Below are 72,089 nucleotides of genomic sequence, written 5' to 3' on the forward strand. Positions count from 1 at the left end.
AAACAAATGTAAAACAGAAAGCAGCTCACATTATTTTACCGAGCTCGATAGCTGCAGTCGCTTAAGTGCGGCCAGTATCCAGTAATCGGGAGATAGTGGGTTCGAGCCCCACTGTCGGCAGCCCTGAAGATGGTTTTCCGTGGTTTCCCATTTTCACACCAGGCAAATGCCGGGGCTATACCTTAATTAAGGCCACGGCCGCTTCCTTCCACTTCCTAGCCCTTTCCTATCCCATCGTCGCCAAAAGACCTATCTGTGTCGGTGCGACGTAAACCAAATAGAAAAAAAACACATTATTTTAGTGCATAAAACAGAGTCGTAAATGTAAGAAAAGTGTTCTTATAAATTTTGTACAATTGAAAAAAAGGTATTACTGTACAACTTATGTTAATATATTATATAACGTGTACTGTATTGGTCTTTTGTTTTTCCGGATTATCCGAACTTTCGATCAACCGGATCAGTTCCGGTCCCACTTAAACCGGATTTTTTTTTTTTTTTTTTGCTATTTTTGCTTTACGTCGCAGTGACACAGATAGGTCTTATGGCGACGATGGGAGAGGAAAGGCCTAGGAAGTGGAAGGAAGCGACCGTGGCCTTCATTAAGGTACAGCCCCGGCATTTGCCTGGTATGAAAATGGGAAACCACGGAATAAACCGGATAAACGAGGTTCTTGTGTACTGTTGAAAATAATGCATTCAGTATAAGCCCGTGTGTATATATATATATGATTCAATATATAATATAATTTCGTGTGGCTATTTCTAGCCGAGTGCAGCCCTTGTAAGCCCTTGTAAGGCAGACCCTCCGATGAGGGTGGGCGGCATCTGCCATTTGTAGGTAACTGCGAGTTATTGTGGTGGAGGATAGTGTTATGTGTGGTGTGTGAGTTGCAGGGATGTTGGGGACAGCACGAACACCCAGCCCCCGGGCCATTGGAATTAACCAATTAAGGTTAAAATCCCCGACCCGGCCGGGAATCGAACCCGGGACCCTCTAAACCGAAGGCCAGTACGCTGACCATTCAGCCAACGAGTCGGACTATGATTCAATTATGTGCTATACATGTTCAAAAATGGTGTTCTCTACATATCGAAATGCCGATAACTCGAAATAAAATTTAGCTCCCGAGGTGATCTGAGATATTGACGTTCCACTGTAATAATAGCAAAAATGTCGGGCTGAGTGGCTCAGACGGTTGAGACGCTGGTCTTCTGACTCCAAATTGGCAGGTTCGATTTTGGCTCCATCCGGTGGTATTTGAAGGTGCTCAATTACGTCAGCCTCGTGTCAGTACATTAACTGGCACGTAAAAGAACTCCTGCGGGACTACATTCCGGCATCTCGGCGTCTCTCACAACCATAAAAGTAGTTAGTGGAACGTAAAGCCAATAACATTACTATTATTATTATTATTATTATTATTATTATTATTATTATTATTATTATTAGTATCATCGTCATCATCATCTGTTTACCCTCCAGGTTCGGTTTTTCCCTCGGACTTAGCGAGGGATCCCACCTCTACAGCTTCAAGGGCAGTGTCCTGGAGCTTCAGACTAGTGGTCGGGGGATACAACTGGGGAGTATGACCAGTACCTCGCCCAGGCGGCCTCACCTGCTATGCTGAACAGGGGCCTTGTGGAGGGATGGGAAGATTGGAAGGGATAGGCAAGGAAGAGGGAAGGAAGCGGCCGTGGCCTTAAGTTAGGTACCATCCCGGCATTCGCCTGGAGCAGAAGTGGAAAACCACGGAAAACCACTTCCAGGATGGCTGAGGTGGGAATCGAACCCACCCCTACTCAGTTGACCTCCCGAGGCTGAGTGGACCCCGTTCCAGCCCTCGTACCACTTTTCAAATTTCGTGGCAGAGCCGGGAATCGAACCCGGGCCTCCGGGGGTGGCAGCTAATCACGCTAACCACTACACCACAGAGGCGGACATTATTATTATTATTATTATTATTATTATTATTATTATTATTAATCCTAAAATATGCATTGAATATGTTTTGTCACAGTGCGATAAGAATAGATTGTGGGTAAAATTAATAGACTGAGTCGTTTTAGAAAAAGCTTCAGTTGCGCAACCTCCGTGTTTAACCCCTGCGATGGAGAAGCGAGACTCGAACCCACACAGCAATCATCGAACATGCGTACAGCCCACTTGGGATTGCTACTTGACACTTTTAATTATCGCTGGTGCCAAAGCCACAGGCTCACCCAACAGCCAATAAAATGTAGAACTGTATCGAAAAACTCTTAAACAAAAAAAGGCCCTCGTGTTAAACCATGCAATTGGAAAGTTCAACAAGCAATTGACAGGAAATTAAGCTGCTACTGTATCCAACATTGAAACTTTACAACAGTCAACGTGCCACGCTCACACATAACGAGGGATTAAACATATGTGTTAAAACAGTCACCAGAACACAATCACGTGCAGAAAGAATGTTTGATGAGCTGCAGTGAGGTGTAGTTATGATGATTGACATGTTGATAGCAAGATAGAAACCCCATGGCGCAACAGCCCGAAGGGCCATGGCCTTCCAAGCGACCGCTGCTCAGCCAAAGGCCTGCAGATTACGAGGTGTCGTGTGGTCAGCACGACGGATCCTCTCGGCCGTTTTTCTTGGCTTTCTAGACCGGAGCCGCCATCTCACCGTCAGATAGCTCCTCAGTTGTAGGCTGAGTGGACCTCGAACCAGCCCTCAGATGTAGGTAAAAATCCTTGCCCTGGCCGGGAATGGAACCCTGGACCTCCGGGTAAGAGGCAGGCACGCTACCCATACACCGCGGGGATAGCAAGATAGAAACAAAGAGTTATTTGACTACGTTGCACGGGTCGTATAACTATAAGCTTGGATTCGGAGTATGGTGGTTTCAAAACCCACCGCTGGCAGCCTTGAATAAGGCTCTCCTTGGTTTCCTATCTTTACATCACGAAAATACCCGGGATGGACGAACGTTGCTCTGCATCTTCAGAAGAAAATATCGACTGTGCGCGAGGAAGTTCTCCCGAAACGTAAAGAATTTCACCTTATTTTCTTGACATGGCATAAGCCCAAAAGCATGTCTGTAAGTACGGGCCGTGAAAGCATCAATGGTAATGTTGTGGAGCATTTTTCCTATTTTGTGTTTTCCCATATCAGAGTAACCATATTCTGGATGTCGAACCACTGTCGGAGGTTCCGTGGCCAGAATAATCTACTCCTCCCACTTGCTCATTTCCCTTCCATCTTTCCTGTTATGATTGGTTGTATTAGACTGCAATTGTTATTTTGGAAGATTCTCCTGCGTTTCGCGAAGGATAAACCTTCACATGGTTTCCCGGCTCGATGGAGTACCTCCTCGTTCGTGACATGACCCATGGGATCTTGAACATTCCACGGTACATCTCCAATTCAAAAGCCTGTATTCGGTTTGTTGACGAAGCTTTTAGTGTCCATACGTCGGCTCCCTAAAGAAACACTGGTAATACAAAACACTTCACGACACGTCAAAGAGTTTCACGGTTGCGCACAAGATATTTTTAATTTCAGGAACACACTTCTTGCAATACCGACTCTGATTCTAATTTCTATAACTTACCATTTTTGTATCAACAAGCATCCTAGGTACTTGAAACGTGGACCTCGTTCAATGTTCATTCCACCTACGGTGTTAACAGCGTTGGAGATGCGTTAGTGTGACGTAAAAGGGCTAAGTGAAGCAGAGTTACACATGGCATAGATAATTGGAGAGTGATCACCTGGAGTTCGAAATATCGAGGATCAAGGTAAAAGATCTGCTTGGACGACACAGGAGAAACTACTGCAGAACAATTGCAAGAACTTTTGGAGGTCTTTCCTTGTCATATTAACTAATCGTGGTACCTATAAAGTTGTCGTTAAATTAGTACCGAGTAATCGAGCTGAATGACGTAACTGATTAACAGCTGGACTTTAAGTGCCCACGAATATACGCGTAGGTTTATTAAGCGACACATAAACTAATATTTACGATACAATACGATACGCACTCATCATCAATACTTCGTTTCCACCTGCCTCTGTCCCAAACCATACGCTGTGTGAACAGCTTCTCGCTCAGATCTTCACAGACGCAGATCACCTTTTTCCTCCTCATCCTCTCTCTCTCTCTCTCTCTACTACCTTCTATCTACATCAGGGCCTCTCAACCACCCAAAACCTCACGTGTGCAAATCGAGGCGCAAGAGCTCCGTGCACTGTGCATCGGTGCCGCTCGGCTTGGTTCGGACCAACGCTTCGTCTCTGGGCTACTCGGCTCAGCTCGGCTCAGCTCGGCTCTGCTCGGCGCAACTGAGCTCGGATTTGGAGCGCTACGAAGCAAGTGTGGAAGAGGGAGACAGGGGGAGCGAGCGAGACAGGCGTGAAGAAAGAAAGAGTAAGCGCTATTGCTCCAAATAGAGGAGTGGGGGGTCTGCACTCTGGTCAACCAAGCGAAGTCGTCTTTTGCACCGTGCACAGTGCATGCACCAAGCGCATGCACCCTGAGAGGCCCTGATCTACATACACAGTAGGTTTCTTTCCACACACAGTAAGTTTCATTCCTGCTCACATTGCGATCATACTAAAGCAGACATATCTCTTGCACATTTAAAAAAATTATTTCCATCACTTAAATCTACTCCTTATACAATAGTTCTTGATGTAGCCCATCCTCAACATCCCAATATAGCATTTTCATTTTAGCTGCGTCCAGTCTCTGGCAATGTCTTTCCTCCGTGTAACATCGCAGGTCTCAACGAACTCACACATGCCTTTTCCTTTACTGTTACATTAGTAGTCTGACATATACTCGTAGAATAGGCCCTGCCAGAGAACCTTTCCCAGTATGACCAGTCATCCTGAACTTCGCTGATTATTTCTAAGTATAAACTGTCATCATACATACAGTTGATCCTAGGTACTTCAAACTATTCACAGTTTTATCGGTTTATGAACATATACGTGAACTATCATTTGTGCCCGTTCTTTACGGGAATTTGCAATGCATTACATGTTTCCTTCATGAATGTCTGCGAAGTAACATGGCTCTATTCACACGTTCAATATGACATGTTCGAAGTAGGAACGTGTGTGAGTGTACGCAAGGCCAAGGAGAGATTCTGTTTAAACATTTTATCTGCCGAGATACTTATTGTTTCTGGAACCACATTTTCATATTCTTAACATTATAATTATTGTGAATAGCACCAAAGTGTTGCTTTTGCTGTCTACAAGGCCGAGATATAGAAGGAATTCGTTATACATATTAATATATTAATAGGAGTTTTATTCTGTGTTGTCGAAGATCATTACCTCAGTCTGCTTTGATTTTCTTCTCCCTATTGCATCATTCCTACTTTGATAATTTCAATACGACTTTGTGACATATTATTTTGAAGTCTATACAATATAATTTGAAAAGGTATGTGCTATGTTATAAAGTGAGGTTCTTCAGAAATTTTGGAGCCTTTTTAATCGTTAGACCGAGCGAAGCCGTGCTAGCTATTTCATACTATTTCATATTTATGTCATACTTTCTTCCATTCTCATTTATATGCGGCCCTCATATTTTCTTTTTTCTTCTTCACTGTCGCAATCGTTGCCTCACCTTGTATGACTTCGAATTTCTCCGATAGGATCTCAAGAGCCTGATTTCTGACATGCTTGTTGCTATACTGCTTACTCGACGTATCCCACAAAAAGTGAATTCTTTATACAGCTCCAAAATCTCCGCAATGACTTCCTGCTCAGTAGTCACGGCTGTCAGAGACCTGCTCGCCTGTAAGGTTGCTGCCCAAGTGGTGAGACTTTTTTTTTTTTTTTTTTTTTTGTTACGGGGGGCTCCCGTAGCCCGCTCCCCCCCGTGACCATCGACTCAATCTACATGGCCTCCGACATGCTATTAATTTCTAAGTAGAAAAGAGATAGCTGGGTAGAGTGGGAAGTGATACAAGGAGTATCTGCCTGTTTCCATGTCAGACACGTTACCAGGCGAGATTGTGTTAGGTATATGGTATTGGTATATGGTATTGAAGGGTCAGGGAAAAACCACATAGGCAGAAAGAAGAAAGAGCCTACATGTAAAACCTGACATCTTTTGATAGCACATGCAAGGATGTGGGCTGGATAAAGACCAGAGGTTGTGTTAGTTAGGAATATGTGTCATGCAATCATAACCATTTACCTAGCTTTTGTCAATTATTATGGGGGATCAGTCCTGCTTGTCACTGCCTGGTGCGGCTCGGGTCCGCTGGCGTCTGGGCTTTGGGCCATAGGTTAGTCCCTTGGTCCAGCAGCCAGCAGTCCCTGGTGCCAAGTCTCCTTTTAAGGAGAAGGGGAGTAGTGCCAAGCCTTACTTGTTGTAAGGGGCATCTTCTTTCCCGCCTGATGACGTCCCTTCTTTGCGGTGTTGGTGTCACACACTTGTCTCTGTAAATATATACACATATATACACACATCCTTTCTTCTGTAGAGTGCGGGCCGCTTTTCCGCTCTCGTGTCCTGTAGAACAAGTACAATTACAATTAATAGATTAATAGTTCTGACAACGCTCCAGAAGATCTGATGTGGTAAGGTAGTCAGGCGGTCAGATGCCGCGGTCACCTGAGACCTGACTTCACCCGACAAGAGTTTCGTCGGACGACATAACTACACTCAATCTGATTTAGTGCCTCTTCTTACCAAATGCAGCCGACTTCCTTACCAAATCAGGCCGTTTGTTGGGCCTTTAAAACAATAATCACCAGTATCGTCACCTCGTATTACACAGAAGAACATTTGCTTCATTTGAAATTTTCTTTCAAATATGAATCTGCTCATCATGTGCATAGGTTGGTCATTACACATGTTTGTAACTCTGTATCATGTTCAAGGAAGCCCATGCAGGCGCGTATGATTAATGATGACAATGAAATATGATGTTCATTTGCCAATTCCTTAATTACGATAACTAACGTGTCAGATGATGGAGTTTTACTGTATGTACTATACGCGAACCTTTTCTTGAGCCCAATTTTTACGGGGTGAGGAGAAGGAGGGAGCGCTGCCGGTTCCGGTTATACTGCCAACTGAATGGAAATGAAATCTGAATTGAATCGATAATATGATCGATCGATATGAAGTTTCTAAACACTTATCATCTTACGTTAACAACTGTGTCACGCATACATTATTTAACATTATATAACATCTCTCGATGCGAATCGTGTTACTAGCATGAATTATATAGTTTGGCTTTGCTGTGTAAACAACAACAGTACTAGTTCGTAAAGTGTACGCCAGATGTCGCACAGCGATGAATAAGCGATTCATAGTTTGTGTTTCAAAGGTTGCCAATATGGATGTCGAAGATAACCGAGGTCTATCGATTCAGCACTAGGGAGCTCAGGGTACAAGAAAAGGTTCGCGTTTTGCGACCATCTCACTCTTTCGAACTAACGTCTGGTTATTATTAAATGTGATTGTTTGAAAGATCTGTCTAACACTCTCTTACTGCAGAAACTTGTAGAACATTTCGAAAATACCTTAATTAATACTGTCAAATGAAGATGTTTAAGCAGAAACATGTTCTTGATATGTCAAAGTTAATGAAAAGAAGGATGACTTTTTCATCTTCCGCTTTAGGACACTAATTTTAATTTGATCGTATAATTTGATACTTGATATCTGTTTTTGTGTGCTAGTCTGCAAGTCAACGTCGTTTTCTATATCAGGACATGCATGTAAATGATGGTGAGTATATCAGGGTAGAGAGGTATATCCTGAAACCAGTTGACACCCCAAGGAATTTGGAAAGTTTTGCCTCCTACGATATAGCTTGAAAAATATTGATTCAGTATATAAATAATTAGTTGCACTTTTGTTAGTTCGCAAATGAACCACACAGTGAGTGCCAATAACATATTATAACTACATCTGAATATTGGAAAGCTCTTTAGGAGTGGTGTTTAAATATTTGTTCGGTTGAATATATCCAAAACATTGTCTCTAACAGAATGTGATTTGTATTACCTATAAAACAATATGCAATTATCGTTAAATGTTCATCTTGGATTATTCAATAGCGAGAAACTGTTCATTGTCTGCTTGTTCAGTTATCGAGAACTCACAAATCTAGAGTCATAGCCCTTTTCCGAACTCCCACTGTAGCAGCATCCTCAATTATGTGCTCTATCGCTCATTTTGAAGGATTCTCAGTATCAAAATAAGATTTGTGAATTTTAACATGCTTCTGATTTTAAACGTTATTTAAGAAATACCGGGTGAGTCAGCCGCGCTTGACGTTTCTGCTTTTAGGCATCCTAACGAACGTCAATGGGGTGATGGTCAATTTTTCTTTGCCGTATACCAAGCTACAGTCGCCTTTAAAGCACTTACTGCGTCCTCACTGACGACTTTTGCAGAAACATGTATGCGACAGGTACTTACACAGTACATTAAACTGTCATACCGTTATGTAAAATGGACGTGCTAGCAGACACCCAGGAACAAACATCAACATCCTAGACTCCTATTGGATCACGGTTATCAGTTTATGTTACAATTATACATCACGACTAAATCTCACATTCGCCATTTACATACAGGAATCTATATTTCTTAATGCTATCCATATCATAGCAACATGTATTAACATTTGAATATTCACACATGGCCGCCTCTGTGGTGTAGTGGTTAGCGTTATTAGCTGCAACCCCCGGAGGTCCGGGTTCGATTCCCGGCTCTGCCACGAAATTTGAAAAGTGGTACGAGGGCTGGAACGGGGTCCACTCAGCCTCGGGAGGTCAACTGAGTAGAGGTGGGTTCGATTCCCACCTCAGCCATCCTCGAAGTGGTTTTCCGTGGTTTCCCACTTCACCTCCAGGCGAATACCGGGATGGTACCTAACTTAAGGCCACGGCCGCTTCCTTCCCTCATCCTTGCCAATCCCTTCCAATCTTCCCATCCCCCTACAAGGCCCCTGTTCACCATAGCAGGTGAGGCCGCCTGGGCGAGGTACTGGTCATACTCCCCAGTTGTAGCCCCCGACCGAGAGTCTGAAGCTCCAGGACACTGCCCTTGAGGCGGTAGAGGTGGGATCCCTCGCTGAGTCCGAGGGAAAAACCGAACCTGGAGGGTAAACAGATGATGATGATGATGATGATGATGATGATATTCACACATGCATTGGTCAAAAACTGAACTTCTGCAATCTGTGTGAATAACGCCAGCAAGCCTTGATTATCCGGAGGATTTATTTCAATGACACAACAAAATAGATTTTTACCTGGTGCGTGTATCTGATAGTTTTGTAAAGTGATTCAACTCGGAGCAAAATTCAAGGTTAATAGATTAGCACCAAGTAGATCGTGATATATGACAATTGACCTCTGCCACCGATATCTGACGTCACCTTTCACACAGCAGTGTCACAGAGCCCATGTTCGCTAGTCCATCCGTTTGATGAAGTTTTTCATTTTACCGACGTATCCTGTATAAAGAACGACGGTGAAGCAGACGGGGCCATTAGACTTTAAGATGAGGTGAACTCTCGCTCGCTCGCAATATGGGGACTTATTGCGGACACGCTCAAGGGGAACACTTGTTACGAGAATTATAAATTATGGAAATACAAAGGTACTGTTGAAAATATCAACAATTAAACGATTATTTGTTGTAATATATCTCTGGCGGTTTTCAGCCATTAAAAGGCAAAGTTTACAAATATTATGAAATTTGAATATTCAGGTTCATTACAAATTATAAAGTCATTCAAGCACATTAAGTACAAGGAATATCAAACCTAGCACAGTAAAATTATGCCGCGGCCCCAGTTATATCTTCTTTAGCGTCGGGCTGAGTAGCTCAGACGGTAGAGTGCTGGCTATCTGACCCCAACTTGGCCGGTTCGATCCTGGCTCAGTCCTGTGGTATTTGAAGTTGCTCAAATATGTCAGCCTCGTGTTGGTAGAATTACTGGCACGTAAAAGAACTCCTGCAGATCAAAATTTCGGCACTTCGGTGTCCTCTAAAACCATACGAATATGGGACGTAAAATAAATAACATTAATTTCTTCTTGAGCAATATGCAACACTTGCTACCATGAACTCTTTAAGGGTTCATTATGATTCTGAATTTATTATTAGTATTATTATTATTTCGTGCGGATATTACCGGATTGGTGCAGTTCTTGTAAGGCAGATCTCCCGACTAGGGTACGTAGCATCTGTCCCGTAAAATGTGGTGTATGAATATCAGGAATGCTGGGGATATCGTTAACACCCAGTCCCCGAGCCAAGAAGATTAACCGTTTAACCGACCAAGTGGCTGCGTGGTTTGGATTCGAACCTCACTATCGGCAGCCCTGAATATGGTTTTCCGTGGTTTCTCATTTTCACACCAGGCAAATGCTGGGGCTGTACTTTCATTAAGGACACGGTCGCTTCCTTCCCACTCGTAGCCCTGTTCTATCCTATCCTCGCCATAAGACCTATCTGCTTCGGAGCGACCTAAAGCAAGTCGTAAAGACAAAAAAGCTGTTTACGATTAAAATCCTTAAGATTGACCGGAAATCAAATTTGAAGCCCTGGGAACCAAAGGCCAAAATGCTGACCTCTTAGCCGTGGAGCAGTACGATAATAATAATAATAATAATAATAATAATAATAATAATAATAATAATAATAATAATAATAACTGTATGAGAGGACTGAAAGGATTACCATTACAATGGAAAATAAGACAGTGCCCTTTTATGAACATCTGAAGAGAAAAGAACCGCAAGGGCTAGTGCGTAGAATACCCATCTTCACGAGAAATGAAAAACGCATCCCCACTGGCTGAAAGGGGTGCAGAAAAATCTGAAGGAAGTACAAAACTAGATGAAATTTAAAAGAGAATTTCTGAATTAATAATAATAATAATAATAATAATAATAATAATAATAATAATAATAATAATAATAATAATAATAATAATAATAATAATAATAATACCGAGTGAGTTGGTCTTGCGGTTAGGGTCGCATAGCTGTGAACTTGAATTCTGGAGATGGTAGATCGAATCCCACCTTCGGAAGTCCTGAAAATGATTGTCTTTTTCGCCTTATTTTCACATCAGGGAAATGCTGAGGTTGTTGACCTACCTTAATTAAAGGCCACAGCCACTACCTTCCCAATCTTAGCCCATTCCCTTCTTTACGTTGCCGAAAACCTTCGATGTGTTAGTGTGACGTTAAGCCACAAGCAATAATAATAATAATAATAATAATAATAATAATAATAATAATAATAATAATAATAATGTGCGTTGGGTATTCAACCCGAAGGTTGGTTTGATCCTCCACAGCTATGCCAACAGATATCATAGATGGCCTAGGCATCACTGAAGAGGCGTACTAGGGAAATGAGGAGTGAGGTAGTTTCCCGTTGCTTTCCTCACCAAGCCAGAAGTTGCTCACATATCAGTCCGCCAAGTCCACTGAAATGCATGCACCAACTGACCCTATGAGTGATATATTATGCAAATACAGTTAATTCTCATAATTAAACTTATCAAGCCAAATATAGGTAACAGGCAAATAAGACTCGGGCTGTTTTTATTTTAAAAAGCCGTTGGTTCAGTTTGATAGTTTGTATGTAGGTAAATAATTTTAGAAATAAGTCACATTTTCTTCATAAAATTTAAATATATAGATTAAATTCAGGTTTTAAAGTTAGAATAGTTTAAAGTGTTTGATATAGTGTAATAAAATATTTGGAATAATTTGTGGAATGTAAAATTAATTTAAGACGTAATTACGCAGGCCATAATTACTCGATCCGCCGGCCGCCGCCCCTCAAAAACTGGCGCCCTGGGCAAATGCCCAGTCCGCCCATTTGTAAATCGGGGCCTGCGTATGAACAAGAACATAGCGTCCTAACACTATAAAGAGAGTGGTAACGAACAGTACAAGTAAGAAAGTTGCGAGAGATATTAAGGGATCTACCTTTCAGTCGTTGTATCAATTGCCTTATGAAGGGAGGGGGATAACTTTGTATGCAATTTGTCTACAAGCTAACGCCTAGATGTGTCGCAAGTCACCGTTATCTTATTCTGAATATATAAACGCAGTGCACTTGATCGCAATAAGATCGATTCCTAATAAGTCTTTGCCGCTACGAGAATGAAACTCTTGGACATGTATTGAGGAGCACCGAACAAGTGCGTAAATATCATCCTCATCGAGGAAGAACATCAGTCGCTAAGTTTATGATGCAGCGTAAATGAGATGTGCACGAGGAGATCCATTGCGACTCTGTTCGGAGAGCAGACGTCATAGCTATCCATGGAAGCGATCATAAGGCTATGGTTTTAGATCCTATCATTCGTTTTGAAAGGAATTCGAATCAGATCGAAGAAGTTAAAATCGTGAGAATAAAGCAATTTACGAACTATGCCTGCCACACCCATCTAAAACTTACGAAATTCCTCTTGATCAGTGGGTCGTTAGAGGCCCTCCGTTTGTAGCCAAGGGCTTATTACCAAAATACAAAAGGGCTCCTCTGAAAAGTTTAAAACTTTCATTCCATGAAATTGAATTTTTTTTATAGAGATCCTTAGGGATTCACTACAAATTCCATATTTGAATTAGTACCTTAAACATTGACGGATTCTTACTATATTCCTATTGTATATTTAAATTCGAACTGTTTCTATTGATCTATGTGGTCGCCCTCACTCGAAAACGAACGAGTTATTTATTTAGGAATTTTAATAGTGAAAGTAACATTGTTATTATAAACGTTCAATTTGTTTCTCAGCATATCATATTAGGATAATTTCGTGTTTCAATGAAGTGTAGTGTATGACAAGTGTCACCTAAGATTTCGGTGGTGGGAATAGTAACGACTGGTTAGATTCACGACCATGAAAGTATGACGAGAAGCGATTATCATGTAGTGCGCGGAGTACCCGTCTGTATTTCGTTATGTGTTATAATCTCAACAACACACTATGTTAAATATCGCCCTTTTCGTGTCTTATTACGAAATGACAGTGCCAAAGCTTGACTGTGCCATGATTCAAGTTGGCTAGTACATTCCGAGGCTGAGGCAGAGTGTATTGTTGACATTAGAACACACAACGAAATACCCCAGGATCTCTGCACGCTGCATTACAGTCGCTTCACGTCATAGTTCTAAGGTCGTGAATCCAGCCTGGTCATCCTTGGTTCAGAACGACTGCTGATGCGTCGATTGGAACTTTTCACGAAAATTCGCACGAATGATCATAGCTGTATATGGTGTTGGTAGGGCAATAACAGTCAAACATTAAATTGCAAGTAGCAGTAACATCGGGTACAAAGGACACAGTTTCATTACGACCAACATGATGTGTCCCATCGGAAACACAGATTACAGTGAAGTAAGGGGGGAAAAAAATGAACGTGTCTTTGGGATAACTGCAGTACTTATTACGATGGTATATTTAGACTCAATAGCTGGTACGTGTTTTAGGGCGCGTCTCTGCTTGGAAAGTGTTCCACGTTACGTCTAGGATAGGATTCTTTTGCATAGTTCAACGAAGTCTACCAAAACATGTATTTTTCAACCTAGAAAACGACTGCCATGAATTATCGTGGAGGTGGAGTTTTCTATAACTTCTTTGTTGGCAGTGGATGTGAATGACGTCACTGCATTTACAGTTGTTTGGACTCGACTTACTGTATGTTGAAATCATTGCGCTAGGTACAGCGATCGTTGGTAGGTTCGATCCCGGCTCAAACAGCTAGTATTTGAAGGTGCTCAAATACATCATCCTCGTGTCAGTAGATTTACTGGCACGTAAAAGAACTTCTTCAGGACAAAATTCCGGTATCTTTGCGTCACCGTAAAATTACAGGGTCCGCACGAAGTTCGTATACCCCATGTTAAACTAAACTCCAACTGACATGATATAAAAGTACACTTAAAAAAAACCAAACCCCATGGCACTACAGCCCTTGAAGGACCTTGGCCTACCAAGCGACCGCTGCTCAGCCCGAAGGCCTGCAGATTACGAGGTGTCGTGTGGTCAGCACTCCGAATCCTCTCGGCCGTTATTCTTGGCTTTCTAGACCGGGGCCGCTATCTCACCGTCAGATAGCTCCTCAATTCTAATCACGTAGGCTGAGTGGACCTCGAACCAACCCTCAGGTCCTGGTAAAAATCCCTGACCTGGCCGGGAATCGAACCCGGGGCCTCCGGGTAAGAGGCAGGCATGCTACCCCTACACCACGGGGCCGGCAAAAGTACACTTACTCATTAATTTATTTCTACTTACATCTTACTTCTTTTTTTTTTTTTTTGCTAGGGGCTTTACGTCGCACCGACACAGATAGGTCTTATGGCGACGATGGGATAAGAAAGGCCTAGGAGTTGGAAGGAAGCGGCCGTGGCCTTAATTAAGGTACAGGCCCAGCATTTGCCTGGTGTGAAAATGGGAAACCACGGAAAACCATTTTCAGGACTGCCGATAGTGGGATTCGAACCTACTATCTCCCGGATGCAAGCTCACAGCCGCGCGCCTCTACGCGCACGGCCAACTCGCCCGGTACATCTTACTTCTTAGGAATCTAAAACATCCATATGTGTATGGAGGAACAAAGCTGCACAGGTGAATACGCCGTCATATTAAACAGCATTCTTGGGGTCAGTATCTGGAATTCTTCGCGTACCGCATTTTTCACATCATCAATTCCAACATACCGCTGCTTCTTCAAATGTTTCTTGTTGTAACCCCAGAGTGCGTTATCGGGTGTTGTTAGATCAGGGCTCCTTGGTGGACATGGAAGAGAGCTGGATCATCGTCCGATCCTCTACCGATTCAGCGATTCCCAAAGCCTGTGTTCACACGTTGTCGAATAGCCACTGCGAAATGAGCCGGCACCCCATCGTGTTGAAACCAAACAACGTCTAAGGTTCCCGCACTTTGCAGTTGCGGGATGAGCCAATCATTAATCATCTGGAGGTAACTGTTCTGATTAACAGAACGATCCAAAAAAATGTATGGGCCAAACAGATGCGTTTGTGTCATTCCGGACCAGATCATAATGTGAGGGGAGTTTCGCTCGATTTCTTGAAAAAATGGATTTTATTTCCCCCAAACGTAAGCATTGTGACTACGGGAGCTGCGATGAATCGCACATTAGTCAGTGAACAGGAGAGCCTTTAAACATGTTGATACAATTCTGAAATCTTCTTCTTCTTCTTCTTCTTTTTCTTCTTCTTAATCTGTTTAACTTCCAGGGTTGTTTTTTTCTCTCGGACTGAGCGAGGGATCCCACCTCTACCGCCTCAAAGGCAGTGTCCTGGAGCGTGAGACATTGGGTCCGTGGATACAACAGGGGAGAATGACCAGTACCTCGCTCCGGCGGCCTCACCTGCCATGCTGAACAGGGGTCTTGTGGGGGGATGGGGAAGACTGGAAGGGACAGACAAGGAAGAGGGAAGGAAGCGGCCGTGGGCTTAAGTTAGGTACCATGCCGTCATTTGCCCGGAGGAGACGTAGGAAACCACGGAAAACCACTTCCAGGATGGCTGAGGCGAGAATCGAATACACCTCTACTCAGTTGACCTCCCGAGCCTGAGTGGACCCCGTTCCAGCCCTCGTACCACTTTAAAAATTTCGTGGAAGAGCCGGGAATCGAACCCGGGCCTTCGGGGGTGGCAGCTAATCACACTAACCACTACACCACAGAGGCGGACACAATCCTGAAATCATGAAATGCTTTACCTTTCGGTGTATGAATTTAAACAGTAAGAATTATTATGCAGATATTTTAATGTATATACAGTGTGCTTCAGCAGCCCCTTCCTATATCGTTTCCTCTAACCCAACTAACGTGCTATTCCCCTGCTGGCGTACTGAATGGCACTAATGTTCAGTGAGCACATTTTGAACACAGTTCTGAACCCTAGCAAAATGGCGCCTTGAAATCATGTAGCAACGTCTTTTACCATATAACTATGTCAATGTGTCGTGAATCGTGATAGGGTGTAACGAAGAATGGAATCAATGCATTAAACTATGTAACAGTGCAGTAATTAATGTCTTAAGCACCGAACTGGATGGCGATGTACTCTCCTCTATTCGTACTACCAGCATGTTTCCAACAGTGTAGGGTAGCGGGTGTCGTTAGGCGTTCACCTAGCAATCGACGGAATGTGCCAGCGACGATTCAAAACCTGCATCGTTCAAAGATTTTTGCATCAGTATGATGTTTGAATACATAAACACAGACCCACGTTTGCCACATTCAAACAGTAGAATGACACTGTGCCCTGCGCATACCCCACTGGTTAGGACCTGAATGTACTAATCTCTGCTGTCATTCGGCATGTTTTCCTTATTTATGGGGAAGCACGACAAAACGCGTGCGAGACACTACATCTGTACCAGGAACGGTATCCTGGCAGGCGACACCCGGCTGCTACGACATTCGCCGTGTTGAAAGACGCCTAAGGACAACAGGTGTGATTTCCAACCAGTCTCCAGTCCGCGATAGGGCCGTTACATCGGGTGAGACAGACCCGAACTAGACCAAGAGCTCCATGGGCGAGATTTCGAAACTCGTATGGAGTTCTGTCGGTGGCTATTAGGCAGGCTGTACAATGATGCAGCATTCGTATCGCATATCTTGTTCTCGGACGAATCACACTTCCACAATAATGGGAACGTCAATCGCCACAACACGCACTATTATGGTCCGGACAATTCTCACTGGGTGTTTGGTGTGGAATCTTGGATAATCGTCTGGCTGAACCTTATTTCTTTGAGGGTCATTGGACGGGGCCAAGCTACCGGCACTTTCTGCGTCAGGAACTCCCATTGCTGCTGGAGGATGTGCCCTTGCACGATCGTTTGACGATGTGGTTGCAACAGGATGGAACTCCACTACATTCGACTTTGCCGTTTGTAACCATCTGAACAAGGAACTACCAGGGAAATTAATAGGATGAGGAGACCCTGTTTCTTGGCCCGCCAGATCACCGGATTTAACGCCGTTAGACTTCTTCTTGTGGGGACATTTGAAGAAAATTGTTTACACTCAAGCGCCGGAAGACCCCGACCAGCTCCGGCAACTCAGCACGGACTCCTGCCGAGCAATTACACATGGAATGCTTAAAGCGCGCAGGTCGATCTATTGGACACCAGACCCGAATGTGCATAAACCAAAACGGTCATCACAACGAGCATTTTCTGCGACAAAACATTGTCAGTGCAGTTGTGTTCCTATTATTTCTGGTCTGTATGTGTCCGGCCTGCTAACTAATCGGCCCTTCTTAGGGCCACAAACACATTAATTCACACACAATTTGCATGAAAGCGGACATTGAACTTACAATGCATGCAGTGCGTATTAAACAAATATTTTAGAAATGTGTAATCTTCGCCCTGGACTCGAAACTCCCACGTGACACGCAAGTCTGCTCCGCCACCCCTTTAGCAACTAGACTACGGTTACGTACGGCACACGGTGCAGCTTATAGCAAGTATTAACGTTTACAGCGCTGGCGAGTCACGTTCATATTATCTAGAAGGCACACGCATGTCTTCCGGTGTTTAATACGAGCATAACATTACGGCGTCCTATCATGGTAAGGCAGTGAATACCAAGATATCCGGTTGTGTTGTCTGACCATACCGGTAGGGCAGATGATTTCAGGACGGAAAGAATATTGTGGGTTGCATAAAACTAAATTGGAAGGGGCGGCTGAATCACGCTGTATAATAAATAATTTAATGTGGTTATTTCTTGCCTGGTACATCCCTTGTAAGGTAGACCCTCCAACGAGAGTGGGTGTCATCTGCCGTGTATAGGATGCTACGTGTTATTTTAGAGGAAGATAGTGTTGAGTATGGTGTGTGAGGTGCAGAGATGTTGGGGACAACCTAAGGAATTAACCATTTAAGGTTAAAATCTCCGACCCGGTCAGGAATCGAACTTGGGGTCCTCTAAATCGAAGATCACTACAACGAGCCGGACGAGTAAACCCATGTCCTCGTCCTGAGGTGGTGTAGCTGTTTTCAGGCACACCCCCAATGGAGGTGAGCTGCATGTACCATTTTAACTACTCCCTGCTGCCATTCTTATATTTCTGGCAGTACCGGGATTCAAACCCGGGCCACCGAGGATGGCAGCTAATAGTGCTAACCGTTAAGCTACGGTGGCGGACAAAATGATATTTGTCATATCTATATGATTTAACTTACAGCACTGTGCATGATCGTGTGATTTATGATTATATTCGATGGGCTTGGCCCCATTTATTTTCTTCCGTAGCCTACATAAATCCATATTTATTAAGATGTAATTATTTCTTACAATTTGTATTTCAAAATTATATTTTATACCACACTTTGATATTTATATTAGGGGACGATAAACTAGATGTTAGGCCCGTTTAAACAATAAGCATCATCATTATATCTATACTCTTTTTCCTAGTTCTTAGTTTGCTTAGAAGGAATTATTTCATTTTCTCTTGTTTTTGGAGTAACCTGTCGACAATCAAATTTCACAGATATACACTGACTGACAGAGCAAATGCAACACCAAGAAGGAGTGGTTCGAAAGGGATGAAAGTTGGGGAAAAAACAGAGACGGCACGGACGAATAATTGATGTTTATTTCAATCCGATATGCAGGTTACACAATGCGCACGGCATCGACTCAGTAGGATGTAGGACCACCGCGAGCGGCGATGCACGCAGAAACACGTCGAGGTACAGAGTCAATAAGAGTGCGGATGGTGTCCTGAGGGATGGTTCTCCATTCTCTGTCAACCATTTGCCACAGTTGGTCGTCCGTAAGAGGCTGGGACAGAGTTTGCAAACGGCGTCCAATGAGATCCCACACGTGTTCGATTGGCGAGAGATCTGGAGAGTACGCTGGCCACGGAAGCATCTGTACACCTCGTAGAGCCTGTTGGGAGATGCGAGCAGTGTGTGGGCGGGCATTATCCTGCTGAAACAGAGCATTGGGCAGCCCCTGAAGGTACGGGAGTGCCACCGGCCGCAGCACATGCTGCACGTAGCGGTGGGCATTTAACGTGCCTTGAATACGCACTAGAGGTGACGTGGAATCATACGCAATAGCGCCCCAAACCATGATGCCGCGTTGTCTAGCGGTAGGGCGCTTCACAGTTACTGCCGGATTTGACCTTTCTGCACGCCGACGCCACACTCGTCTGCGGTGACTATCACTGACAGAACAGAAGCGTGACTCATCGGAGAACACGACGTTCCGCCATTCCCTCATCCAAGTCGCTCTAGCCCGGCACCATGCCAGGCGTGCACGTCTATGCTGTGGAGTCAATGGTAGTTTTCAGAGCGGACGCCGGGAGTGCAGGCCTCCTTCAACCAATCGACGGGAAATTGTTCTGGTCGATATTGGAACAGCCAGGGTGTCTTGCACATGCTGAAGAATGGCGGTTGACGTGGCGTGCGGGGCTGCTACCGCTTGGCGGCGGATGCGCCGATCCTCGCGTGCTGACGTCACTCGGGCTGCGCCTGGACCTCTCGCACGTGCCACATGTCCCTGCGCCAACCATCTTCGCCACAGGCGCTGCACCGTGGACACATCCCTATGGGTATCGGCTGCGATTTGACGAAGCGACCAACCTGCCCTTCTCAGCCCGATCACCATACCCCTCGTAAAGTCGTCTGTCTGCTGGAAATGCCTCCGTTGACGACGGCCTGGCATTCTTAGCTATACACGTGTCCTGTGGCACACGACAACACGTTCTACAATGACTGTCGGCTGAGAAATCACGGTACGAAGCCCAGAAAATATTTATACGACTGACGCGGAATTGGTCCTTGTTAATGAACAGGAGAACTGGTCATCACAGGAAATGCTGGAAACCGTGATTTCGATGCACCAATCGGTTATAGTCACATGTCTGCGAATTAACACCAGAAAACATTGTTCGAGTGAAGGAAAGCCTGGAACGAAGTCCGACGAAGTCTCAACGCCGTTTATCTGTGTGAATGGGAATTAAGCGATAATCGTGTCGAAACATTATCGAAAAGGGCCTGCATTTGTATCCTTACAAATGTACCGTTATTCATGCGTTAAAGCGTGGAAACGAACCTTCGCGTGTTGAGTTCTGCCGGTGGTTTGTGAGTAAAGTGGAGTAAGGACTTTTGGATCCTCAGTTTTTCATTTCTTCAGATGAGGCCTGATGCAGCCTGTCAGGGTATGTGAGCTCGCAGAACATGCACCATTGTGCATGAGAAAATTCCCACCAGTATGTCGAAAAGTCGTTGCATAATCTCAAGATTGGTGTGTGGTGCGCAATGTCTGGTGTCCGCATCGTAACACCAAACTGTTAATGCTAACCGGTATGTCCAGATACTGTTTAATCCATAACTCACAGATGATGGATATTTTCAGCAAGACGGAGCAAGAGCGCACACCGCTTTGGCAACCTTGTCACAGTGCATGAGGTGTCCGGTAAGAAGAGGACAATCAGCAGAGGCAATGCAATGAACTGGCCTCCTCGATCGCCTGATCTCTCTCCCTGTAAATTGTACCTGTGGGGCAAACTGAAAGGTCACGTGTACTCCAATAATCGTCACAAACTGGAAGACCTACAGCAGGAAATTGAAAACGCTATTGCTGCTATCCTTCAGACACACCTGCTACGCGTGCCTCAAAGTTTGATAAACCGAGCACAGCAACGCATCGACGTCAACGGTGACCTTTTACAGCATCTTCTGTGATGCTCATTAACAGGGGTCAATCCCCTGTCAGTCCTATTATAAATATTAGCCGAGTCAGTTTTATTTTATCCATCGTGTATTTCTCATATCGTCTTATGCGACACTTGAACAACAATGAATTTCTATCTGAAATACTTTTAATATACCTTAAGCAGAAGGTAAGTCAATAATTATATTCATAATTGTTATTTAAATCACCTAATCGAAGCTAAGCTATATTTCCCGAGACATAGTTATGAGCCACTTGATGTTGGGTTAAACAAAATAAATCCAGAATTACTCTCCAATTTCAGCACGAACAGTTTCTTCTAAAGCTTAAACATAATATAAATCTACGTTTTCTTGAAAATGAAACTCCCACCATTTTTTCGGTAGCTTGTGATTGTATTTCCAGAAGATCTGTGAGACAAGCAGAATAATAGATAAAAACACTGGCTTATAATATCTTAACTTACCACCAGATGTCACCCAATGATAAGTATATGGGAACGTCAGTTGAAAAGCAATGTAGCCATTAATAAAACTATAAATCGCTCAGTTTTATTGCTTGTGACAATTTCTGACGGAAACCTTCACTTGTTTTTGGTTGCACTAACACAGACATGACTTATGGCGACGATGGATGAGTAAATGGCTAGGACTAGAAAGGAAGTGACCACAACCTTAGCCCCAGAAAAAAGCACATGCTAGATTAATATTGAGAGTTTTCAGATGGCCGTGGGAAATGCCTTTTTTTTTTTTTTTTTTTTTTTTTTTTTTTTTTTTTTTTTTTTTTTGCAGGTACCATATAAGTTATTGACTTAAGTGTTTCTGCTTAGGGTGCTGTGGGATATTTTGAAGATAAACGAAATGTATAGGCCTATTATATTTATTACGGCCTACTTAAAATAAAATCGAATTAATTACTCTCATGCAGGACCATATGGCGACACTCATCTATTCAGTTGTGAGGATGAATTCATTAGTTTTGCATTCGACAGACTGCATTTCAGCCAATCCCTTTTGGACCGATGACTTACCTGTTAGGCTCCTTTAAAACAACAAACATCATCATCACCATCAGCAGCCAATCCTTCACAAACATTCTCGAGGCTTCGACTAAATATAAAAGAAAACGAGGCGTTATTTCCGTAGCGTCGATTCGCTGTGTTTGCTATGGATAAGTTCGTTCATAAACGTTGACTCTAGGACAGTGAAATTTGAACAGTGGGCCCTAATACTTGCTTCAAGATGAACGTCGCTGTTTCTCCCACTACTTCAAAAGAGAGCATGGGGATGCAGAGAAGGCTTCAGCCTACAAGTGGCCATGGCTGGACCGTGGCCCGACAGCTCTGCACTCCGACCGACCCGAGCAGAGAACCAGTAGCCACTGCTCATCACCTCTGCATTCGGGAGACGAAAAGGGGCTGTCCCCAACGTCCTGAGATTGGTTTTCCGTGGTTTTCCATTCTCATGTACTAAGGCGAATGGAGGGACCGTTCCTACTAGAGGCCATGCCCGCCAACCCTTTCACCACCATTTCAAATCTCCTTAGCCTAAGAGAAGGAATCACCTCCTAAGAGGCCCGCCGTACGCCTTCAGGGTACGGAATGAAAACATTTTTGTAGCGTGTTTGTTTGTTTGTTTGTTTGTCAAACCCTTGTCCCGTTTCTCTACGGGGTAGGGTATGAGGTGAGATGCGTCGTGGCGGGTCTTTTATGAACGGATGCCCTTCCTGACGTCAACCTCATCAGAGGAATTAATGAGATGAAATGAATGACGTGATAAATGATAGTAGGAAGGGAGAGGGTGAAACCCGGTGCCGGCACATAACCTTCTCCTGTAGAGTAACACCAAGAGATCTGCTCAAGGCTTAACGTCCCCATCCGACGGACGAATCACTATCAACAGCGTCATATCCCCTCACTCCATATGAGCACTGCGGAGAGGTTTGGAATTTAATCCAGGCTTTTGGCACACAATCTACTGATTGGAAATTGTATACCACCACCTCCTCTACCGTGCCGGCCAACATTCTGACGGTGAAAATTTTTTCGACCAACGGGACTCGAACCGGCTAACCTCGGTGTCGGACCGTTTAGACTTCAACGCCTTAACGATCATGGCCACCAAAACAGTCTTCGCAGTAGTAGTTGTAAGGATAGCAATGGAAACGAAGAAAAGTTAAAAAAATAACATATTTGGAAAGTTACTCAGCGTATGGATTTTTGTTGAAATATGAACGAGGAAAACTTTCTCCCGTCCGCCTGTGTGGTGTAGTGGTTAGTGTGATTAGCTGCCACCCCCGGAGGCCCGGGTTCGATTCCCGGCTCTGCCACGAAATTTGAAAAGTGGTATGAGGGTTGGAACGGGGTCCACTCAGCCTCGGGAGGTCGGAGTAGAGGTGGATTCGATTCTCACCTCAGCCACCCTGGAAGTGGTTTTCCGTGTTTTCCCACTTCTCCTCCAGGCAAATGCCGGAGTGGTGCCTAACTTAAGGCCACGGCCGCTTCCTTCCCTCCTCCTTGTCTATTCCGTCCAATTTTCCCATCCCCCCCGCAAGGCCCCTGTTCAGCATAGCAGGTGAGGCCGCCTAGGCGAGGCACTGGTCATCCTCCCCAGTTGTATCCCCCGACCCAGAGTCTGAAGCTCCAGGACACTGCCCTTGAGGCGGTAGAGGTGGGATCCCTTGCAGAGTCCGAGCGAAATACCGACCCTGGAGGGTAAACAGCTTACGATACGATACGACGAAAACTCTCTCCCTGTGTGTATAGTTTGTGGGGTTGCACTTCGCAACCAGGCCATGGGCACCTAGCAACCTGAAGCGCCATCTAACAACAAAGCATCCTAGTGACTCATAGAAACGTTTGTCAAACTCTTCACGTCTAGTAGAAGAAAATATCTCTGAGATTGGTTAAGAGAGTCACCAACATGGCGTAGCCAACGGAGGGGGGTGGGGTTACTGGGGGTTAGAACCCCCTCCCACGGAACTTAAATAAAATAAACAGTAACTGGCAATAAACAAGTAACTAAATAAACATTCACAGACACATAACTGTAAAATCAACAGATCTCTTGAATCTATTTTCTAAGAAGCCTCGAAAGTTAGAGTTTAGATTGTAAACTCAACATACCATTCGCTTTAAAATTGTTGGCCTTGAGCGTATTGTTCTTGTTCTGTATTTTAATGTAAGATTTTGTCCTGTACTGGAATCTGAATATCAACATCATTCACTTGTATCAGTGTCCTTATGAACGCACCACACACGCACAAGCACCTTCATTATGTTCTATCATAATTTTGTAACTAGCCCCCCCCCCCCCCCTACCCGCATTGGCCGAACCTGGCTACGCTACTGGTCACCAAAGCTGACACTGCTCTTGAAGGATTGTTTAAAGTAACAGAACAGATGGCCAAAGAAAAGAAAAAACTGGTAGTCGAAGTGAAACCTCACAGTCTTGGAGAGGAAATAATTGGCCCTGCATGCAAATTCATGAAATAATATTTGATGAAGAAGTTAAAAATCAAGTTTCGAATGTTCCTCTCTCCAACAGTACAACCAGCCGCTGGATATCTATAATACCACCTAATATAAAAGAACAAGTCGTGGAAAAAGTAAATTATCGTAGGAAAAAAGAGTTTTTGCAAGTGGTTGAGAGTATTTCTTCTTCTTCTTCTTCTTCTTCTTTTTCTACTTTATCTGTTTACCTTCCAGGGTCGGTTTTACCCTCGGACTCAGCGAGGGATCCCACCTATACCGCCTCAAGGGCAGTGTCCTGGAGCTTCAGACTCTTGGTCGGGGATACAACTGGGGAGAACGACCAGTACCTCGCCCAGGCGGCCTCACCTGCTATGCTGAACAGGGGCCTTGTGGAGGGATGGGAAGATTGGAAGGGATAGGCAAGGAAGAGGGAAGGAAGCGGCCGTGGCCTTATGTTAGGTACCATCCCGGCATTCGCCTGGAGGAGAAGTGGGAAACCACGGAAAACCACTTCCAGGATGGCTGAGGTGGGAATCGAACCCACCTCTACTCAGTTGACCTCCCGAGGCTGAGTGGACCCCGTTCCAGCCCTCATACCACTTTTCAAATTTCGTGGCAGAGCCGAGAATCGAACCCGGGCCTCCGGGGGTGGCAGCTAAACACGCTAACCACTACACCACAGAGGCGGCCGTATGAGTTGGTGCGACATTAAAATCATAGCAAAACAATATACTTTAGTTCCACATAAGATACCAATTTGTTCCATCCAGCAAGTTTACAGGTGTGAGTATGGTAAGTCCTTCCATCAGAATTGGATTCTTGGATAACAGTTACACTTCAAGGTATAAATGGGAATGTTCGGATCTGTGGAGGATCAAACCAGCCTTCGGGCTGAATACCCAACATGCATACACGACAGCAAAGAGGTTCTATTTGCTTCTGAATTACTTTGCCCTATTAAATTAGCAGATAAAACTGTGTTTTAAATCTTATCTCTCTTATTACTTTACTTCTTGATGCTCAAAATATACTGTTTACTTCAAATCTTGAACGATCCTAGTGCAGAACTGCTTTCCAAGGTAGCAGTACCTACAACAACAGGACGAAGATATCGCCATGAAGTAGTGACCATTTCCCTGTGTTCGATACGTCCATTCTGATGGGGAAAGAACTTTCTAAAAATATGAAATGTAGGATTGTTGGTGAGGGGTAAGTTTTCCAGATGACGGCGAACCAGATATTGCGCGCCATGTCATAGTATGCTCCAGCCCAGCTGTCGCCCCCCCCCCCCCCCCCCGCGCCGTGTCAACACCACCGCACAGCACCCACTCTACAATATGTGCGACTGCGGTTAGCGTTGCGGAAGGGTCTTCTGGTATGACTGCTCCTGTCATTCGCGTTATAAATTATATAAAATTCTCGACTAACTTCAGCACGTGGGACACCAACAATTGCATCCGAAATTACTAATATTTGAAAATTACTCACCCTTTCCCAAGCACTACCAGCTACTGATTTCAAGGGGACGACTGTTGGATGCTGAGTCGCATGAAGTATCATTTCAATTAGCTATAAGGCAAGTTTCTACCCCTTATACTTCTGGTATCTTAATAAATTCGTGATGTGCGTTGACTTCTAGCATATTAACATTTTTACGAACTTGCCTCTCAAACACCTACTCTAGGTTGGGTAAGAGTGGGATTTTAACCCAATTATTTACTCTGTTGTGCTACCGAAGACTGTGAGCAGCCCATTCCAGCCCCTGAAAACCAGTCGTAAATTCGTGCCAGAGTTGGAATTCAATAATACTTCTTCGTCTCAAGTCACCGCTCATCTCTGACCAGAGAGAGGGCCACCCCTCTGGAGTAGGGAATGAAAACTCTTAACAGTTAATAATTGCAATTCGAACTCTGGCCATTTGGGCGGGATACTAGACAACGGGCTATTTAGATGTGTATTACTGACTGTCATTATAATTATTGAAGCTGAACATTGAAGAAAGGTATTGCGTCCATCACATTCCTGGTATGAAATTGTAAAATATCTTAACAACAAATTACTCCCAGAATAGTAGTCTTAAGTCAATGCAGATCGAGTTCGAACCACTCATAGACTGCGTCTAAAGCTGTCACGTTAAGAGAATAGGTGATGTAGAACTGAGTTCTTTATAGAGAAAGAAACCCATAAATTGGCTTGCACATGATCGAAATGACCCAATAATAATAATAATAATAATAATAATAATAATAATAATAATAATAATAATTGTTATTTGTTATTTGTTACTCTTCACTCCAGTTTGGTTGCAGTAGGTTGTCATCGCTATAGACTTACGCAGAGCCTATCAATATAATTACTCGTTTTTCTATCGAGATCCTATTCTTATATCGTGAGAATATTCAGAAGACATAATACACTAGATTGATTTGTGACTTTGCTACAGACTTGCGGGCCCCTGGCAAACGTTTAAGGTGGCCCCTTTTAATTTCTCCAATTGACATATTTACTTTAAAACATTTACCCAGCATATTCAAAATATACAACTCGAATTACAAGTTATATACAAATTATTTGGAATTTATTTGCATCCTAATTTTTTTAAATTGTGTAAATTAAAAGTATGGAAAAAGTTACATTCTCCTGAGAGAAATATGTATTTGTGTAAATAAGTACATTTGCACCCATGTTTTTACTAAGCAATACCACACGTCGATGATGATAATAATAATAATAATAATAATAATAATAATAATAATAATAATAATAATAATAATAATAATAATAATAATAATACTCAGAGCATTTTCAAATATAAATGATGTAAAAATAAGTCATAGTATCATTACTTCGCACTGAAAATTATTCTTGTAGTTGCCAGTAGGCCTAAACGATCTTTAATCGCCGACTGACTGCACTAAGAATCGATCCCACAGCCTTGGTCACAGGAAGCGAGTATCAAGCCACCTACATCACACCGAAGATCTATTTTATCAATTAAGGACAAATGCTCATCCCCCATAAATAAACTTTATAAATAGAGTATATTGTCAAGAATGGTTTATCCATTAACTGGAAAATGGACTCCCAGTATTACAGTGCTATTATTACCTAGGCGGCAATATTAGAGCAAGCAGATTTTTTATCATACTTTACCGCAGACGCGTACTCTTTGTACTTAAGTTGAAATGCCCACCTGAATGACAAAAGCATCATTTCAAAATCTCATACAAAAGCTATAATATTTACCACAACCTAGTATTGACGCTTGTAATATTGGACTATACTCGAAAATTCCATCATACTAAAATTCCTCTTGGTTTAGGGAACAGCTTGCCCTAGCGCGCCCGGTGATTGCGCACAAATAAAAACGACAGCAATCGATATAATGCTGTAAGAAATGGACACTAAAACATGACCACAAATCGAACCTGCAAACATTGCTGCAATATCTGTTTTTCACGTGGGCTGCACAATTATCTGTAAAACGTTTGTACCACACGGAGTTTTCAATGCATGTTCACAGCGAGTAGGCCTCGATGAAATCCTGAGCCGTAAATGTGTTTCGAGTTTATTTTCTGGTAAATATGTTCGCCTGTTTTCTGATTAGAGAGAGAAAGAGAAGGAATACGTAATACATCACACAGACTGAGCAGTAATTAAAATAGATTTGGCAATGTTATTTAAATGACACTCTTTGAGTACACAGCACACATCGTTTTCTGTACTTAAAAACGTCTTTTTACAGACGTTTGCTGAAGTACAGCTATAATGGAATCTGAGCCTAGAGACAAACGACCTTGAAATATTTTTTTCTAGCACACTCCATTTCCTGTGAATGCTTAATTTTTAAATACCATCATATTTGTTTGTAAATATCATTGTTTATTGGATTTTGTACTTTCGGCTTTATTACATTGACAAATTCGAAGTATGAACATTCTTATCGAAGCACAGTTTTATCGACTACGAGACTGGATTTTCTATCTATGTAAATAAAGTTGTAGAAGGTACGCTATCTGTAATTTCCCTTATTTTAACAATTTTTCGGATATTTGTCCGTTTCAGGTCAACCCAAGACCGTATCAGTGGTTCTTAGCTTTCGTGTCTGTCTATTTGCCCGGTTGTTTCACCATCACGGTGAAACGGCTGGATAGATTTCGATCAGACTTCATACTTAGAGTATACTCATCCAGGGGCAGGTTTAGATATGAATATGATTTAAAAATCACTGCACAGACTGCGGATTTATAGGAAGACCGCAAGGATTTTTTTTTTCAATTTTCTCTCATAATATTTATTTTCTGTAAAATCCGTAGTCTGTATGCGAAACGTCCCTTCATTTTAAATAACTTTTGTAATTACATAATTTCGCTCACTCTTCAAATGACGGAGAAAATTACTATAATCTGCAGGTTCCATGCTCTGCATTGAGTGACGGACACCCGCGCAGATCGACGACGAACCTACCGGTTACTATGGTAACGTCTCTGGCTGCTTACCAGCAGGGAAATAACGTAATATCATTTTCGTCATTATTCCTATTAACTTGTGGTTGTTGTTGGGTAGAAGGAGAGAGAGAAGTCACGCTGCCATTCTGTGAGATATTTGCGGAATACCGTTGGAGGTTACAATCGTCTTCGAATAGTACTGAAGGATGGCTGTCAAAATTTTAACAGTGCCACGGAATGTAGCCCATTATTTCACACCGTAAGCTGTTTTCTAACATTTGCTACAATTTTTACTGTATTTCTCTTCTACTTCCTTTTACTGCTTGTCTCTATCTTGCTTCTTTAGGCTTAAGTAATAACACTATACGTCATCTTCTTATATGATTACAAGAAAATCTACACCTAAATTTCTCCTCTGTTACCAATTTTTTAAGTCTGTAACTCATATCATCACTATTCAGTGAGGAACATTTCATTTTGCAACACATCCACTTGGTATTTACATGTCCTATCCGGCTGTCCTCAGTTATCCTATCTTTAATTAATGTCAACTTTCTTCCCTAATTTTCCCGTATGTGTACGGGTGCTAATCCCGAAACCTGGACACTCTTTTCTTTGAGGAAAATTTCCAACTTGTTCAAATGTGTAACTTTTTGGCCCCCCAAAATATCGAAATATGGAGGCAATTTTAATGACTGTCCAGACCTTCATTTCAGATAATTGGTGGCTAAACGGTAATTCGTATCAAAAAACAGATAGCACAATCGCCACTCAATTTGTTGAGGTGTACAACTTTGTTCCAATGACTTTTCTGTCATGTCTCGATCCCTCATACGTTAGACAGAGCTGTATTTCTCGATTATAATCGAAGCTCCCCAACTCGATTGTGACTGGCATTAGGTAAGGGGGCCTGTCATTATAATGAAAACTCCCCAACTCGATTGTAAATGGCAGTAGCAAGTGAGCCTGCCGTTATAGTAGAAACTCCAAAACTCGATTGAGAATGGCAGTAGCAAACGTGACCTGCCATTCTCCTCAAAACTCCCCTACGTGCACCTTACATCGGAAACAACGTATGGGGACCTTTCCGTGGTGTTTCTCGGATAACGGTAAGGGACATTCAATTTAATATAATCTTACTCACTGTGCGTACCGTAATCTACGTATAAATCCGTATACAATCTAGAAAACCGTGGAGAAGGACGGGTACATTTGCTAGTACATAAATCCAGTACATTTTATTAAATGTGATTTATCCGTTTAAAAGGCTAATACTATTTATCCGCGAACCTATTAGTGTCACTTTGTTTTACGGGGTTCAGGGGCAAGGTGGGAACTCAACTCTTCCAGTAGAAATGCCAACTGAATGGAAATGGAATCTGAATAGAATCGATAGTGAGATCGATATGAGTTTTCCAAACCTTTATTACCTAAAGCCCATAATTGCGTCTCTCTCTCTCTCTCTCTCTCTCTCTCTCTCTCACACACACACACACACACACACACATAAGGACTTGTATATATCATGTCTCGTCGTGACATTCTTCATTATCCATAATAATATCAACTATAATGAAATAGAGTGTCTTGGTCTGTTTACTAGGGATGCGAGGAGAGGCAGGAAATGTTTTAATTCTCTTAATTGAGGAAACAGATTTTCCCGTATTGCGTTTAGTCGACTTACTGAGGGGGAATAGCAACAGTTTATTTTATGTTTTTTCTTATCACTGCAGTCTTCTACGCCTGCTATTATTTTTCTTCCCTCACTGTGTATAGAGTTCTAAGGTATTCATGTGATGTGTTTGCTTTATTGAAAAAATAACAATAGCATTCGAAGTTTGCGATTACACCGCCAGATGTCTTACGGCGATGCATAATCGATTCACTTTTGGTATCATTATTGCCAATCCGTATCTCGAAGATAACCGAGGTGTACCGGCTCAGACTAGGGAACCGAAGTGAAGACATGTAAAAAATATTAAGAAAACAAAAGCTAACAAAATAATATATAAATACAAACAGCTTCATCTTCACACTAATTCATGGAACTTCATATTATCTGCCATGTGATTTTAAACTAAAGTAGAATTGGTGATAAATAAGTAGGATAATATTGGTTTTACAAAGATCAATGTCCTTCAGTTCTGCAGCTGAGGTTTTGATAGTTATCTAACCGGATCCCGTGAGATCTCCGAAGTTAAGCAACATTGGGCGTGGTCAAAATTTGGATGGGTTGCCACGCGCTGTTGGTGGGGAATAAGGGAATGGAGGAACGGAAAGGAACTGGCCATCCTGCCGTATGTAAACTCCGGCTCAGGCACACCTCTGCGGAGGTTCGGACCTGCCTTCGGGCAGAATACGCCCTTGCCTCACCTGACGGTTATTTACGTTGTTTGTATATCATCATCATCATCATCATCTGTTTACCCTCCAGGTTCGGTTTTTCCCTCGGACTCAGCGAGGGATCCCACCTCTACCGCCTCAAGGGCAGTGTCCTGGAGCTTCAGACTCTTGGTCGTGGGATACAACTGGGGAGAATGACCAGTACCTCGCCCAGGCGGCCTCACCTGCTATGCTGAACAGGGGCCTTGTGGAGGGATGGGAAGATTGGATGGGATAGGCAAGGAAGAGGGTAGGAAGCGGCCGTGGCCTTAAGTTAGGTACCATCCCGGCATTCGCCTGGAGGAGAAGTGGGAAACCACGGAAAACCACTTCGAGGATGGCTGAGGTGGGAATCGAACCCACCTCTACTCAGTTGACCTCCCGAGGCTGAGTGGACCCCGTTCCAGCCCTCGTACCACTTTTCAAATTTCGTGGCAGAGCCGGGAATCGAACCCGGACCTCCAGGGGTGGCAGCTAATCACGCTAACCACTACACCACAGAGGCGGTGTTTGTATATATGTCTCCTTAAATTTCAGTTCACTGTGGTAAGTCTTGCCGGCCCCGTGGTGTAGGGGTAGCGTGCCTGCCTCTTACCCGGAGGCCCCGGGTTCGATTCCCGGCCACGACAGGGATTTTTACCTGGACCTGAGGGCTGGTTCGAGGTCCACTCAGCCTACGTGATTAGAATTGAAGAGCTATCTGACGGTGAGATAGCGGCCCCGGTCTAGACAGCCAAGAATAACGGCCGAGAGGATTAGTCGTGCTGACCACACGACACCTCGTAATCTGCAGGCCTTCGCGCTGAGCAGCGGTCGCTTGGTAGGCCAAGGCCCTTCAAGGGCTGTAGTGCCATGGGGTTTGGCTTGGTTTGGTGGTAAGTCTTAAAAAATAGTGTGTGGAGACAGTGTTAGTCTCTCAACAAGTAACATTCATTTTATAATTTTGCTTTACATCACACCGACACATATGACGACGATGGGATAGGAAAGGGTCATGAGTGGGAAGGAAGGGATCCTGGCCTTAATTAAGATACAGCCGCAGAATTTGCTTGGTGTAAAAGTGGGAAACTACGGAAAAACATCTTCATGACTGCCGACAGTGGGACTCGAACCCGCTATCTCCCGAATGCAAGGTGATAGCTACGAGACCCAATGCGCACAGGCACTTCCTCGCTAACAAGCAATATGTTTTATATCACTCCATGCTACTGTTGCACTGTTTGAGTCAACAACGTAGCCGATTCTTGTGTGTTTTTATAGGAATTGCATTTCTATAATGTTGTATATGGTGATTTATTTAATATTATAAGACTTACCTTTCTTACCGTTCTTATAACTGTAAATCACTGTGTTGGTGTGTATATTGCTACAGCTGTAATCGTATTCATTTGCATCTTGATGTCTATTTTTTTTTTTTTTTTTTTTTGCTAGTTTACGTCGTACCGACACAGATAGGTCTTATGGCGACGATGGGACAGGAAAGGGCTAGGAGTGGGAAGGAAGCGGCCATGGCCTTAATTAAGGTCAGCCCCAGCATTTGCCTGGTGTGAAAATGGGAAACACGGAAAACCATTTTCAGGGCTGCCGACAGTGGGGTTCGAACCTACTATCTCCCGAATACTGGATACTGGCCGCACTTAAGCGACTGCAGCTATCGAGCTCGGTGTCTATATTTTTGGCATGACCAATATTATAAGGATTTGTTTAGTCATACCAAGAAATAAGAATACCTCTATGACAAAGTTAATAAAACAATGCGAATTTGAACTAGTGTTTAGTTGAGGTTGTCTAATGGCAAATAATACATAGTAAACAAATTATAAGAGATTTAGACTGAACCCAGAAATGGCAAACTTAGTTTCAAGCATAATACTAGGCCTATAGGTGGTATTTGGTATTAAAATACCACTGTAAAACGGGAATTGAATCGTGTTATGAAATAGAAACACTTACTGGCAATACTGATATTAATTTACCTGATATGAAATAAAACAAGCCATTCGAGTCACTTTAAAAATGCAAGAATTTCAGCGGGACGAAGTTTCAACGCCCCATTGTTTCTTAAGGTCTGAACCAATTAACCAATAATCAAATAAATAAAATCATAATCTCTTCTCTTCTCTGATCCAACACAACCTCCGTCATTCGTCTGTAACACCATATTTCAAAAGATTATTTTTCCTTATGAACTATTTATTGCTCACATTTTAATACCACATTATGCTCCAGGCAAATAATTTAAGAAAGAATATTCTAAAATATAAGTCTGTCTTTGATGTGGCCAAACATCTGTTTTATATATAAGCATTCTTGGGCGAGTTTCCATGTTTTTACATCCTTACCTCTACTATGATATCTTTAGATTTTTACTCTCTGATCTGATACTAATCTCTCTTACCTGATTAATATCGACTACAGTACACTGCACTTTCACATTTTCATAGTGTACTCTGTCTTTTAGACGGTTTTTACACCATTTATGCCATGCTGGGGAAGTTAAAGTGATGATATCATTGGCAGATCTATATTTTGAAACGAAACTCCTTTTATATGAACTTACATTTTAACATTCCTTACCCTCCACCCCACATGCACACGAGAAACCTACCTGACTCCTCATGATAGCCGCTTTCGTCTTGTACTGCTCCGTGTAAAGCCTGCTTTAAATACACCAAGAACAGGGAATTGAGGGAACAAGGGTAATAACAGAAGAAAGGAATAATGATATGAAGCTTTTGATCAGAGGGAGGAAATGCATTGTTAATATCTTAACTCGCTAGGTAATATTTATTTATTTATTTATTTATTTTATTTATTTATTTATTTATCTAAATACATTTGCAAATGTGTAGTAGGTTATTATACATTATCTTTGCAATTCTTTACACGTGCAAAGCATTTAATGTCCTTATCTGCCGGTGAAATTGTTTCATATTTTTATACATTGTTGCAATCCTTACCGTTTACAACATTAATAGGGTTTATACTTTTACACTGGCATAATTGGCATGGTCATTTTGTCCTGTGGTGTGAGTTTTTCTCAATCTCTGAAAGTGTCATTCAAAATATAGTAGATAAGTCTGTGGTACATTTTTCATACATGAGCAAATATTTAAACTGTAATTTTATTTTCTATGATCCATAGTTTCACATGTTTTTTAATTCATATTTTGTTTTCAAGTGTGTCAATTCTGAGGGCAATTGTTAAAAAATTTAGGAACTACAACTTGTAATGTTTTGAATCCATATTTGTTGCAGTACCTGATGATCTGAAAATAACTTCTATAACTCGATCTTGTTCCATGTGTATGTTCATTTACAATTCTATATTGTGGCTTCCAGTAATTTTCTTTAATTACGTTGTACATATAAAGCTGTTTAACTCTCAAGAGCCTTTCCTTTCGGTATATCCCTGTTAATATATCCTCACTTAAGCTAAGTATTCCTCTGTTTTCGTACCAGAAGAATGCCGTGACAATACGATTTTGTAACATTTGTACAGAAGCCGACACCATATGATATAAGTGATTCAACAAGTGAATGATAAACCATTTTTAAGCTATCATAAGGTATTATATACTTAACCATTGCATTTTGAACTAGCTTAGCCTCAGTCTTTCACACAACTTACTAATATGTTGTTTCCATGAAAAATGTCTATCTGTTATTATACCTAGATATTTCATGTTATGAACTTCCTCTATCACATAGTTGCAGTTGCATGGATTTTGTTCACCATCGTGAATACACTAAAGTGAATGGCCTGTTATTCTCATATTCTCTCTCTGCATTTTTGGGGTAGTAAAGAACAAGAATTTTGTTTTTGAAGTGTTAATTATAAGCCCCTTATCATGGCACCATTCTTGAAAATAGTGGTACTCCACTTGTAAATGCTTCTCTGCCAGTTTATCTTCTGCATACATGAAATATTTACAGTTTTTAAAACATGAACTTGTATCTTTGACAAAATTAATATACAAAATGGGTCCTAGGATACTTCCGTGTGGAACACTTCATTTAATAGATGTTATTTCTCAATATATATTATCAAGTTAACCCCTATACTTTCGGTCATTCAAATAACTTTCAAAAACATTTATCGGTGTTCCTCTTACCCCAATTTTGCTTAAGGATGCTATTATTTTATCATGGGAAATTGAATCAAATGCCTTTGAGAAATCAATAGACATAGCTAAAACGTGCATACCTTGACTTAGCTTCCCATTGATCAGATTTGAGAATTCCTGGAGAAGATTACTTGTACTCTTGTGTTTTTGATAAGCAAATTGCTGTTCATCAATAATTTGAAATTTTTCTAGGTACGAGATTAGATGATGAGCAATATATCTTTCAATTACTTTTCCTATAGTTTGAAGAATAGATACCTGTCTATAGTTTCCATACTGTACATGTGAACCCTGCTTGTAAATAGGTCTACTGTGGCAGTTTTCATATCCTTTGGGAAAATACCTGTCTATATTATTTTACTGAGTAAATTCTGTATTGTTTATGTTATTGTATCTGTACTATCCTGACATCCGTATAGAGGTAGCGACAAAACGAGAGATGTACAAGGTGCAAACTTCTCAAGCACATCCTTTACACGGATATCAGCCAGAACCCCCATGACTAAAATCAAGGAACAGCTTCCTCAGAATAACAGAGGCTCTTGTCGGGACACCACAGCATTCCCAAACTGATCTCTGGCGTGCAAGGTTTAACAGCTCGGAGGGATGACTCACCCTGTGAAAACCTTCCCGCTGGATACGCAGAGAAATGGATCACATGGAGATCGCTCAATAGATTACGGTCAGATGTTACTAAATGGAAAAAAAAAAACTTAATGAAATGGGGTTTACGTACGGAGTCGCCACTATGTGAATGTGGCGAAGTGCAGACGTCCTCCCACCTGCTCCAATGTAGTCAGTGTCCTTTATCATGTACTCTGGAAGTCCTGGTTTGTGCTACACCAAATACCATCAATGTTGCTAACTTTTGGGCGGCAATAATGTAAACGAACTGTCAATTCAGTGTTATATTGTTCATGAATCTTGTACATATTATGCATTAACTTCAAACATTGTAAGTGCTTCTGACACGAATAAATAAATAAATAAATAAATAAATAAATAAATAAATAAATAAATAAATAAATAAATAAATAAATAAATAAATAAATCTTTCAGATGCTTAACTGTTAATTTATCCATGCCTGGTGATTTATTTTTTCCATTATTTCAATTAAGTTTGCTATATCTGTTCTACTTGCTAGTGGTAGGTAAAATGATTAAAGTCTCTCTGTATTAGGTAATGATCTTCGTTGTGTCCTAAATTCATGTGCTACCTTTTCTAGCTGTTCTGAAAGTGTTTTAGAAAAGTTATCAACTATATTATCTAGTCTTGCCTTCTTAAATAATTTCTTACCGTTTCTTCTATTGTCAATTTCTTTTTAGTCTTTAGCACATCATTTAATACTTCCCAAGTTTTCTTCATGTCCCCTCTAAAACTTTCAAACTGCAATCTGTAATACTTTTTTGATTAATATCAACTATTATAACATTTTTCGTTCTTTTATATAAACTTTTTAAATTATCCTTCTTTTTTTTAATTTGATGCATTTTTCCATCTTTTGAAAAGTCTGTTCCTTTCTTTGATTTTTTCTGTCATAGCACCCGTCAGCCATGGTTGAGTGTCTTCCCTTTGCTTCTAGATTTTTGTATCCTGCGTCTTGTTAGTTGCCTCGTTAACTGCATTGCAAATCTTCATGTATATATAATCGGAACTCATATTTTCATTTATTTCTTTTCCTATAATTTCTATTTCCTTTCTTAACATGGATTTACTCACCCTTTCCTGTATGTTGTCTATAACTTCTACCTGTTGCCATTTCTTGATGGATGCAGTATTTTTGTATCAGTCTCTTGACACAGGCCAGAGCAAAGTGTAGCTTCCACCAAAGTCCCAGTCTCATCCATGGCTGTGACAATATGGAAGCTGCTGGAGGTATGGGTGGTGCTGAGTAATGACATTTGGAGCACAACTAGTGTTGAATATTATGAAAGGTGTTGCTCATAGGATCAATCGTGCTGCAGTAGCACCTTCTGGCCCAGTGAGGAAAGCAATGGCAAACTACCTCACTCCTCATCTTGCCTAGTACGCCTCATTTGGGCTCTGCCATTGGTTTTTGCGGTTTCCCTATAATTGCATAGCCATTGGTGGTGCTATTTGAGGATCCAACCAGCCTCTGAGCTTATGACCTAACAGACAGACAGACAGACTATAACTTTTCCACTTGAAGCATCTTTATTACACTTATTATCATGTGATATCTGTACAGTTATTATATAATGATCAGAAACTTTTGTCTGAATTACAGCAGATTCTCTTAAATTTTCCTCATTCCTAATCAATGCATGGTCGATACAGGATTGTGTTAGTTTTCCGTTTACACACTCTTCCCTTGTTAGTGCAATGAACTAACTAATGGATGATCCGCTACCACAGTATTTTAAAAGGATGTGACTCTACTGTTTTCAGAATATCTATGTTCATGTCCCCAATAATTATGAAGTTTCAGGCTTTCATACTTTTTAAATGAATATCTAACTCCTCAACAAAATTGTTTTCATTATAGTCAGATGGTCTGTAAACTGCCACAATGATCCCTTATAGAGTTCCATTAATCCAAGCTTCCCATGATAAATTTTCAAACTGCAAATTTTCAAATTTTCAAATTTCTTTTCTTTGAATGGGAACCTTTTCTTCCCCTAGAAATATTTCTTATTGGATAATGCATACCCTCTAACTCATATTTATCAATTTTCATTTCATTATTTGCATTCACTTCACTGAATATCAGTACATCTACCAGTGGCCAGCTCTGTCTTAATATCATATCCATCTGATCCCAGTAATTTCTAATTGATCTTATATTCATATTAAGTACACACATTTCACTTTCCTGTTTCTTTGTCATCTATAGCCTTTCATCGCAATTATTGTAGACCTTTGAGTCTAGTAATAAACTACAACTATCAATGTAACTAACATCCATAAACTAAATTTAAAATACTCTAGAGTAAGATTAAATGTTGAAACTTTTAGACAGTTACTGGATATTTTCAATATATTTTTGAAAGAATTCTTACCAGAGTTGTTTTTCTCTTCCTTTCTTGCAAACAGTTTTCCCTCTTTCATCCACACCGTGCATCTTTTGATGTCCGCCTGTCTCCATGCCTCCCAGCGAAGATTAGCCATCTGAGGGGACAGTTGCTCCATTACAAGTATATTCCCTCCTTCACTTGGTCCAGTAACTTTGGAGATGAGGATGGTCTTGCTTTTCCTTCTTGTGAGCATCAACTCTCTTCTTCCTTGGTAGCTGAATTACGATGTGTTTGGGTACACCTTCTTTCCTGGTTGGAACTCTTTGTGTTGCATCTATTTCAGTTTTACACAAAGGAATTCTGCATCCAATTTTTTCAACATCTAATAATAACTGAATTTTTCTGTTCAAAACTAGACATATTCTCAATACAAAACACGGACAAATCAAGAGTCCCTCACTTCAAGTACCTGGGCGAAATCCTCGAACCGACCAGACAAGAAAAAACAGCCCAAAACAACCGTGCCCCAAAACTCGGAAGAGCATATAGGAGAATAAGATAAATCTACAACAAAAAATGTATGTCTCTCCACGTTAAGATTAAACAATACAATACTGTAATCAAACCTGAGGCTTTATATGCAGGGGAAACTCTAACGCTTCATAGAAAGGGCGAGCTGGAAAATATCCTAAAAGAAGAGCGAAAAATCAACAGGAAAATTTTAGGACCAAGACACACGAAAGAAGGGTACCGCCTCCAAACCCGGAAATCCACAGAAAAATGATCTAATATTGCGGCAGACCTCAGGAAAAGAAGGCTAAAATGTTATGGACATGTTAAGAGGCTTCCAGAAATCAGACTAACCTACCAAGTTCTTGAAAGAGTTGATAAACTGAAGAATCTCCCTTGCATACAACAAACAAAAGCGGACATGAAGAACGCACAAATTCTCAGTGAAGACATTTTGAATCGAAATATATATAGAAAGGCAATTGACAAGTGGGAAGTTACTCCAGAGAATGAAGTACCAAAAAGAGCAGGTACCAAGTGAACGTAAGAAAGAAAGAGGATCTTTAGTCAACACATGAAAGCATCCTGGATCCTCCGCAAACGAAATCATAAATAAAGCTTCGTGTGTTCCGAAAGGGACCATTCACGCACAACAACAACAACAATAATAATAATAATAATAATAATAATAATAATAATAATAATAATAATAATAATAATAATACCATATATGTATTTTATTTTTTCATAGTCCTCCACCTTCATATTTTTGTCACCATTTATACCCTCAAGAAATTCCCAAGCTTTAAAGAATGATCCTATTGTTAATAAGACAATTCTTATTGTAATAATTATTAAAATAAAGGTAATAAAACATACTTTTCTACTAAATAAGTAACTGGCACTTCTACACGCGTCATTTATGTGGCGGTCAATCCATATACTAATAGAATTTGAAAAACATCGACATAGAATTTTGAAGATACAGATTCATCTCAGATATTTTCATTCACACGGTGTTGTGATAATTCTGTCACCAGAGTTGAGGTGAAAGTGTTCCATAAATCTCGACAGCGTGTCAGGGAGTGCGATGCTGTTTGTTCGCGCGACTGATGATTAATTGAGGCGAATATCGAGGAAGCAGTGTGTACATCAGTAAATTCATTCTCCAATAATGGAAATGCAGAAAATTGTGCATGTCAGGTCGATGGAATATCTCTGGAGAAGATTAGGTAGAAATAGAGACCCTAAAGTAGCTACGAAAAGAATTACCTATGTCAGGTACAGGGTCAGTGGAAGTCTGGATCCCTGACTGAATGATCAACATCGTGTTTATTTTGTTTTGTGTTCGTTTGGTTTTTTTCTTTTTTTTCTTTTTTGGTTCAGAGAGCCGTAGATTCGATTTTCAGCCAGGTCGCGAAATTAAGCCACATCTGGTTTATTCTTCTGTCTCAGGGTCTGGTTGTTTGTGTCCTTAATACACACATCTTCATCTGTACATAACACATCACACTATCAACCACACTGAGCGAGTTGGCCGTGCGGTTAGGGGCGCGCAGCTCTTAGCTTGCATTCAGGGAATAGTGGGTTCGAACCTCACTTCCGGCAGCCCGAAGATGGTTTTCCTTGGTTTCCTATTTTCACACCAGGCTGTAACTTAATTAAAGCCACAGGGCTTCTTTACCACTCCTAGCCCTTCCCTATCTCATTGTCACGAAAGGACCTATCTGTGTCGGTGCGACGTAGAGCTAATTGTCAACAAAACTACCAACCGCCACAGAAACTCGAAATAGTGAGTACACCCCTCCACATAGGAAAGGCACTCGGCTGCACATCATCCACATGATTATCTGACCCCAAATAATTAGGAAAAGGCCAGGAAGAAGAAGATACAGAGTCAATGGAATGTATTCAAATGATTTCTGTTCCTTTTCAATGGTGTGCGATAGTCAGTAATTGCCACTTTACCATACTGTAATTACTTTCCATACTGTTTCTCTGATTGGTTGAACTCCGCTTCAGAGTAACCTAAACACGGATAATCAGAGAGATTATGAATCAGAGAGCACCTAACTTAAACTTGTTGAATTGTCTTTCCACCTGATTGCAGCACCGTGGTTCCACATCCATCTACACAAAAAATGGCGTCTCTGCATTCCCAGCTCACGTAACCTGCCGCCATCACAATACTGAACAATGTATAGGTTAATCCATGTCCGACAGATAAATGTTGCATATATCACAGTATAGCTTAAAGTTCGTATTACCTTCATTAATCCAGAGCCATGGGCCACGACTCTGTAGCTCAGTGGACTATTGACTCTGTAAAGCATGAAAGAACTCCCTCTCCCAAGGCGATGGTCATCAGCACACGACTCAATTGATAGACAAATCTTATTTAGTGCCTTTAGAGGAGTTTAGAATTGACAATGGAACGAAAGAGATCGTAAAACTGACACTGACGGACACATCTCGAAAGTAAAGTTCTTAGGAGAAATCTCCGCTCCGTTTGAAATAACGACAGGGTTGTGACCTCCTCAATACCGTAGAAAAAAAACGAAAGCCTGGTAAGAAGCTGTGAAATTTGAACTCGGAAAGAAAGGGCGGACTCGAGAAATCAATTGTCTAGCTTTCCCCCATGACCTCGCCATCTTAACAAAAAACTGAGAATACGCTCAAAAGATGCTGGAACGACTGCATGACATCACCGAACAAGCGGGTCTTAAAGTCTCTTATGAAAAGACGGAATATATGGAGTACAAGCACCAAAGTAAGAGATATACGGATGTAAAACATGGAAAGATTAAAAGGACAGATAAGTTAAAATACCTGGATGATTGGATCAACGTAACGGAGTGGACAAAGAGGCAAACAAGGCAAGAAGCAGAAAATTAGATCTGGCCTTCAAGCTAACCCAGAACAGGTATAACAAACGGGACACGTCCTACAAGGCCAAAATTCGACATAACTCAGTAATAAAACCCAAAGGATTGTACGCTTCAGAGTGTATTATTTTAAATAAATAAAAGAGCTGCTGCAAGAATTCGAGAGGAAGGAAAGTAAAATACTGAGCAAAATGCCGAGACCTCTGAAGACTACTGAAGGGACTTGTAAGAAATGAGGAGCTTTACAAGTACACTGAAAAGAACATGGACACAACGCTTAAACGAAGGCTTAAATTTTACGGTAAACTAGTAAGAATGGCTGACGAGCGACTGGCCAAAATATTCTTCAGGTGAATCATTGGATTACAAGCCACCTTCAAGTAGATATAAGTGGTCAAGCGGGATGCGGAAGGAATTGGAATTGCACTAGAGATGATCCACAATAGAAGAGAGTTCAGAAAAAGAGTTGACAGTCTAAAATCATTTGCAGAGAAACCACTAAAAAGAGACCCGAACAGATCATTTCCGAAGAGGAGAGAAAGATGAGAAGTGAATGAAGAGGTTCTTGGAGGAGAAGAGAAGAAAGGCTCAGAAGCCTTAAGTTTTATGTGGTCCATGTATGTATATTTAGTCCTCAGCCCGAAGGCTGGTTGGTTCCTCAACAGCTCCGCCATCAGCTGTCATAGATCGCCTAGGAATCACTGAAGAGGCGTACTAGGGAAATGAGGAGTGAGGCAGTTTCCCGTTGCTTTCCTCACCGAGCCAGAAGTTGCTATTACATATCAGTCTCCCAACTCACTGAAATGCATGCACCAACCGACCCTATGAGCAACGTTTTCACACCATTCATAGCAGGGACTGGCTGCATAAGGAATGGCATTACTGGCATCGCTCATACCTCAGTCGCTTTCATACTCTCAAAGCCAAGGATAAGACAGAGACAGATCAATGAAAGTAGCAAAATTGCTCCAGCCCATACCAGAAGACATAGTAAACAATAGGTCCTGCCAGCAAAGGACAATGTGGTCCATAGTTGGCCAAATTCGGAAAAGAAAAGAAAACATGAATTCATATTACGATAGGTACTACATATATGAATTTTCTAAAGCGACGTTATCTAAAGGCTCAAGTGTTTGTTTCGCCGTTTCCTTCATCCTGCCTGCAGGAAAACCAGTAACAGTAGCTAGCATGGTTCTGAGTCCATATTTTGCCATACGAACATCAAATAAGACTTTGTTTTCTATATGGGAGTTACATGTACGTTATGGACAACGGATAATTTCTGCCCCCACCACACCACCTTAAACTATATCCTCTGTAGAAAACAATTTCTTTAGAATGACTACCTCTGAGGCTGGAAGAACTATCTGGACAGATACAGTTATTTATTTAAATTTAAACTATGAACGAATATGAATAAAATTTGTTATTGATCTTCACTATAATGAGAAACTATAATGGGAAACGACATGGAAAGGAACGTGATTGTAGCGGGAGATCTGAATTTACCATATGTCAATTGGGAAGGAAATGCGAACGACAGGAAGCATGCCCAACAAATGGCAAATAAGCTAATATGGGAAGGACAACTGATTCAGAAAGCGATGGAACTAACTAGAGGAAAAATATCCTGGATGTGGTGCTGGTAAAACCAGATGAGCTCTATACAGAAACCGAAGTAATAGATGGCATTAGTGATCATGAATCTTATTATAATAGAGAAATAAAGAGACTAAGAAGGAGGTGCAGATTGGAAAGAAATATAGTTAGAAATGGCTGTGGAAGTAAGCAGAAATTGAAGGAACTTACAAGGAAACTGAATCTAGCAAAGAAGGCAGCTAAGGATAACATGATAGCAAGCATAATTGGCAGTCATACAGATATTAGTGAAAGATGGAAGGGTATGTATAGGTATTTTAAGGCAGAAACAGGTTCCAAGAAAGACATTCCAGGAATAATTAATGAACAACGGGAGTGTGTATGTGAGGATCTTCAAAAGGCAGAAGTATTCAGTCAGCAGTATGTAAAGATTGTTGGTTACAAGGATAATGTCCAGATAGAGGAGGAGACTAATGCTAAATAAGTATTAAAATTTACATATGATAACAATGACATTTACAATAAGATACAAAAGTTGAAAACTAGAAAAGCGGCTGAAATCGATAAGATATCTGGGGATATACTTAAGACAATGGTTTGAAGTATATATTTGATTATTATTTGAAGGACCTATATCAAATGAATAGAGAGTTGCTATAGTAGCCTCTGTGTATAAAGGAAAGGGTGATAAACATAAACCTGAAAATTACAGGTAAGTTTGACATGCGTTGCATGTAAGCTTTGGGAAGGCATTCTTTCTGATTATATTAGACATTTTTGCGAAATTAATAACTGGTTCGATAGAAGGCAGTTCGGAATTTAGGAAAGGTTATTCCACCGAAGCTCAACTTTTAGGATTCCAGCAAGATATAGCAGATATCTTGGATTCAGGAAGTCAAATGGACTGTATCGCGATTGACCTGTCTAAAGCATTTGATTTAATGTTGATAAACGGGGTTAAAAGTCAGGTTGTGAGTTTCACAAATAGGAAAGGTCCTCTCAGTTTTAATTACTGCGTTGATGGGGTGAAAGTTCCTTTTGGGGATCATTGTAAGTATCTAGGTGTTGATATAAGGAAATATCTTCATTGAGGTATTCACATAAATGGGATTGTAAATAAAGGGTACAGATCTCTGCACATGGTTATGAGGGTGTTTAGGGGTTGTAGTAAGGATGTAAAAGAGAGGGCATATAATTCTCTGGTAAGACCCCAACTAGAGTATAGTTCCAGTGTATGGGACCCTCACCAGGATTACCTGATTGAAGAACTGGAAAAAATCCAAAGAAAAGCAGCTCGATTTGTTCTGGGTGATTTCCGACAAAAGAGTAGCGTTACAAAATGTTGCAAAGTTTGGGCTGGGAAGATTGGGAGAAAGAAGACGAGCTGCTCGACTAAGTGGTATGTTTCGAGCTGTCAGTGGAGAGATGGCGTAGAATGACATTAGTAGACGAATAAGTTTGAGTGGCGTTTATAAAAGTAGGAAAGATCACAATATGAAGATAAAGTTCGAATTCAAGAGGACAAAATTGAGGCAAATATTCATTTATATGAAGGGGAGTTAGGGATTGGAATAACTTACCAAGGGAGATGTTCAATAAATTTCCAATTTCTTTGAAATCATTTAAGAAAAGGCTAGAAAAACAACAGACAGGGAATCTGCCACCTGGGCGACTGCCCTAAATGCAGATCAGTACTGATTGATGGAGATAATGGACGTCAAATAAGATGTCACGTTACCTTTTTATGGCTACATGTACGCCACGAACAATGACGACTTCTCTGCCTCATCGATTTAAATGACATTCCCTCTAATTCAGCACAGATTCTTGATTAATGCGCATAACTACCTCTGAGACAAGAAGAGCTATCTGGACAGAGTAAAGTTATGCAATTATTTTAGATTTAAAATGCTAACAAATATATTCAAAATACGTTCTTCATTTTAATTATAATAAGACAGTACATCGGATTACAAAGCAGTGGTAAACGAAACAGTAAATGCAGGACTGAAAATTCATGACGGACTTGATACAATTAGTGAATCATCTTGACAGTTTAAAAACGGTTTGATAATTCTGCCGTCAGAGGCTAGCTGGTTAATACACGATACCGGCCATATAAAAGCTTGACCATAAATCGCGAGGCTGCTGGCATAGCCAGGCGAAGCGCAGCGGACGGCTTTTAATCAGTTTATATGCTCTGCCTGTGATTAATTGAGGCAGCTATCGAGGAAATAGTACGTTAGCGAAGCATGGATGATCAAAATTGCAACGAGCCCATCCCAACCCATCCCACTCATATATCATTACATCCCCGTCCCCTGCTCTCTGATACTACTGTATAACCAATTTCAATTAACACAATGTCACAGCTCGACCACTCAAACACAAGGAGTTAAACAGAATGCCAATGCAAAGAAGATCGGAAGAACGCACAGATCCTCTAATCTGGTGGGCAAGGCAGGTCTCCTCCCTCTATAATCGTTGTTCTGCTTCAACGGGCACACAGTAACTCCCTCTGTAACAAAGTGGTCAAATGAGATAATAGAAGATCTGTGTAAAGATGCACTCTGTGTGTACATTATTGTTTTACACAACAAGTGAGAATCGTCTTACAGGCAACTAGGCATAAAATGTTTACAATTCCCAGTTTGGTCTTTCACTTCTTTGAATAGAGCAGCCTTTCCTGAAGCCAAAAAGAATATAATATGTCTATGTTCCAGCAAAGAAGTTGTATTTTAATAGCTATTTAAATTCGTAGCTCCACTGTTTCTCTCCCTGAGCTGTCAGCTAATTTTTTTCCGTAGGTGATTGTTTAAATCTTTATGTACAGTTTTCTCGGGAACCATAAAAGCTAGAGCAATAAAACTTAGTACGCTTTTTCAGTTTCTAAAAGCTACAATACCGAGCTCGATAGCTGCAGTCGCTTAAGTGCGGCCAGTATCCAGTAATCGGGAGATAGTGGGTTCAAACCCCACTGTCGGCAACCCTGAAGATGGTTTTCCGTGGTTTCCCATTTTCACACCAGGTAAATGATGGGGTTGTACTTTAATAAAGGCAACGGCCGCTTCCTTCCCATTCCTAGACCTTTCCTATCCCATCGTCGCCGAAAGACCCATTTGTGTCGGTGCGACGTAAATCAAATAGCAAAAAAAAAAAAAAAAAAAAGCTACAATGTCAGTAGTTTGGGTCTAACGACCTCCAAGAGGGTAAAAGTATTTTCTTTTTGAGAGGCCATTTCAGTAGGATAAAATACTTTTTAGTTGCATATGCAAGTCTTTATTGTAGGTACTACTATTATTAACTTGGACAAAAATATTATGACATACAGTAATATCTTAGGAAAAATGTACCTGTTGTGATAGAAATTTGAATTATTAAACGTGATTTGCTGCTATTTGCATCCCTGTTGATAGAGAGCTCATCGCACGAACATGCTAAATCTGAATGAACTTCAGATAATAGTTCATCTGTCGTGCAAGGTCTCTGAGTGATTCATACGCCAATTTGGTCATATAATGCGCCGAGAAGGTAGTCTTCAAAAGTTTACTGTTAAGGGTGGTGGTGGTGGTGGTGGTAGTGGTAGTGATTATTGTTTTAAGAGGAAGTACAACTAGGCAACCATCCTCTATATAACACTAATCAGAGGGAAAAAAGGAAGGGATCCGACAATTCGAAAAATGCATGGTGTGAAAATGAGAAACCACGGAAAACCACATTCAGGGCTGCCGACAGTGAGGTTCGAACCCACAATCTCCCGGATGGAAGCTCATAGCTGCGCTCCCCTAAGCTCACGGCCAACTCACCCGGTTTAAATTACTTATCAGCAACTTCATTCAAACTTAGTAACTTTCTTATCTCCCGGCGGTGTGTCCAGTGCAACTGTGGAGTTTACATTTCATGTCATAGTTTCTGACCATATAACCAATGAACCATCTACGACTGAAATATTGCTTTGTAAAACAGGCTCTCATTGAACGACTTAAAAATAGAAGATGAAGAAATCGCAATGAATTATAACTAAGTGATTAATCAGTGGGCCTGCGTAGATCTGAAAATTTCCTAAACTTTCATGACAAGTAAATATATCTATGAAACAATATAACCTTGAATTCGTTGACAACCGAAATAATAAATTCATTCGCCAGTACTGGCTAGTTTTAATTTTTAGCGGAAAAGCAGCTTCGACCACTTCCTTTCCCCTGCCTCTTTCCCTCAACTCGCCTTTAGCCTGTGTTCAGACAGGAGTCACAACCCACCGAAGAAACGAGTAGGCCCGCAATTCGCGGTTTTAGTCCTAAATATTTAAAGGTATTGTCCATCCTTCACTGTGGGTGGCTACGTAGATTCAAAATAAGTGATAAAACATGCTGCAAATTTGTTATTATCAATGTAAATTAAACCATAATACTTCGGAAACAAAATTTAAAGTACAATTATTACATTTACGCTTCTGTATGACGTGTATATACAGATTACCTAACGTATTCAGGATGTTGTTTTTCTCAGTAACTGGTTGCTTGTTAAATTTGAAATTACACTTCACCTTGTGCAATTGAAGTCACTGAATCAACGTTTAAACTATTCCTCTCATTAGTTCCGCTTTAATGAAAGATAAAACCACTTCAACAGCAAAGAGAACCTGCCATCTTCACTAATTATGAATACCATTCCTCACTTCTACAGTAGTCAATATAGTCCAACAACTTTTTTGTGACGGCGCTTGGTTTTTGCAGGTGACTGCTAATTTCTCTAACCCAATCAACAAATAGAATTTTGCGAATTTTAAACACTGTTTGCGAATTGTAATTTTTCTGTTCAAAATTAGGGCATATCCACAAAAATGAGGACGTATGACAAACCTAGGCCTGATGTTATCGTGCAGTAATAAGATATTTGTTTCCAACAACTCATGTCGTCTGATGCTAATGCGCCCTGCTCACCCAGAAATCTAATCACACTACGCACCTCAAAGTCTGACCATCTTTTTCCACCCAGCCCGTCAACTTACACCCGATTATGGTACGTCTAACGCCTGTGAGCGGGAAGGGGTGCTGCACTTGCTTTAGTCGGGTGAGGAAGTAGGATGAAATAAGGAAAATACAAATGTGAGGGGTCTTTTCACACTTACTGATCCACCTAGGAATTTATTTATTTATTTATTTATTTATTTATTTATTTATTTATTTATTTATTTACCTATATGCGCATCACTTTTCATCCCTCTCTTGGCACAGGCCAGAGTAAAGTGTAGCTTCCACTGAAGTCCTAGTCAACATCCATGGCTGTGACAATATGGAAGCTGCTGGGGTATGGGTAGTGCTGAGTAATGACATCCAGAGCGCAACTAGTGCATCTGAGTGTTATGAAAGGTGCTGCTCATAGGGTCAGTCGTGCTGCAATAGTACTTTCTGACCCAGTGAGGAAAGCAATGGCAAACTACCTCACTCCTCATCTTGCCTAGTACGCCTCATTTTGGTGCTGCCATTGGGTTTTGGGGTTTCCTTATAACTGCATAACCTTTGGTGGTGCTATTTGAGGATCCAACCAGCCTCTGGGCTGTTGACCTGACAGACATGCGCATACATAACGTAATTTAATTGAATATAGGCTACATTAAATATGTCACAATGCAAATAATGGAAATCACACCAAAGAAGAACCTCACGGGTTGAGATCGGTTCGATCCACACTGTCATTATCAGTCTTGGCCTCAAATAACATCTCATATTTATAGGTAACAGTATTACCTTTAAAATCATGCAATCTTCGCTGATTTCTGCTTGTTCAGGCAGGAATGAGGCGCGACCGTACATGAAACAAGCTGACGGTTTCTCTTTCAGATCGAAATACGTCAGTTGCGTTGGTCAGGAAGGACATGAAAAAGCGACAGTCAACCCCAGTCCGGGGAAATCGGAAGTAATTAACAATAATTAGTGAGGCCATTATAAATGCGGGCATGCTCCGGACTTTCCCGACCACAAGTATCAATTATTTATATAGAATCGTAGCGTATGCAAATTTGGCATCAAACCTTGATGATTTGTTTGCTCAGCGCTATGAATTATAACTGCTACTATTTATGAAGCGCTCTAGTGAGAAGGCAACGAGATTTATGTGTGTGGAATGGCTGATAAACTGTTATGAGAGCGTTTGTCCTATAGAAGACCAGAGATACTGATGAGACGTCTCCTCAATTAGAGACAATACTGCACGTCAATTACCTCCTGCTCCGTATGTTCTTTGTCCTCGTTTCATAAATGAAAATAACATTTTCCTGATTATGAATTTTGTAAACGCTTCCACTAGAATGCTGAGAGATATTGCAACAATGAGTTGGAACAAAAAAGGTAAGCTTCCAGTGAGTGGTGATGGTGAAAATTATTGTTTTAAGAGGAAGTACAACTGGGAGACCATCCACTGTTAATACTAGCCAAAGAGGAGAAAGGAATGGGTCCAAACCTTCCAAACATTTATCAGCAAAAGGAAGGGAGGGACCTCCACCACCACTACCACCACCACCCTCAGATGCCGCTGCCAATTCGGGATTTGAGCAGTACAATATCGGTGACGAGACACTTCACTAGGATGTTCTTGGAGGACGATTTATATTACGCCGACGTTTCCACGCGTAAGCACTTCCTCTCCCTGAGGTCGAAGAATGTATCAAAAGAGTTTTAATACACACATTATTCAGAGATTAAAACAATACCTCAGATCGAGTCCGGTTTTAGAAGCTTGAGGATCGAAACAGGTGATCTACGGGGAAGGGTGACAGCCATAGAATTCAGAACGAGGCCTGCCAGCGGCGACAGCGGTACCAGCATCGCGAAAAAGAAATCGCCGCGCTTCGACGGAATCATATCATGGATGACGTTCCCAACCCAGTTCAAGATCGTAGCCAAAAATATTAGGTGGACACCGGAGGACAGAGCCCTACAACTCAACGCCGAGCTACATGGACGAGCACCGGGCGAGTTGGCCGTGCGCGTAGAGGCGCGTGGCTGTGAGCTTGCATCCGGGAGATAGTAGGTTCGAATCCCACTATCGGCAGCCCTGAAGATGGTTTTCCGTGGTTTCCCATTTTCACACCAGGCAAATGCTGGGGCTGTACCTTAATTAAGGCCACGGCCGCTTCCTTCCAACTCCTAGGCCTTCCCTATCCCATCGTCGCCATAAGACCTATCTGTGTCGGTGCGACGTAAAGCCCATAGCAAAAAAAAAGTACATGGACGAGCGGCGGAGGTGCTACAAAGCTTTCGGTCGGGTTCATGAAGAGATCTGAGGGCGCTCAAGGGAAGTCATTGTACCACCATTTGGCAGCTGCCTACCGATTCTACAGTAACTGAAAAAGAGGACACAGTGAGTGGCCGATTCACTGCAGAAATTCGTCACGCAGGTAGCACATCTGGCCCACAATGCGTTACGTGGCATACCACCGGAGTATATACAGTGAAAGGCTACATATACAGGGCGCCAGGAAATGTTCGCAGCGCCTACGCGCTACTGTGCGAGGCTGCATCAGCAGTTAAGTTGGCAGCACGGCTGCTGCCGCTTGTATCAAAACAAACAAACAAACAAACAAACAAACAAACAACAAACAGTAAACTTTGTACTCACCACAGCAATTCATAACAGATGCTGGAAGTGTTGTCCTTGTGTTCGAGGACAGACTTCAACACGTCTACACATATTGTCGAAGACTTTCACTATAAAGTTTCTTGCGTAATGGACTGATTTACTTGGACTTCGCAGCATTATATCGGAAATTTCATCAAGTTTTCCGTCTGTTAAAAGCCTAGGCCTGCCTCTTCCCGGTACATCGCGGACTGAACATGTCACACGAAATGTACTTATCAAATCCCCAACGGTATCCCGGTTTGGACACCTTGAATTAGGAAACCGTGCCTGAAATTTTAGTTTAACATTTTCTGTAAACCGATCGCCTTCGCGAAAAACGTATTTCACAAAAAAATCTCTCTCTTCAGTAGTAAACATTACCGCCTGCATTCTGGGTTTTTTTTTTTTTTGCTAGTTGCTTTACGTCGCACCGACACAGATAGGTCTTATGGCGACGATGGGACAGGGAAGGGCTGGGTGTGGGAAGGAAGCGGCCGTGGCCTTAATTAAGGTACAGCCCCAGCATTTGCCTGGTGTGAAAATGGGAAACCAAGGAAAACCATCTTCAGGGCTGCCGATAGTGGGATCTGCATTCTGTTGAACTATTTCAATAATCTATCTAAACGTTCGCTCACTGCAATACACACTGACGATTTCGATAGCCCACAGCTAACACGTGTGGCTTTTCCTGTACTGCTATCCTGTTGACCTTGGACTGACGGCAACCGAGCGAGCGAGTGTGACAGATGTGACACCGTGCTGCCAACTAAACTGCTCATGCTACCTTATCCAGCAGCACGCAGGCACTGCGGAGAACGTTTCCTGGCGCCCGTTACCTTCGTTGATGGGCTTCGCGACGTTAAAATCCACCAACAGCTGATGCTCGGTGAGGGGAACTGCCTTAAGGATGTCCCTCACAATCACCTTGAAAATGGAAGCGGTGAAGATGATAGCAACTTCGACGCCATCGACACGGGACGCTAAGGCTGCAAATGGGGGTGTGCGCAGCCATCTGAGAATTGACTGCCGGCAGCGGATACGAGCCATCAAGGGAAACAGAACCCGGAGGTCTACTCATAACCACAGAAGCGACGTTCGCCGCCGTCGGGACGCCGAGGCTCCAGGGGAATCATCTGTCGGAAATGCGATGAGCGTTACCATCTGACTAAGGCCTGTCGAAGTGAGGTAGCGTCTTGATCCAAGAGAATGAGTGGTATAACATGGACTGACAGCTATCGTACGTGAGCTTTACCCAGCCAGGACGCTAGTTCCAGTACGAAACTGCGTGCTAGTACGAATTCTTAGTGCGAGTTTGTGGGCCCAACGGGAATTCAGCAACACAGATGCCCTGTCCGGTAGACCGTGTTCTGACTGAGAACTGCATCCATTGCCAAAAGTTTCAAAAAAAAAACAATCGATTTGACTGTGCGGTTAGGGTCACGTAGCTGTGACCTTGCATTCGGGAGATGGAGGGTTCGAATCCCACCGTCATCAGCCTTTAATATCGTTTTCCGTGGTTTCCCACTTACACACCAGACAAATGCTGGGGACGTACCTTAATTTATTAAGGCCACGCTGCTACCTTCTCAATTCTAGCCCTTTCCCTTCCTCGTGTGACCGAAAAACGTCGATATGTTAGTGGGACGTTAAATTACTAACAAAAAAGTGTTTCAAAGGCCCGGTACAGTAGATGCCCGAGTTTGAGAGCTGTGACAACGAAGTCTGGTATTGCTACCCTCTGAGGAGGGAGCAGCTTGTGGACGACGACGTTGGACAGATCGTGTGAGAAGTCGAGTCGGGACAGCGACCAGCATGGAAGGACATCTCTGAGCGTAGCCTAACGTACAAGTATCCCCTGTTTATTGTAAGAGGCAACTGAAAGGAGGACTTCAAGTCTCTCATGTTGAGAGCTTGAGTTGACGACCGCAGGGTGCCATAACTGAGTCTGGCATTGTTCAACTTCCTTGCGCTAAGCTCCTCACTATCAGATTTCCTATCCGGCCTCCCTTGGTCAACTATTGTTCTCTTCCGACTCCAACAGTATCAGGTTTGAGAGCTTTAGTGCCCTCTCATTTCTTTTTTCCGATAACTTCGTTCTTCGAAGGGTTAGACCTGTTCCATGTTTTCCTCTGATTATTAGTGTTAGAGAGGTTTGCTCTTCATACAGTTGTTCTCCCTCTGAAACCAATGTTCACCACAATCACCACCACCAGATTCATTTACTTGGTGTAATGAGCTTATTTCGCTCTTCAGGTGAAGATTTAACTTAGGATCGATACATTTCCCAGCGTTAGATGTGGCAGTGGGCTCGTCAGTTGGATTGCCACACCACTCCAAGACGCTGGAGGCCATTGCGCCATTGAGACACCACTGCAAGCCTCCTTTGAAGGGCAATGCAGTGACGGGTAGATATATCTAGTCACTCGGGGAAATTAAATTATGATTCCCTTCTGAGAACTTAATTATTTAATTAATTTACAATTTGCTTTACGACGCACCGACACAGATAGGTCTTATAGCGGCGATGGTATAGGAAAGGGCAAGGAGTGGAAAGAAAGTGGCCATGGCCTTAATTAAGTACAGCTCCAGCCTGTTCTGAAAATGGGATACAACGGAAAACCATTATCAGTGCTGCCGACAGTGGGGCTCGAACCCAATATATCCCGAATGCAAGCCGATAGCTACGTGACACAAGCCGCACAGTCACATCCTCGATAATTTTTAATTAATTAGGCACCTAATGAACACTGTTTTTCTGAAGTATTTTACAGAAAACTGACCATGCTCATCTTCAACTTAATGTTACTGAGCTGTTAACAATTCATGATTAAAATAGTAATATTTTCATCTGAAATGATAAACGTAACAACGTACTAACAGCCTCGGATTCTATTACATTTACAATACTTCCCCAAAGACATCGTTGCCATATGAAGTTTATTTCTAACATATACGCGTGCGTGTATTATACAGGAATAAATTGTCGGAAGGAATATCACTATGAAATTGTCATAACGTACTTCCATGCTGCATGAAATTAATTATTCACGAACACATTTTTAATTATTTATGTTTCAACAGAATAAATTAAAAAGTGGCAAAATTTAACACATGATTTCTGGACTTTTATTTCCCACGCTATAAATGGGGAAATAAAGTGAATAATTATGCCATTTTTATTCAATTGAATGTACTGTGAAAAAAACAACCACTTGTGTCTCATTTGCGAGATGTAATTTAAAACGTAAGCTTCCATTGCATCAAAACATGGTCCACTGCAATTTTAAAACATGTTTCAATCATGTATGTATATGAAGTAGGTGATATCAAATATGAATATGCCATGACTCACACTGTAAAACACATTTCGTCATCAAATAAATAACTTTATATCATTTCTTCGACGCCTTGGTATACCTTTGGAATAAGTGCTGGACAAGTATGGTAAGCCACTATAATCTAGAGGTCAAAACGGCGTCTTCTCCAGATAGCAGAGCTTCGGTTCTCAGCAACGTCATGAATAGGGCTCGGAAGTATAAGACCTATAAGTCCTATAAAAAGACCTGAACACCGACAGAAAAGACGTAAAAATATTATCCCAACTCATTCACAATTTCAGTTTTAATTACATAGTTAATGAAGGGATATAATGTTGCCATAGAAATGGAAATGGTATGTTCATTCGTCGCCAGATGACTCCCCGGACGTGGCACAGCGCTAGCGTTCGAAGCGGAAGCTGACCGAACCATCAGAATCAGTCTAAGAGGGACACATAACATGTGACTTCTATTATAACGTCTATATTTCATAAAGTCATTGTTTAAGAAGCCTTTCTCGTGGACAGTCGAGCACAGTTCTCTGCGAAACGTAAAGAATTTCACCTTATTTTCTTGACACGGCATAAGCCCAAAAGCCTATACATTATCATGTCTATAAGGAATATCATCATCATCATCATCATCATCATCTGTTTACCCTCCAGGTTCGGTTTTTCCCTCGGACTTAGCGAGGGATCCCACCTCTACCGCCTCAAGGGCAGTGTCCTGGAGCTTCAGACTCCTGGTCGGGGGATACAACTGGGGAGTATGGCCAGTACCTCGCCCAGGCTGCCTCACCTGCTATGCTGAACAGGGGCCTTGTGGAGGGATGGGAAGATTGGAAGGGATAGGCAAGGAAGAGGGAAGGAAGCGGCCGTGGCCTTAAGTTAGGTACCATCCCGTCATTCGCCTGGAGGAGAAGTGGGAAACCACGGAAAACCACTTCCAGGATGGCTGAGGTGGGAATCGAACCCACCTCTACTCAGTTGACCTCCCGAGGCTGAGTGGACCCCGTTACAGCCCTCGTACCACTTTTCAAATTTCGTGGCAGAGCCGGGAATCGAACCCGGGTCTCCGGGGGGTGGCAGCTAATCACGCTAACCACTACACCACAGAGGCGGACTATAAGGAATATAACGTTTAAAAATGGAAAATTCTGGGGATATGCAACATGCATTGTAAAAAATGTGAGTAAAATACTTCTTTCACACATTATATATTTTTAGATAATTTTAAAAAAGGAATTCCTTGTTTGTTAAAAAGTACTTGCAGAATTTAGAATGAAATATTTTTTCCACCTAGAATGAATTTAATGAACCCGCATTAGACAACCTGGAGAAATAAATGGAAATTGTTACGAATGAAATCATATTTCGCTTAAACACACTAGGGTTACAGAAAGTGGAATTCAGAAACTTTACCTCAGTTGGCTTTGCAGTATATCACAATAGTCATCTTCAGGAAAGTATCATCGGTTTTCAGACAGCACGTTGCGAAACATCGAGACACTTCTCTCCATATCAAGAGATGTTAAGGGTTCATACTTAAAGCAAGTGAGATCTTCTTCAAAAACACTCAAAATCTTCTCATTTCAATACGTCGCTTATCTTGCACATACTTTGACACCCTTGTTTTATTTCAGGCACTGGTTTCATTTAATTTCTCTCTTTTCAGATTGTTTCAAGTACTGTATATGTATTTACTGGAGAAAAGGTGTTTAAGAGGTGATGGATGAACTACTGGTGATTCGAATTGAGAATGGGCAGTTCAAATGTAGTCGAAAAGAGGTGGTTGAAAAAAGTCGTTAAAGCTAAAAAAGGACCAATAAATCAAAAAACGGCGATAAGGCAAAAAAAGGAACAAATAAAACCCACCATGACCCAGAATGAACAAATATAATGTTGGGCCTCGTCTTCGGACACTCGAGAAAAAAGGAGTTTTCCTCAACTTCCGCGCCCTAGTCATGAACTATGTATAGGAGACGCATTCAAAATGAGGAAGAGAAATGTGTTTACTTCCTACTCTGAATCATCATACAAGTCGCTTTCCATTTTTCCCATTACTATTTTTTAAGTTATTGTTATTGGTTTTATGTTTCATTAACTACGTTTACGGTTTTCGGAGATATCGAAGTACCGGAATTTTGTCCAATTCTTTTTACTGGCGTACTTGAGCACCTGCAAACACCACCGGACTGAGCCGAGATCGAATCCGTCAACTTGGATTCAGAAGGCCAGCGTTTCTAACCCGTCAGACTCGCATCCGGGAGATAGTGGGTTCGAATCCCACTGTCGGCAGCCCTGAAGATGGTTTTCCGTGGTTTCCCATTTTCGCACCATGAAAATGCTGGAGCTCTACCTTAATTAAGGCAACGGCCGCTTCCTTCCCATTCCTAGGCCTTTCCTATCCCATCGTCGCCATAAGACCTATCTGTGTCGGTGCGACGCACAGCAAAATAGCAACAAAAAACCGTCAGAGCCACTCAGACTGTCTTCCCCACTACTGCTGAGATGTTTAATACAGGTCTCTTTCTCTTCAAAATAATTATACAAACCTGGGACACATTCAGACCATTAAGGGCATTGGCCTGCGCTGTCCAATCAAATAGCTTACAGGTTTTGGAGTACCCACGAGGTAACTGTGACGATGACCTTATCCATATTGCTTGACTTTCAACGCCGGATCCGCTGCCTCTCATATCACACAGCCCCTCGGTTAGTCTTTCGAAGACCGGGCGAGTTAGCCGCGCAGCTGTGAGCTTGCATCCGGGAGATAGTGGGTTCGAATCCCACTGTCGGCAGCTCTGAAGGTGGTTTTCCGTGGCTTTCCATTTTCACACCAGGAAAATGCTGGGGCTGTACCTTAATTAAGGCCACGGCCGCTTCCTCCTCATTCCTAGGCCTTTCCTGGTCCCATCGTCGCCGTAAGACCTATCTGTGTCGGTGCGACGTAAAGCAAAAATAGCAACAAAAGAAAGTCTTCCGAAGTTGAGTGAACCTCGTTACAACCCTCAATCCAGCACTAAATTCCTTGAATGAGCCAGGAATCGAACCCGGGATCTCCAGATTAGAGGTTAGTCTGTCTCAATTAAAAGTACCATATCAAGGTCCCCCTGACGTCGGCGGCTACTGTGGCAAATATTGCGCAATTCCAGTCCATTCTTTTGATATTTCCAAGCATGATGTTCACCTCCTCCCGACACCTCTTTGACCTGTATTTTGCCTTGTATAATCCGTTGTAAGATCAGATAACGGCCATTTCTGAGAATGTGGCCAAGGTGAGAAATCTTACGGCACTTTATGCAGATATTAATACCGAAATAAGCGCATATTCAAAGGCTACACCGATTATAAGCACTAAGTACAAGAAGCTAACTGATCACGATACCTCATGTACAACGAAAATTGTAATAAGAGCCATTCTTTGGAAATAGTGTGATCAAGAGGACGTTGCTTCTGCTCCGTAGTTTTCGCGCATTTTTATGATATTTCCCTGTGACAGTGCCATTTTAATAGTATGTTAATGAAATGTAAGTATTTTCGTTGATATTTTTATATTTGAAATAGAGCAAACGAGTGTAAAAATGTCTTAAATGAGATTTCATAGTGCATTTGGTGCGTATATAAACACAAGTGCTGCCAACACCTGTCTCATTGAACTGCTCGGAAGTTATACCTGAACTATCGATAAACTAAACTTGTCAGCTGGTTCAAGGTTTACTATCTCTGTTAATTGGACAGGGGGCGAAAGTGTTCCTCATTGTGCTATTTCTCTTTCTCTCTTTTTCTCTCTCTTTCTCTTCTTTCCCTTTCTTTACATTTCTATCAATATGAGTCTCTGTGCAGAATGCTCTGAGGCAGTGTCACGCCATGACTTAAATGCCAAAATTCAGTGTTGTGGCACATGTTTACAATTAAAGGAAGATGACATTAAATTCCTACGAACTGAAGAAAAATCTTGGCGTTATTTTAAGAGTTTAAAATCTAGGCGTGAAACTGTGAAATGTCGATTATCGAGGGTGAATTGGGAACTCCTACAATTGGTGAACTATACAAACTACTTCGTTCCATAGGTCGTGAAGTAAAAGGAACAAGGGAATCAAATCGCCGATCTAAAGAAAAACGTGGAAAATCACTTCAACGAGCACATGAAAATTTAGATGAGAATTCTGATCTTCTGAAGAAGCAAGCTGAAATCATCCAGGCATGTTAAATTTCTATAGAAAATCTCAAAAGCGAGAACGTTTCGCTGAAAATGGAGATAAGTGAGTTAAAAGTGCAAGTAGATGACCAAGAACAGTATGGAAGATGAAATACATTAGAAATTTATGGAATTCCTGATAAGCCTAACGAGGACACTTATGCTCCTGTGAAGAAAGTATGACAGGCGTTGGATATTTCTATCACCAACGACATGATTGATTTTTGTCATCGTTTGAAGAAAAACCCAGGCCAATCAAGTAGAGCAATTATCGTTAAGTTCATCAGAAACAGTGATAAAGCAGTGCAACCGATTTGATATTCTGGTACTAACTGAAACTTGGCTTCCCAGTAATGTTTCCAATAATGAAATAATTTGCAGTAGACACAATAGATACAATTCAGAAACGTAAAGTGAAAAGAAATCGAAGCACTACTGACATTGCTTTCAGTACTCTATCGCCAATTTATATCAACCAAAGTCTCTCCAGAAATAGGAAAATTATAGTTGCTCGTGCAAGAAGAGTTAAGGCTGAAAAGAAATACGCCTATCTGTGGGTAGACTATACTGGTGCTATTCGCCTAAGAAAACATGAGTCCGGCTCCATGGCTAAATTGTTAGCGTGCTGGCCTTTGTGCACAGGGATTCAGGGTCGGGATTTTAACCACCATTGGTTAATTTCGCTGACACAGGAGCTGGATGTGTTGTCTTCATCATCATTTCATCCTCATCACGATGCGCAGGTCGCCTACGGGAGTCAAATCAAAAGACCTGTACCTGGCGAGCTGAACATATCCTCGGACACTCCCAGCACTAAAAGCCATACGCCATTTCCACTTCAATTGGTAAATGTAGGGATCCTCTATATTAATAGGTTGTTTGCAGTCAGAATCCCTGTAGGTGTAGATGTCATGCTGATGACCATATATTTAGTATTCTTGACAATGAGGTCAGGCCCATATTTATGATTCACGTTTAGCTATTAGTACTATGTCATCAGTATGCCGAATATTGTTGGTAATTTTTTCATTGGCTTTGATGCCTTGCTAAACATCTTCTAGAGCAGGGGTATCCAAATAGCATCCCGTGAAGCCATGTTTTCTGACCCGCGAGGGCTTTTAAAAATATTTTACGAAATGTGAAGAAAATGTACAAAAATATTTCGTACCTCGTTCAAAAATGTATTAATTTTTACACCCTTTATAGACCCAAATCATAACTAATTCATTCTTTAATATTATTTCCTGTTTATAAGTATTCGCTTGGAAGGAATATATTAATTTTGAAATTAAAATCCAAACTTCGCCGGAAAATGAGCCCTCACAAATGCCAGGGCTAGGTCTTAACCATTAAAAAATGTCTATGGCATCCTTACCTACCTCACCGTGGACATTTTATGCAACGTAGCATGCAATGAATACTAAGAAATACTTTAATTGCCATTGGTGTAAGAAGCGGGTTCAATTCTTCGTTCTCTCATTAGTAGTAGGCTACTGGCTGGTTCACACTGCTGCACACTTCGAGACATTTTTCAAGGAAGTATCCTGGAAGTACATTACTGGAATTTTAGGCTCTTACAACTGTATTCTTCCCTTCAAACTACTCTCACTAAATTGTCCCTCTTTACGTTTTGTTTTGACTAAATTATTAATTTCGTTTTGTCTTTAGGTGTTTTTTTTTCTTTCCATCATTTGTCAAATTTTAATTCAAATGAACTGGTATTGCTGGGTGTTCTTCTTCCATATTCAATTGTCGTTTGTATAAGAGTGTTTACTTTTAACTTCATTCTTTTATGAAACTGTAAAATAGTGTTTTAAGCAATTAAAATTATTAAACATTCGTTTCAATTGAACTATGCATATTATTTCATACAGGTACCTCTGTTCTATTTGCGGAATATTACAAAAATTAACCCATTATTAAAGCGCGGCCCGCGATCGCGCCTAAGGTTTCCAATGTGGCCCTCGAGCCCTTACAAATTGGACACCCCGATTCTAGAGCTTCCTTGAAAATCTGTTCAGAATATACGAGTTGAATAGAAGTGAAGAAAGTATGCAACTCTGTGTTACTCGTGTTATTACCACAGGCTTTGGTTTCCTGCCATCAATGTGCTCTGTTGCTTCCTGTTCCCAGAAAAGGTTTCTATTTATTCTAATGTATTTTCTATCGAGAGTTTCTAAGCACGGATCATTTGGTCCTGCAAACATCATTATTTTTTTTAGTTTAATCTAAGAAAAACAGGAACATATATTGCAGTTGGCATCTCTGCAACTTGTACTGAAAATAAAATAGATTTTGTACAATAAGGAAATTTTACTTTATACTATCCTTTTTTATGGCTTGCTTTTAACGACGACAACAAGACATTAATTCATGACCTTCCATTACCTAGTGAAGGAAGGACTCCATGTTTCGAATCAATTCTTGACTCTCGTTATATTGTTACAGATAATGCTCTTCCTTTCGGTCGTGCTGGTACTCGGGGAATTAGTTACTTCCAACCGATCGCGTTTTGTGTCGGGAATTGTTCACGGAGCTATAGAGCAAACTGTCCTAAACTCACTAAATGAAGCAGCAGCATCTTCATCATCATTATTGTTCACTGGTTTAATTTGTCAGTATATGCAACAATTTTACAATGCATGGATAATTACCTGCGGAAGGTAGGAAATATCAGCTCTTCATAACTTCTAGTAAGAAATTTTAAATGGCAGTCAAATCCACCATAGAAAATGTTCATCATCGTTACAGGCTTCTTCAGTGAAAGATCCTTCTTATTTTGATGACAAATAGCCTAAGTCTATAATTTCGGATTCGTACTTATGTCTGTGGGAAATAAGAAAATATGAAAGTTTTAAAAATTATTTCTAGACTCGTGAAATTACAGTATTCAATATCTCATTATAAAGGGGAAGGTCCAGTGTATCTCAGTTTTACCTCATCAGGTGATGCAATAGCACCATCTTGAGATACTGAAATCGCCGTGCCTCACGGCTAACAATTAGTGTAGCTCTGGACTTCTGCGTTGCAGCACGTCGTGTTAAGTGAGATATGATTCGTCTCAATGGTTCTCCTACGGGTGGGAGTGGTAGAATAAAACCCACGGTATCCCTTGCCTGTCGTAAGAGGCGACTAAAAGGGGCCCTAGGGTCTCTGAACTTGAGAACGTTGGCTGGCGACCAGGGGTCCCTTAGGTGAGTCCTGGCATTGCTTCCACTCACTCGTGCCAGGCTCCTCACTTTCATCTATCCTATCCGACCTCCTTCGGTCAATTCTTGCTCTTTTCCGACCCAGGCGGCATTACGTATGGAGGCCTAGGGAGTCTTTCGTTTTCATGCCCTTCGTGATCCTTGTCTTTCTTTGGCCGATACTTTTCTTTTTCGAAGTGTCGGATCCATTCCATTTTTTCTCACTGATTAGTCTTATGTAGATGATGGTTGCCGAATTTTACTTCGTCTTAAAACACCACCACCAACACTGTCTCAGTGAGTTCTACAAATGTGTGGCGAAAAGAAATTAGAGTCCGTATGGAAAATTGCGGTGCGAAGAGGTACGAAAGAAGTCTTTCTTTCGCTTTGGGCAATGAATGGTTTTACAATGATCGAAAACGCATTCGAGAGGATAGAGCAGATTATATGAATTCCAAAACAGTCTAAAATCACCGATGTGTCAAATGTTTATTCGGAAGCGTCCCAACGTCAAGGTGGCCGAGCGTCGTGAAGAAAGTTCTGCGCTACTGGTGTCCTAGCCGAGAACATCTATTAGACCAGTGGAGGATAATTATTTTAAATTCATGGATGTGGATACTGATTACGCTTGGTGATGATGAAGAGGCTCCGATGCACTCATAGAAGCTCTCGTAGCTCTGCGTGGTACAAATAACTATCGATTTAATTACCACCCTTTATATTGAAGTCGATATATGTCCATGTGTAGGTTACTTTTCGTATCACAGATCGATTATACATGAATTATACATGTTGTCCTCAAGATGTGTAGTTTAGCCTATAATTAAGAAATAAATTATCAACAATATAATTTCAAACCTATAATGACTATATCTGTCAAGAGGTGCTCTCTCTACGTGAAAATTTCCGTCGGACTGGTGGCTCGAACAGTTGATGCTCTGGCCTTCTGACCCCAGCTAAGCAGGTTAGACCCTGTCTCAGTCCGGTGGCATTTGGGGGTGCTCAAATACGTCAGCTTCGTGTCGGTAGATTTACTTCTGCAGGACTAAATTCCGGTACCTCGGCGTCACCGAAAACCGTAAAAGTAGTTAGTAGCACGTAATGTAAAGAACATTATTATTATTATTATTATTATTATTATTATTATTATTATTATTATTATTATTATTATTATTATTATTATTATTATTATTATTATTATTATTGAAAATTTACGGCCGTGACGCCGATACAGTCCCGTTAACTTTTCCATTAACATCAAAACATTATTATCTTCCTGCTCTTGCTAAATTACGTCATCTTAGATGGCACGGCTGGTCAGTAACTCAATTAGTCCGTAAGGGAGTCACAATGCCCAGGGAAAAATATCAGTATCGAGACGTCCCTGAATGAAGGCAAGTTTGCCATAACCACCATGATAGGTTTGTACCGAAAGTTATAATTAAGTAGAGCGAGTATTCGATCCTAACTAAAATGAAATAAGGACTTCATAGGTAACATTATAATCGATCGAAGCGTTGAAATGAGTTTAGAAACACATACCCATAAAAGAAAAAAAGACGAACTTCATTTTATCATATAAACTAGAGGCAAAATTATTGATTTGTTACTTTCGGTAAATGATCTCCCTCTGCGGATAATCTACTGACACAAAGCTCTTGTATTTACTGCCAGAGGAGGTGAGCGCCTAACCTTCCTACTCAGTCGGTCTGCAGTAAAAGGCAAGAGGATATTCTGAATAAATACATAAAGGACCAGTTGAAATGTTGGATGAAAATGAGTTTGAATCTTCATAGATCTCAGAGTTCTGTGAGGAAATAAAATGAAATTAATGAAACCTTAATAGAGATTTAAAAAGCAGAGTGTGACATAGTAGAAAATGGTTGGACACAAATTTAATTATTTTAGTCGAAGTACACACTCTGATACACCACAAAAAATGTTTGCATGATCGATTGTTACATACAAATCAAATATTTCAATGACTGTAAAAAACTTGAATCGTATTTGTTGTTTTCTTAATCAGATGCCAGTTATTTGCAGGTACTAATATGTTTAGAACGAGCTGATAACCTATGTGTGTCCCGATGTTTGAGAATTAACAGAAGGCAGAGAGAATACTGGCCTCGGTATAGTTTAGAGATGTTGTGGAAGTGAAAATGAAAATGTAACCTATGCAGTGTCATCCTGCTCCAAATAGGAGTGAAATAGGAGTCAAGAAAGCAGAGATTACTTGATGGGTTCGATTCTGGCTCAGCCTCGTGTCAGTAGATTTACTGGCATGTAAATGACCTCCTGCGGGACAAAATTTCTGGCACACCGGTGCCTCTCAAAACCGTAAAAATGTCTGGCGGGACGTAAAGCCATTATTATTATTATTATTATTATTATTATTATTATTATTATTATTATATAATTCACAATTTCACAATTTGGGTTTTGTGCTTCTTCGGTACACTGTAGCCCTACATGGATGAAGTACTATTTAGTACATACGCACATATGCTTCATACATGCTGGTATATACTTACAATGTTGACAAAAATGTTTGACAGATATTTATAGGGTGTTTACAATACATAAATAGTCAAATGTATTAGTAGTCGATTTCATTAGTAGTCCTCTGTATATGTTGGATGGTTCATGCCAATAAACTTCCTTACTATATGGCAAGTGGCCAGGATCGCTGCTTTTTCTAATTCTCTGTAAGTGAGAGGGTGGAGATTAAGTGCTCCCGTGCTCCTGTGTAGCTTCTTTGATATAACACCATTACATCCAATCACTACTGGAATGATAATAACATTGTTGAGTTTTCCCATTTTTTTTTTTTTCTGTGGCCAGATCCATGTACAGTACTTGGATATCTTCTCTGTATTTGTTGATTGGATGTTGTGAGGATTAGGGCAAGCTATGCCAATTATGAAGCAGATTTTCTTGTTTTTATCAACAAATTTGAACCACTCATGAACAGCAATTTTCACGTCTGCGAAAACTGACTCCCACTTTCTTTTCATTCCTCGATTCCTATTTTCCTCCCACTCACTGAAAATATCATTTTTGTTCTTCATGATTGTGTTTTCCTGCAGTTTATGTTTTCAGGGAGCTTTTCTTCTTTCGCACTACCGGCACATGCTTTGCTCGTCTCGAGATCTAAACACGCTCGTCCCTCCTATCCATGTTTTCTGGGCGATTGAAATGCTACGGTATTTCTGTCTCAACAATGAGCACATGAAAGTCTCTTACTTCTCAAGTTTAACTGAACTACTGTAGCTGACCTCGACCTTATCAGCGACAATCTGAGTTACGAATAAACTTATGCAAGCTGGGTTGGAAAATCCCTTGGTAACTTTTGAGTAAACAGTCGCTCGCATATTCTCGGACAACTAGCATTCTCAGAATGTACAATAATTACTGTAGAACACAAGACGACCGTAACAAAAGGTTTGGAAAGAGCCCTGTGCAGAACAAATAACTTCACGGCTACTTCAGCATTCCTATGTACACAAATATCTTTCCGTTTTCCTTAGACACGTAATAGTACAAATATTCAAAAAGAATTCGCTTGTGTTTGCAGAATGATTTGAATAGAAAGAATGACATAACCCTGTGTAAACACAGTGTCCTGGAACACTTAAAGTGTCCGCTTAAGACAAGGGAACGAGATTAATGGCGATGTCCACTGTCCGGAATTCGAGGTGTCCACTTAAATTAAGTATATTTAACACGTGTCTTATGTGAAAAAAATCGGTTCTGTATAAAAATATTCGCGTAGGAAGGTGTCCGTTGAATAAAGGTGTCCGTTAAGGCAGTTTCGACTGTATTTGGTTTATTGCAAATAATAGTTTTATCAGTGACAATACTAATAACCCTGTAAAATTTGTAATTTTCACTTTTGCAAGACTGATCAGGGTTGGTATTTCCAATAGCCTGTATTATTATTATTATTATTATTATTATTATTATTATTATTATTATTATTATTATTATTATTATTATTATAAGCTGTGTAGTGAAATACATATATCAACTCTCCTCTCCTTTGACTATTATTCAGTTCAAAATGATGTATTGAAAAGTGTACCGCAACCACGTTAAGATAAGAGCCATGGTCACTACGCTGTTTACAAACAGTGAATCCTCTAAGTGTTTAGTACGTTCAAAGAGGCTTGCAGAGTGATCGCCGGTTGTATTGAAAATTTGTGTGTTAAGATGTCGCAGTGTTACGTAAGGTCCTGTGCTCTTTGAAGGAGCTAACATAGAACGGGTAGGGCCACACGGCTATGCAGCTTCTTGTAACCGCAGCCCCGTCCCCTTTGCGGATCAGAATTTAATGAAAGCCTCCATCTCCGCCTCCGCACAATGTGCGCGCCGCAACAACACCGAGATCAGAATGTAATAAATCACCAACACACAGCTACCCTTCAACTTTTTCCTCCCCTGTCTCCCCTTCTCCTGCAGAAAGCCTTTTAGCTGCACTCCGTTGGGAAACTACAAAACCACCACAAATCATAGTTCGTGTGTTGTAGGTAGTGCCAATACGCCGAGCTTTAATTTGCCACAGGTTGGTTGATGCAAACTTCTAGTGACAGGTTGGAGCCAGTCAATATAAAAACTGCATTAACCTACATAACACCAAGTGAATGGATTTAATGAAACATCGCAGCCTATAAAAATATGGTAATGTTTTAAATTGAGCTACTGATTTGAAAACACGCAGGCAAGCCAGCGGAGTTAAGGCAGAGATGTGCTGATAACTTTTATAATTCCTGGCTTTGGCTCTGTTCCGGTTTATTGTCGAAAGAGGATGACGATGTGATCAAGACGAAACGGCCTCCTCTCGGCTTACTGTCTTCGAGTAGAATGTTCCTTATTATAGTAATATTTATAAAGCCTATGTCATTCAAAATTCACCAACCACAGTAGCACGCAAGGAACATTTTACATAATATTTTTTCTAGTTTATTACATGAAGTTAACTAAACTCTCCAACGTTAATTTTTACGTTCTTCAGAACATCTATTGCATAGGTACGTAAGTTCGTATCTCTTTGTATACCAATGTATCCTTATTCATGTACGTTTAATTAACACAAGATGAGTCGATTCACGTATACCGTAATCTAAACTCAGTCAGTAATGTATTCGCATCCATTGTCAAAGATTTTCTGCCAACGTTGCGGGAAGAGTTCGGCGTCGCGCCCATAGGACTGTGTAGTAAGGAAATCAGTGAGGCAAATATCAAGAGCAGCTTCATCAGAAAGACTTCTCCCTTAATGCTGTTACTCGCAGAGTGTAAGTGGAAAAGGTGAAAATCTGTAAGCACACGTGGGGATTATTGGGAAAGTACGGAACAGTTTCCCAGTCGAGTTCTTCATTAACTTTTTTGGCCAATTTAGTCGAATTTGATCGGTCGGAATGTAGAATTGTTGCACGATCCAGGCATGGCCACCGATACGCCCGAAGCCAACTCTGCATCCGCCAACGTAAAATAGACTGTGTTTCCACCAACAAGAAACAACAAACTAAGCAATAACAATGGAGTAACGAACAAGGGACCCTTGAAAAGACGTTGTTGCCAACGTACAATTAAACGCTGCGATTTTATGCACCGTTTCAACATATAATTATTTTTAATCAGGACAGATTCCTATTGAACTCTGTATGTTCTAACTGCTGTGTACTCGCCATTGAAGTTCTTATAACTGCAGCAGTACTGTCATCTAGCGGAGATGAGTGACAGCAGAAGAGGCAGAACACACCTTGACTAAGAACTATAATCAGTCAGTGTAATGTCATTTTTGATAAGATATGGTAGGTATCTTCGACAGGTCGGCCATGTAGACGAATACTGCGGTTACAAGCAATGCTGCCATATGAAATGCTTGATCAAATGCCGAGCAGTACTAAGCCTGCGATCTACAAATGCCAACTTCCAATGTTGGAATCACCTGGCCACAGACATCAGTTTAAATTTTAAAGTGTTACACTAAAACGTTACAGATTTTTGCTCATGTTTTAATATACACATACAGCAAACAAGCAGCAGATCAACTATCGGAAGAAACTGCTTTTACTTCGTTTTGTTTTAAGCCCGTCTTTGCTGTGCGGGAATGAAAGCTGTGTGGACTGAGGACATTCTATTCATAAAGTAGAAGTAACAAAAGTAGCGATAATTATTGCTCGTGCAAACAGGTGGGAAGAATGGCAGGGTTGTATTCGAAATGAGAAGATAACGGCTAAATTAGGAATAAAATCAGTGGATCAACCGGCTTCGGCTCCTGTGACGCTAACAACATAGCCATGGAGCCGGACATCATTTTGATGTGATTAAATAATGTACATAAACACTACTAGACAACAGGAAAACGGTTTCCAATTACCTTTAGTCACTCCCCTACATATATCTCATTACAGCCTACTTAAATACCCTTCAAACGCTTTACAGAGATGTTGCAATTTAGAAATACTGTAGCTTCCTAAGTTAACCTGGAAATAAAAGGCCGTAGCATCTGACATTAAAATCCGACGCTGTAGCTCACATAGATGAACTAGTCAGTTCGAACATCCCAGAATCGAATTTGGGTGTGGCCTTGATTAACGTACAGTTCCAGCATTTTCCTGGTGGGAAACTACGGAAAACGATCTTCAGGGCTGCCGATGGTGGGATTTGAACCCACCACCTCCCGAGTGCAATCTCGCAGCTACACCGCACGGTCAGTTTTCTCGGTAGGCATAAATCTCACAATATTATAAGTTATAGAACAGTTTCCTGTATAATAACGCCCAGGTACACTCCTTGTTAAACCGACCAGGAGGGAGGACGTACTACTGAGCACTTCACTAACATATGTTACAACTTTCAAATATTAAAGAGTATAAACAGAATTTAAACATAAATATTTCTACATTCCTAGACTTTTCATCAATTTATAATAATTAATTAGGAAGAAAGTGTGATTTGATAGAATCTGATGATGTTCTTCCGAGAACAAAACGTGTTAATCTTTGTTTAATACTATGTTTTTATTTCTTGTTTAGTAATGTATGTTTTATAGGTATGTTATATGGTGGTTGTTGTTCGATAGAGTAGAGAACTTAGAGTTACATTACAGGTACATTTTTGGTTGAATAACTCATATGAGAAAAAAAAATGGAAACCATTCTGTCATTTTAACAGTCAATATTATTTTAATTATGCTAGTCGTATAGAATAGGTCATTGAGAACTGAAGCTACTGTACAGAGATGACTTTGCTTTGCATTTGCACGTGTGCGCTATTATTATTATTATTATTATTATTATTATTATTATTATTATTATTATTATTATTATTATTATTATTATTATTATTATTATATGTTTCAGGATCCAGTGTATGGAGTACCGATCACACGCTAGATTGTTAATAAAGAGGTAAATTGCCCTACCCCTCCAAACATACTGGCTCGGAGAAGAGCAGGAAAAAGCCCGAATGTGGGAGACTGAAGGACAGCCCAGATTTTGATATTTATCACCCTCATAATATGGAGACAACAAATGATTACCAAAAGTGCATATGAAAGAGAGCGCTGGAAACTAGAGCTCCGGAGGTGCCACCAGAACCATCTCAGTTTTGTTGCTGGCAGACACAATTTTATTTGAATAACTCATATGAGAAGAATATGGAAATCATTCTGTCATTTAACAGCCAATATTATTTGTCGGATATCAACAAGAACTTTGAATTATGCTAGACGAGGCACTTTATAAGGCCGGTTATAGAATATAGAATTACGAAGTGAAGCTACGGTGGTGGCGGCGGTGTCCTCGTCCTCGTCCTCAGTTCACGAACTGGCATGATAATATGCTACATGTCCTAAAATCCTGTTTCGTTTCACCGTAACTGGTATAGCTTAAATCTTCCCAATCTGTTCATCTTCAGGTCTACTTGATGAAGGAAGTTATAGAGATCTGGAGGTGAGCTTTAAAATTTATCAAGGTATTTCAGTAACATGGCGTGGTATGTTCCAAATATTTCACAAAATCAAAGTGAGGAATGTTACCCAGCGACGAATATAAACGAGGGAGACCCGAGCTCATGCCATACGGGTAGTGGAGTCACTTTGTCTGGGGCTTTTGACTCTCAAGAAGCATCATAGCCATTTAAGTGCCGCGACCCTTAAATAAATATGACAGTAGAAAACTAACAATCAATTATAACAAATTATTAAACATGAAATCATAAGATCTCCTCACCTTAGCTAATACACTGAACAATAAGAAACGTGAAGTACTGGGTACGAAGATCTTGCAATAAGACTATGGTTACCTAAACATCTGACTTCCATATTAGACACCGAAGAATTTTTTAATTATAAATATGTCTTCCACAAGGCTAGTATTGAATGAGTGTTTGATTAGGTACGTAGTTATGGTTGATTGATTGATTGATTGATTGATTGATTGATTGATTGATTGATTGATTGATTGATTGATTGATTGATTGATTGATTGATTGATTGATTGATTGATTGATTGATTGATTGATTGATTGATTGATTGATTGATTGATTGATTGATTGATTGATTGATTGATTGATTGATTGAAACATGAATAAGGTCTCCGTCTTATTCAAAAGATGAAAGGAAAACGCTTAGGAAATAATAATAATAATAATAATAATAATAATAATAATAATAATAATAATAATAATAATAATTGTACCGGTTGGTACACCTATACGCCGCACATTTGAATTTTCCGCCTCAAAGTACTCCTCTACAGCTAAAACTCTGAACTTTAAAACTGAATTAATTCAACCGTTTATCAGAAGATGTCACTGTGTTAATTTCGAATTGTTTTTGTTTACTAATTATCAAGAAGTGTGGACATTCTCTCACAGATGTCTCTACCAAAATCTATGATCACGCACCCTGGTGCGAAGTGATGGAACTTTTCTTGAAGATATTTTATACTCATAAGTTTTCCTATAACTAAATTTCGTTCTTTCATTTGTGGGTTGGCAATATAAATCTTTTCTTTCCGCCAGTTTTGAAGTTAGCCAATCAATAATTTCTGTCATTAATTTTCAGCCACCGGGCGAGTTGGCCGTGCGCGTAGAGGCACGCGGCTGTGAGCTTGCATCCGGGAGATCGTGGGTTCGAGCCCCACTGTCGGCAGCCTGGGGCTGTACCTTAATTAAGGCCACGGCCACTTCCTTCCAACTCCTAAGCCTTTCCCATCCCATCGTCGCCATAAGATCTATCTGTGTCGGTGCGACGTAAAGCAAGTAGCAAATATATATTTATTTTTTTTCAGCCAATTGTGTCTTCAATTTTTGATGTGTAAGTTTTAGTTAGCCAATAAACGCCTGTGGGTGTGTCTTAATTATTCATGAAAGGTCTCGAATCTTCCCCGAGGGTATAAAGACTGCTGATTTTCTTGTCTCTCGGCCACTTCAAACAACATCTAGAGTAGTGTATGGAAGTATAGCAGGGGGCGGGTAGTGCCTCTTCCTTCGGGCAGCAGCTCTTCAACAAAGGTAATGGCCTTTTAACATCTTTATTTCTTGCTAGCTCAGCAGTTTAGCCCTCGGGGAAGGTCCGAAACCTTTTCAATGTAACCTACCTCTCTAAAAATGTAACTTAGCGCCGGCTTATGTAAACATTTCTTATTACTTTAACTGTAAATCGGGGATAGAGAGTGCCTTACCCTCTCGAGCTCCCCTTCATTTTGAGTTGAGGTGACTACGTTTTCATAACCGATTTTCTACTTTTCATGTATTAAAATTTTTTTATACGAGTCACCTCCCTAGCTTGGGAATAGCCCCTGTGTCATCGGCCTAGTGCCCCTTAGGTTTTATAAGGTTTCATGTAGGAGTGCAAGCAACGCCTCCATTCACCTTGGTATTTTGGGCCATTTAATTAATCTGTTCTTTTCCACTGAGGCCCAGTAGGTTGGGTACGAGATACCCTCGTTTCATTTGATGTAAGTTGTGCCTCGATGGCAATTATGTGTAAAAGTCTGGTATTGCCTTTAATAGGCTTAAAAGATTGAGAGCGGGTCAGCTCTTTCTGGTATTCTGAAAGGTGCCTCTAGGAGGCTTGACATTACTAGGTGGGAGCAAGTGCTCCATGTAATTAGGGGTTTTCTGCCCTTTGGTAAATTGTGGTTGTGAGCTGAGAGCTCAGGAATTATAAATCTTGGGGCTCGTAGCCCCGATCTTGTAAGAATCCCCTAAAACTTGTGTTTTCGCTTGTAAAATTATCATTGTACCTGTGTTTTTTTAATGGTTAATTCACCTAGTGAAAATTTGTTAAATCTTGTTGTCTATTGAAAATATAACCTTTATTGAAATTTTAATTCATCTTTCGGACTTGTAGTTAGACCCATTCCAGCCCGCACCTTCTTTCACCTCTGCATTCCATGGATAACTCCGTAACAATAATAACAATCATCATCATCATCACCATCATCACTACCGAGGTTCCGGAATGTTGTCCCGCAGGAATTTCATGTTCCAGAAATCTACCGAAACGAGGCTGACGCATTTGAACACTTTCAAATAACACCGGATTGGTCCGGGATCGAACACACCAACTTGACTCAGAAAGTCAGCGCTCCGCCGTTATAGACACTCCGCCCGCACGCTAAGAAA

The sequence above is a fragment of the Anabrus simplex genome, chromosome 1 (assembly GCF_040414725.1).
Source record: "Anabrus simplex isolate iqAnaSimp1 chromosome 1, ASM4041472v1, whole genome shotgun sequence".
Classification (NCBI taxonomy): Eukaryota; Metazoa; Arthropoda; class Insecta; order Orthoptera; family Tettigoniidae; genus Anabrus; species Anabrus simplex.